This window comes from Blennius ocellaris, assembly GCF_963422515.1.
Source record: "Blennius ocellaris genome assembly, chromosome: 5".
Lineage (NCBI taxonomy): Eukaryota > Metazoa > Chordata > Actinopteri > Blenniiformes > Blenniidae > Blennius > Blennius ocellaris.
Genome location: NC_137654.1, coordinates 25,239,994 through 25,292,003, shown reverse-complemented (window position 1 = coordinate 25,292,003; position 52,010 = coordinate 25,239,994). Strand labels below are relative to the sequence as shown.

Sequence of the window (52,010 nt, the reverse complement as noted above, 5' to 3'; positions counted from 1 at the left end):
TGATTACACTCTTGGTTTTAAATACAATCACACAGAAATGCAAATAAAAATTTTTTGTGTCTTTTTTTAAATAATTATCACACCTGAAAAGAATCAAGAAAGAAAATACAAAACAACCAATATCCAAATGACCTTCTTTAAATCAGAGGTAATAACATGACATGTTTTGATTTGTTCTGTTTAGATTTATGGTTCTCCAACAACTGTTTTCTAATGATTAAATATTCACATTGCACAGCCTTTTTATGTACATTTATGTGTGGAAACTACACAAACACCCATACCATCGCTTCTGAGCTTCACCGCAGCTTTGGTGATGTCTTTGCTTTCATTCAAGCACCACCATCACATAAAATGTTTATTGAGGCCAATTCGAGATGCTGGTTTATGTTCAAAGATCAAGAAAACAGATGCGATTAACATCAACATCATCGTTCTCACGGCATCACGCTGAATTAAGATCTCCCACATGCAAAGTGTTACACCTGCTCCACACCAGCACGCCAGCATTGTGTGATGCAGTGAACTCTTCAGCTGTGCCGGATTATGTTTACCAATTATAATTTCCCTATTGGTAGCATTCTTATGTTGCAGAGAATGCTAAATTCTAAGATTCTCAGTGAGGTCATTACAATGTCTGCCACCAGCTGACTCCACATTGTCATGAAACTTTTGCCAAATCTGATGTGGAGAGTTTTTTTTAATCTTTTGGTCCTCCAGTTCAGACTTTTTGAAGTTCACAGCGGTCTGCTGCTCCACGCTGATAAGTCCACAATTATCGTAGTGTTTCTAACAGGCATCGATTGGTCCTGTCTTCTCTTTGCCTCCTTTCATTGATTGTTGATCCCGCTCTCAGATTACGAGGCGAAGCGAGGGCAGGTCATAATACACTCCCTGTCTGGGCTGGAGGAACGACTGTAACCTACAGGCTCTTTATCCCCTCATCACTGTGGTTTGTGTGACCTAAATTTGCCCGTTACAAAATACGAGTTAATTCATGAATGAATGCATTAATTTGAGTGTGAATCGTTCATAAATATGAAGTGTTGCGCTGCGGATATTTGTGAGTAATTCAGCGAGAGCACATCTTTCAGCTGGGAACACTCAGTATCTTTTTTATTTAATTGTGACACACTTGACTCTGTTTCCACAGTTGAAAAAAAAAAGAAAAAAGAAAACATGTAAATATGTTGGATTACACAGTTAGTGACAATTAAAACTTAATCTAAGGTAGTGCAGATGCTAATGACACGAACATTGTGATATAATTAAGACTTGCTCATTATTTCGAAGCAATTTCTTGATTGAAAGAAATACAAGAGGCCCTTGAAAGAGGACATTGAGAGTTCTTCATTTTAATTAGAGACTGATGTTTTAAAAGCACATGTCTACCTTTCTTTCCCCTTCCCCACGCAAGTGTGTTCCAAAGGTCAGCGCTTAATTTAGTTTTTAATGAGCACTTAATTGAAAATGACTCTCCGTCTACTTTACAGATGATCTTGGTTAAATATTGCGATGTTGGTAGGTCAAATCTTTCTGTCACTCCACTGGAGACGGTGACGTACGTGAATGCACGAGAAGTGTGGCGAAAGGTAAAGCCATTAGTTTTAAACGAAGTAAGTGCCACTATTCTATCATGCACGAGTGAGTCGAACCGTTACCGGCTGGAGCATGTCTCCACTCATGAAAGAGCTGCCAATTTAAAACATGTAAACTGGAGTCGTTAAATGAGAGGTCATTATAGAGGGAAGCAACAACTTGCAGCGAGCGTCTAAAGCCCGGGCGCTTAAATTGAGCTGTTTTGTTGCTTATTTGTGGGCGAGAGTGGGGCAGGTTCTGTTTCACTATCAAGAGGTATATTTGTTGTTGTTCGTTTTTTTTTTTTTTTTATTGTATTTATTATGTTAGAGTATCTGCGCTTTATACTCCATGTGCAGTGAGACTGATCTGAGTCTGGCCACATGAATCTGTAGCAACAAATGAAAGTTTTCTGTGTGGTGCAAAGAGATTATCAGAAGAGGGCTGCTGTCACACTCAATCTATGTTTGACTAATGGTGCAGCGGTTTCCAAGATTTGTGCCCGACTTATAATGGACTTCACTGACGTTGTGAAGGTGAATGATCCCCATGAGCAGCCTTTCCGTTTGCCACTTGCGGCTTGTCTGTCTTTTGTCCTACAATACCTTTGACCGCATTGCAAGTTGAGAAGAGAACGTCAGACCTCAGAAAAGTTTTTCCCTTCCATCTTTTTGGGGTTTCTTTTCAAGATTTTCATCTTTGAGCAATCATTGACTTAAAAACCAGAACAGAAATCATTCAAACTTATATTGTGTTAAAGTCAGTCTTATCTGTTGTTTTATTCAACTCCAGGTGGTGAAGTGTTGGATTAGATCCCATCTGAGTATGGGTGAAGGCAGAGTACACCCTGGAAGGCTCATCAGTCCATCATATGGGAAACACAGAGAGAAAAACACAGTCACAACACACACATTAACACCTATGGTCAAGTTAGTCATTAATTAGCCTCAAATGCCCTCAAAATATTTTTTAAACAGGCAATCTCCCCACAGACAGCCCCCCCTAAGCCTGTCTTGCTATGTGGCAAGTGTGAACCAATACGCCACAGTGCGCCCCTGACACAATGACAATAAGACCAAATGAGAAATGACAAGGACACAGTCTTAATGCAATAAATATAATTGAAGCAGAAGACTCATTAATGAAATTTGATAGATCTTTACAGAGACGAAAAGCAAGATGAAACGTAAAAATTTTAGAAAATGAAGGTGAATTTCGTGTTATAAACCATCCATCCATCCATCCATCCATCCATCCATCCATCCATCCATCCATCCATCCCAGTTTATCTTCAGTGTCACAGGTGCTTTCGTGGATCTGAAGTCAAAGAAATATGTCACATAAAAGACATAAAGATTGATTTTTAATAACTACTGAAATAAGATATGTTTTTCAAAGCAAATAGGTCTGAAAAAGTCTAGTCGTCTTATATTAGGACCTAAAATTCCGCTTATTGTGAACTCAGCTTCGGGGCTTTAAAAACAAGGGGTACATGTTGGTGATTGACGTGACTGAGCTGGTGAAATATTAGATTCATGCAGTGAACACAGACTTTAAAAAAAAAAAAAAATTTTAATCACGCACTTTTAACACTAGTTATATCTATTTGATTTGGACGTCACACAATTTTGTTCTTTTTCAGTCCAGATTCAGTATCACGTCAACATGGGTGTTGTGGCAATGTGACACAAAGACAACAGTGGAGAACATTAAATGAGTGTGTGTGATCATCTTATTTTTATTTTTATCTTTATTACAACCATACTTGACATGCTAGGTTTTTCACAAAACCTCTTGATGGTTATTGCACAGAACATACAATGAGATTGAACATAGCAGTAGTAGAATGGAGCAGCTAGAGTGTCAAACCAAACCCTGTCAAAATATATTAGAATGATGTAGAAATATAGTGCAATAACTGCAACTGCTGCGGCTGTGTGAAATTAGGACTTGCAGTTGTAATGTTCGAGATGTATGAATGCAAACTGTTTTAGTTTGTTTTTTTGTATGAACGTGGCACTCTGCAGAGCACAAGGATAAAGTGCCTTTTCCAGCTATAGATAGGCTTTGGTAGGTAATAAGGTTTCCTGCGTTGAAAGGCCCTGTCCAAAAGAAATAGCTGCTTGCGGAGCGTATTACTAAAACCAATCTGACATTTATAAGAGTTTGTCGATCCCCTGGGGAGTTTGTTGTTTTCCCATCGTCACGCTTCTCCCAAGGAGCATGTAATTCTAAAATTGGTGAGATCTCAATGCTTTTTTTTTTTTTTTGTTGTTGCAAAGATTGTCCTCCTCCGTAGTGGTCAGCCAATTATTTCCATCCGGATGATAAACTCGGGAGCACTGGGCTGTTTGATCCTGCAAGATTGTGCAACAGTAATTCTTAAGAGAATTAAGTAAACTGACATATTTCATAATTTCCTTAAATATGATCTAATCTCTTGTCCTGTCCCGTGTGGTTTGTTGAGCTATGTTTCATTCACTGGGCAGGCAAGGAGGGAAGCAATTAATCTGGAATTGCGTGCTGCTTCGTCCCCGCTGTTGACCATTTCTCTGGGACTGGATGATGAATTGCCTTATTTCTGCACATAAACACAGGTCTTGTCTCCCAGTGAAGCAGGTAGACGGGGGGGAAAGTAGGCACTCTGCTCCAGGATTTATGGACAGTAGATCTGTGAAAAATAGCACTTCTTTGAAATAAGTGAAGTGAGATCATTGTTTTCCCAAAAGCTCTCCAAAAAATAAAATTGCCAAATCTTTCTTGTTGGTGTTTATGCTGTGTCATACAGCTGATGGTGCAATTACTTTCAACCACTGCCAAGCAGAACATTGAAATTGATTTGATGCAGCCATTTTAAATTCAACTGAGATGGATCTGTAGCCGAACACAGATATTTTTAACCCGGCCTCCAAATTGGATACGATCTCTGTAATGCTTAATGCAGGGTAGTCCCAAATCAAGAGTGCTACATCTCTGGTAAAAGGGTGTCAGATCACAGCTCCTTTGTCAGTCCTCTGTGCTCGTGAGAGAAAGAGAGAGAGAGAAAGAGAGAGAGAGAGCGAGCAAAGCTTACACTGAAGGCTGATAACAAGAGGTGGCTTTTGAAGCAACCATTGAACAACCAATATTATGAAAACAGTATTAGAGCACATTGAGTGAAAACATCATCCTTATCACAGGTATGAACCAGTTACATTCTTCCAGGGCATACGCTGTATACTAATTTTTTTTTTACTGCTTCTGATTTACATCATTCAGCTTTGAAATGTTTAATTTTGAAAAATAAATGTTTAAATGTATTTCTTTAATGGTAGTTCATGTATTAGTGCTGCATAGTAATATTTGATAATCGGCCTTTGATAACAAACGTCAATCTCATCTTAAGGTCCTAATTTGCTCAATGATAAATATGCTGATGGATATGGATTCTGTCCTCCTCCTCTGTTCATTACGTATGTAATTTACTCATTTCCAGGGAGCTTATATATGTAGAAAATGGAGTAATACCACACATGACCTGTGGGGGCAGTGTTGTAAAGCATAGCCCAAATGAGATTGACAAAAGGTCCATAGACGAAAATGGAATTTAACACCAAAAACACCAATCCCTTCAAGGAAAGACTGTGGGAAAGTGTGTGTGGACAAAAGCAAATCTACAACATTACCGTGCTTAGAATTGACTTGTGTGAACTGTACATAAATGGCTTCACGAGCAAAGTTGAAAATATAAGGAAAAAAAGAATCCCCCAAGACCAAATTTTATATACTGCAAGGGACAAAAATACTTATTATAGCATTTAAAAAAAAAACTGATTTCAATGATGGTTAGATAAAACACACTTTATTTCCTGAAGACTAATTTCTCCTTTACGTTACATATTTATGAAGTACCACTGGTAACCAGGGGGGGGCAGTGTAGGGAATAGACTTGAATGTTTGAAGAGCGTTTGTCTGACATCTCAAGGTGTCTCTGTCTCAGGATCAATGTTCGTGCATCTTCATCCCTCCCAAAAACAAAAAGTCTGTCAATATAATAATTTAGGGAGGATTGAATGTTTAATGTTAATTTCAACACAATGGACGCCACAATACAAGCCCAAATCCAATGACATGTACAACCTTTAAAGCAGTCATTCCTGTTTTCATGGGTAAATAAAGCATAAATTAGCCTTTTAAAATACATCTATGTAAACATGTTAACTCGACTAGAATCCAGATTTTCAAGTCAGACTCTCACACCAAGATAATTCGTTTGAAGGTGATTCCTTTCCTGCATGGACTCAATTGTTAAATGCCAAATCTTGACCTGGAAATTGAACTGTCACCATGGGGAACACTGCTCAAGTTCATTTTTAGACAGACACAGAGACACGCTGGCTCGCTATTGACTGCTGATATTGACTATTGATTACACTGCCTGGCACAAAGACAATATAGTCAAATGGCTTAATTTAATTACCACACCAGCTTGACTAAGATACAATATAAACTTACTGAGTCAGTTACCGGGTTGAAAATCATCTGTGCCGGGAGAGGTTTTTTTTTTGTGAACTACTCTTTTAGCTTTATTATTACTATTATTATTTTTTAACAACTTAAAGACGAGTGACATGTAATTAAAATGAAGAATTAATTATTTGCAAGTCGTCCGGACTCTTATTCACTTTTGTTGACATTCTATCAATTTATGAGCTTAAACTAAATTTGATGCCAGGAAAAATAAACCACTTTAAGGTCCAAACACTGGAGTGTTTCATTTTGACCAATGTTGGGTGCTGGAAAGAAATCTCATAATCCCACAAGATAAATAGCATAAATAAATAATGCATCACATGTTTTATGAATGAAACAAGTCAACAAAAGTAGCTTATTTAAAAGTATCCAGTTCATATAAATCTTCAGCACCCAGTATTTTGCATAAAGATTGTTAAAAAAAAAAAATATATATATATCAGTATGAGCAGCTAAAACCAAGTTAGTCCACAAATATTAGTTTTGACCTAAAAAACAAACAAACTCAGGGTTAGCAAAAGTAATCAGATTATTTATTCAAATTCAGCTTATTGTGTAAAAACAGACTATAAGAGTTATGGTGGGGTCATTCATATTGCTTCTTATCACAAATTTACATAATTTTCTATGCTTTACTTTTTTCTCCGTTTTGTTTGTTTTTGTACATTTACTGTAGGGCTTAAAATAATTGAAAGAGTTTAACTTTACTGTACATATTGTTGCCCAAGCGCCAGGAAATTTCAAACTCCATTTGAAAATGTAACTACTAGAAAGCAAAGATATGTCATTTCAAATCAAGCACAAATACTCCATTACCTCTCATAAAAATAAAGACAATAGTGATTCATCTCCATGTTGTAATTAGCATTATTGCTGGAATCACGCCGTTGCTGGCTTAATTAGCTGATCAGATGGACGAATTCTAATAAAGCATAAATAATCTAACCACTTATGATAAAAGAGTGGCTTCCAACAGCATAATAGTAGTCCCAATTTTGACAAAATAATGAACGCAAAAGCAAAGATGACAGCTAATGAGCTACTATAAGACTGCAAACAGTTACTACGGGCGACAAAATTGGTAACGTGAACCCAGAAGAGCCACAGGAGCCATTTCACTAAAACTCTTTAGGGGCAACATAATGATAGCAAGATGTTGTTGAGCCTACAGAGAAACCAGCAGCAAGCGTAGCATGACCGAGCTGCTTTTAATGAACCGTCATGAATAATATTCATCGCAACAGCTGCTATAAATACACGAATCCTGTTGTTTCTTATAGATTTGCAGAAGATTATTAATATTAATGTGCAATAACCTGTAAGCCCTCTTATTGTTTTGAAGTTTGATTAAACCGAAAGTCGCAGTTTTCGATTGCAGAGAGTGTTTATTGGACGATGCTGTTTCTGTGTGTGGAGCCGCCGCCTGCATCAAACCACGAAAAAAAGGCCCAAGTGTCATCAATTGGTGGTTTCTGCTGACTGTAAAAGATTCCCACCGTCAGCAATCTGTCATATAAGCAACCACCCATCATGCTCTTCACCTCTCACTCTCTGGGAAACTGTATGCGCTTGCAGTGAAATCCATCATCCGAGCCTGACAAATGGTACCTTTTGTCCGCTGATGAAAAATTTCAACAAGGAAATGTTACGAATATTGCAAAGGCAAATAGTTAGTTATCCTCAAGTACCTTAAAAAAAAAAAAAAAAAAAAAATCAGTTTCACCTGAAAAGGCATCAATAAAAAGTTTTCATACAATTTTGGTCAATTCAGATGAAATACAAACAATCATTGGTGGCATTTCTGATGTGTGCCTAAAATCTGAAAGTCATTGGTTGTACAGTGGGAGGTTGTTTCAAGAGAGTGATTGTCACAGTCATGTGATCACTGACAGCTTGGATTACTTTTCTGAAGGACTGCTGTCACACTACACTGCACAGTATTAATGCTGCTACATGCTACAGCTGCTCACAACCAATATACTTGCAGAGATCGATCAAAGCGATGCCAGCTTCGTACCAAATCAACCATTTACGTTTATTTTAGATTTATTCAAGATGATGAAATGCTGAACCTCGTCCATATTCTATATATATATATATAGTTTATGAAGTCTTCAGGAGCCTCAAGTTAAATAACTCGGAAGTTGATGAAGCACATCGGATTAAATAATTGTCTTTTTAATGTTTGTACTTTTTTGTTTAAACTATTATATAATACTGTAAATTGACGTATTATGGAAAAATAACATCTGTTTCAATACTTATCATTTTAATTGTATCAGCATTATTATTAAATTTTGAACACATGGATTGTTGATAATAAACATTTTCACCTTATTTATCCCAGTATATGTTTTACAATTTCATTGCCATTGAATTAACATTTGTGATTTGGACCTAGTCTTTAAACCTGATGGCTGTCATATCTTTATTTCTTACAGTGCTCCTATCTGATTACTAAAATATGACATGTGACCACCTCAAGGAGGATGCAGCACTGTGAAATTTGATGTCACAGCATATTACGGTATTATCCCTCTTATTGCTTGCCAGATTCCATTTATTCTCATCCCTCAGATAGTCGACTCCAGTGGGCATCAGTGCGTGTTTGTTGCCCGTGTATATGCACATTTGTATGAAAATGTGTGTATTGTGTGTCATGCAAAGGCCAGCTCTTTAATGTGTTTTCCTGCCTTCAAGCTCAATGTTAAACCCCTGCATTGCAGCACTGCCAGTGGGATTTCAGCAGGCACGCCCCCCCCCCCCCCCCTTTTTTTTTCCCTCTCACCCTCCATCCTCACAATAGAGAGATTAAATTTGGGCCAGATCCCTCCTGCGTGGAAAGCTCCTTGCTCACACATGCACATCTTCCAGTGTTCATATGCTACGCTCCAGAGACCCAGGGCAGCTGAGAGCCCCCAAAAGTCTCCTGAAGCAGCGTTCACGGAAAGCCACGTGTCTTAGAGACAGACACAGACAGAATGAAGGGGAAAGAGAGGGGGAAAAAAAAAAACTAAACCACGGGATCCTCCGGGGCTCTGCAACTCACGAGCCGTCTGAGAAAGCTGCACAGTAATTTCGTTAAAGAATGGAAAGGCTGTGTAGTTTGGCGCTGAGTGACTTTTCCATTTGCTTGGACTACGTGGCGCTGTTCCTCAAACAGAGATCAACTGGGGAATAAGAATAATCAGAGACTCCGTCTGTCGGACAGCCGTGTGATTTTATCGGTTTGGAATATTAGAGGAAAGATTTATTTCAAGTCTCTTGTCAGGGACTTGTTTGTTCGATGACACGGGATGACAGTCGTGGGCAGAATTGATAAAAAAAAAACATCAGCCAGCAGAGGCAGCTGAGAAGGAGCTTTAATAATAATCACCTTCAGTCAGTTGTTGTCCAAATGAAGCAGATGCAGGAAACATTTCTGGCATCAAATTTTGTTACCAACAATGGTGGAGGTTACAATGCATGATTAAGGCTCAGTGTTTAAGATGAAGTGACACGGATGTCAAACATTTGAATACCTGATCTGTCATCTTGAAGAACCTTCACTGGCTGAGAAAATCACAAAGAACCGATGAAGTAAACCCAGCCAGTTAGCTTCAGCTTAATTCTGTAAAACTGTGGAAATATGTGGTGCAAACATGATGGGCTCTGCAGAAGAGGTTACCCTCTCTATTTTTAACAGGTCATTTTAAGAAAACAAGAACACAACAGCTCGCACTATTCAGCTGGTTGTGTGATGATGAACACGTCAGCAGATTTAGAAAAAGTAATTTAAATGTAAAATGAATGTCATGTCTCTATTCGACACTAGATGGTCTGTTCTTGCGTCTGTACTCGTACCCAATGTGGCAGGAAGGTGATTAAGCCCCTGATGTGAATCAGGTGTGCTGCCTCACCTGTCTGCCCATAAAGGAGGAGCCGCTCAGAGACAAGAGGTGACAGGCGGGAGACACAGGCTGGGGCCACGTTTACACATACCCGGCTTGAAGAAAAACAAAAAACAGATAGTTCCCTCTCTACGTTTAGAAATAAATCTTCATTTACACCGTCCCACGGTTCAGAGCTGCTATGAGCATGCCAAACCTGTAAGGGGCAATGTAGCAAGAAGGAGGAAGCCATGATAGCCAATTGGAATCCTGGAAAAAACAAAACAAAAAGAACCAACAAAACAGCATCTTTGCAGTTTAAAACAATGTAATATTTATGATAATAAATATTAATAATACATTTTATTTGTATAGACACTCAAAGACACTTGACATCATCATATTATAAAACCAAGAAACCTAAAATGGAGAAACATCATAACAAAACTGTCACAATAACGCATAATAAAAGAAATAGATTTGTGCTAAGCATTAAAAGCAGTTCTGAACAGGTGAGTCAGGGATGGGGAGGATGTTTGCATGAGAGGATCGGACAGAGTATGGTGGTGGAGCAAGTCTATGAGGTACGGGTTGGGGTGTGGCTATGGAGGGCTGTGCGGGTCAGGAGGTGGACTTTGAACTGTACGTGTTGTGGGACAGGGAGCTTGTGGAGGTTTTGGAGGACAGCGGTGATGTGTTCATGGGAGTTTGAGTGGGTGAGAAGGCATTCTGATTTTATATAATGGTTCTTTTTTAATGTTTTGTTGTAGCACGGTGAACTAATTGGGCTGATTGTGATGTACAAGGCTGCAGATAACCTTTAGAGATGTGGGTTCTTTTACTATGCAATGACTCCGGTGAGGTGCACTGATGTGAGCCTGTATAGAAACCTAACAACAGACTCATTATTGAATCCTGTTGCTCCCCCCCCCTTCGTCTTCTTCCTCCTCTGCATAGTTTGCTGCTTGGGGACATAAATAGGTGAGGAAAGATCCAATTATGTTCACCAAGAGGCAATTCCCTTTAACGTGATTGTATCTGAGAATCTGCACGTCAGAGCCCATCGTCCCTGTCAGATAGCCAATTTATGATCTTGCTGGATTTTTTTTCATTCTTTCTCTCAGTACGATTTGTCCTTGTACTTGTCCTCACATTCAAACACTTATTTCTGCTATAAGATGATGGTCTTACATAAGCACAGAACAGGCAACATCAGGCTATAGGGAACATTTGTGTTTTTCTTATGAAAATGTTTTTTTTTTAAAATAATATAAATTTACATTCCAGTTTGTGACTTGAGCTATATATCTCAATCTAAGAAAACACCACCTATATTTTCTGGTGTTGCAGTGTGATATTTTATGGTAAGGAACATCAGAAATCTTTAGTCCACGCTCTAATAGGTACCGTCACACAGTTTAGTGATTGTTATTGAGAAACCTATTTAACTGTGTGCAATGGTATATCTTACTTTTGGTGTTGTAACTGCTTCAAGTTTTTTTTTTCCCAGCCTTTTGGAAGATGAGTTGATTATCATACTGCTGCTTCCCTTAATTCCTGTCTCAAAAAGTGGCACATATATCACAGCAGAAACTCGTTTTTGGCAAAAGCATTTTGAGATTGTATGAAGTGTTTTCTCACTGGAGTGCACCAAATGAAGTTGGTTATCTCTCCCTCTGGATGTTTCTCTTGATACAATTACAATAAACCAATTAAGACCAGTGAATCATGAAATTGATTGTTTTGCCAAAACAGGGGAAGGAAATTGGGCCACAAATAGAACATCCTCAAAGGTCTGGGAGCACACGTGGATCTCGCCGATCGTAAAAGTTCATTCATGCTTTGGTCAGCAAACTGTTAGGAGCCACAGAGCAGCTCAGGTCTGATTGCTAATGCCTTTCACGTGTTGGTGGAGAGCACACATTTGCTCTGGTGCTGAGAGTTAGATAAGAACTTGCATACATTTCTCATGTCTGCCAGCTAATTATGAAACCATGATCCAGAGATGGGATTACCTTAACATAAGTATGTAATCACATACATATATTTCTGCTTACTTTTACCAAAATAGAGATAAAGATTTGGTAAATATAACAATTTAAAAGATTGCTTTTGGTGGGACTGGAATTCGGTAGTTTGCACTGCAGTCTGATGTAGCTGCTATTTTCATGCTTTCACTTTGCATACGTGTTGGTTTCTGTCACTGTCCAAAGTCATGCGTGTTAAGTGGTTTTTAATTGGCTTTTAGTGGGACTGTGTGCAGTGATTGATTGTCTCTCTTGGTTAGACTTGTGATGGAGTGCAACCTGCTGTTTCTCGATCTGTGTTTGCAGGGATAAGCTCAAGGCTCCCTGTGCTCCTTGTGTTCGTGAACTAATAAAAAAACTGAATTATTTTCAATGTGTTAAACCATCTTTTTGAGATCTAATTAGTTTTTGAAGTTAAATGTCCCAATTGAATCCTTTTGTGTAGCTCAGTGATGGACATGTCTGATTGTTATGAGGGTCGTTCTCATTCTCAGTCCAAACTGTGACTCAGAAATTCTATCATAAATTATTTGTACTATATCTTCATCTATTTTTGATTTATTACGGTCTTCTCTCAGCCTATCAAATGTATGACATAATCATTTTAGTCCTGCAGGTCTGTAGCAACCAGTAATACCTGCCAATTACATATTATTAGTAGGTTTACATCTAATTAAACCAAGAAGGTAACATGCAAATCATTTTATTAAATGTTTGAGCCAATCTCTTTACACCATGTCACCCTTCATATTGTACGTTATTACATTATGGTCTAGTTTTTATGAGACCATAATGTCTTGTTTATTGTATTATTGGCAAGTTATTATGTTATTGTCTTTATTATGTTTAAATATGACAGAATTAGTACTTTAGTGACTTTTATTACATTACTGTTTGCTACACAGTCACAGTCTATCTTTGGTCTGGACTGAATCCTCCTCAATGAAACTTTAAAGATGTTTAATAACATCACCAATGAGAATTGGAATTCTGTGAACCACACGTCAAATATTTGAACATGTGTTGATTTAGCTCCTGCTTGTTGTCTGGCAGACGCTAACGATTGTTTTTGTTTGTTTTGGATAAACTTGTCGAAACCTGCAGCATTTCAGTAGTCACGATCTCGAGGTTCTCTGATGACTCTGGTTTTAAACTTGTTTTTTTTCCAAACTCGACAGTCATTAGGGTGCCATTATGGTAATGACAATGGATTAAATTAATAACTGCCGAGCAGCAGTGTGCATCGGATAGCTGCCAGCGATAATTCATCCGTCCGGCAGCTTTGTGGATCACAACAGTTTGCTTCAGGCATATATCAACTTGTTTGTGTGAGAGGGAGACAGCTATCAATATTATTCGCTGGGCACAGAAATGAGTTTTGTCATTGCAATGTCCTGTACGGTGCTGCTGAGGAATACTGACGCAGCCTGGTGTTCACGGGGTCTGATTTAATGCCATGCACCGTCTTGAAATTATACGTCGGTGTTATTGCTTTGAAGGCAGCAAGGAGAGCAGCTGTAATTAACTTCTGAAAGATCTTTTTTTCGATCAAACTTGAACTTTAAAGGTACAGAATTTAAAGTAATACTGCTTTTGTGAACCGGGTGGCAGTAATGAGTCACGTTTAGTTAGAGTTTTAGCAGTTTGCTGCTAGTTCTTGTTACATGTTGAACTGACTGCGGGAAGAGATAAATCGATGTTATGGTACAAAGTGATATTATATTATATAGATTAGACAAACTCGCTGGTTAGGTTACGTAAAAAAAAAAAAAAAACTTAAAATAGTACATAAGACACTTTTGTGGAACGTAATACACACGTATTTAATCGTCAAATAGATTCTGGTTTCTAATGTCTCATGGTTTTTTTTCTGTCTTGCAGGATTTCTGACTAACAACTCTCACTGTGATTACGTCCAACCTATTTTCAAGATTCGAGATTTTGGCTGTAAGTATCCCACCAGCAAACACGCTTTGTACTTGACCACATGAGTCGAGGCGCCAAGAGATTTCTGTGTGCTTAAAAACTGTAAGGCAGAGGGAGAGAAGAAGGGATGAGGAACAGGAGGAGGAGAAGATTCTCTCCTTCATCAGAGTGGTCCAGAGTAATTTCTGTGACCGTCCCCTCTTTTTCTTTATTTTTTATTTTTTCCAAAAGAAGACACATCACTGCACATTGCTACATGACTCCATCCTCTGCAGAGATATCACCCATTGCTCGTCATTTCGGCGCTGCAGCTCGCCTCTGTGTGTTCGCTGTCCACTGACGGCACGGCCCAGATGGCAGGCTGTCCATGGCTGGATGCTCCCTGAAACTGTCCAGTAATATAACACTCTGATGAGCTGTGGGGTGAAACACGAGTTGACCTGAAAGAAAAATCCGTTGATTATCATAATCCGTGCAGTAGAAATTCTTCTTTGAAGAATTGAGTATCAGAGCTTATTCCCAAATTTTACATTTTTGTTTTTCCACAGGAGTAATTTCACATAACGTGCAAGAACAGAAGAAGAGGAAAAATCAGTGTTGTACAGCGAAAAAAAAATAAATCAGTGGCTAGATTTCAGTCGTGTGTAATCACATGTTTTGGACTCCACTAGATGTCAGCATGAATCGTCGTGTGTTGGGTTTTCCCCGCTTTCCCATCTGCTCTTAGAGAAGCTCTGAATGTGCCAGGCAGGAGGGAGCCCGCTGCAGTGCGTAGTAAGCAGCAAAGGCGTGGCGAGGATGAAGGTACAGCCCACTGTGAACAAGCCGTGATTTACTGTAGGATTTGCTCTTTGTGCACCGCTCTCCAGCGCGGCCTGCACACTTCAGCACTCAGCTGATTAATCAGAGTGATTTCCATGAGTGATGGAAGCTCCGGTGCCGCGGCAGGCTAAAGAACGGTAATAAACCCCGGCGGGAAATCGGCTACTCCTGTCAGGGCGTTTACTCGCCGCTGCATTCACACCAGCTCTGTCCGGCTGCCATTATCCAGCCCTCACTGCCCTCTGCCAGTGTCATTGTTATTGACATTGATCGGGCCAACATCTACTGAATTAGAATTCATACCCTGGGGATTGTGGCGCACAATTAGTGGTTTGAATATGCGGAGCCATTAGCTGGTTGGAGCTTCTGCTAAATATATAATGATACTCTCACATCTCATACTTGGCTGAATTAAAGAAAAAAAAAAGGTTTCTCATTACATTGATTTTGTCATCTTTAACACTGCTTTGACCCATTCAGGGTTTTAAGAAGCTTGAGCCCATCCCAGCTTAGGATAAATGATTTGAAAGGAAACTGGAGTAAATCCACTCGTGCACAGGGAGAACATGCAAACTCTAGACTGAATAACTAATAATGACTTGGCCAAGGGACATTTTTACTACTCAGTAATCATTACATCACTGTGAAGCCATTATAATGTCAAATATTCCATCTACTTGCTGTTACCCATTACTAACGACCTCTCAGGTTGATGTAATGAACCTGCAATTAGCTCTTTACAAATGTCTCTGTCCTCAAGCAAAATGATGGTTCATTTGCAGTTGTGTTTTTGACTATGTGACGAATGTATGCCCAGTAATGACTTTGACAACTTCATCTTTCACCCTATTCTGATCCTCATTGGCTGTTTGGCTATTTATCTGCTAAATGATAATGTCATTCTGTCATTTGCTACTAATTATACGGCATGCAGTTTTTGTTGTTGCCTCATTGAACAGGTACCTAATGTCTCTTTTTTTCTTTCACGTGTCTATTCATATGGTGAAGACAGTGCTCATCGCACAATAAAAACAATTTAAATGTAACTGAGGTTGTTTTCATCATAACGTCCCAGGCCACTGCTTAATATGGAAACCTGAAAATCTGACTGGAATGTTACACAACTTAATACACAAACAGATATTAATAAAAACTGATACCTGGGCTTATTCAACACATCGACTAAAATATCAAAATTACAATTTGTAGTGTATATACTGTATGTGTCAACCAGTTAATATCGGCTTCATCCAAACTTAGTTCAGCTAAAAAAAAGAAAAGAAAAAGAAAGAAAAAATGTCGTTACTGGTTCAAATAAGGATATGAATGATGCAGTTTAACAGGGTTAAGGTTAGGATGTAGTGGTTGGCTCGCTCTCCTCAGACTGTGTCCCCGGTTCAAGTCCCAGTTGGGCTTTAGATCTTCTCTATGAGGAGTTTCTCTGTGTATATTCTCTGGTGAATCTTAAACTGACTGCAGGTATGAATTTGACAATGCTACTGTCGGCTTTAGTCCTGTGATGGACTGGTGAGCTGTCCTAGATCTAACCTGCCTTCACCCATAGTCAGTTGGGATCGGCTCCTGCGGTCTGCAGCCCTGAACGGGATCTGGAAAAATTATGAATTTAATAAAAACAGTGAAGCTGTGTGCTGTAAACTGAAAATAATGGGTTTAAAGATGGTAAAGGAGTCAGTAGTAATGCATTTTCATAAAAAATAGCGTAAAACAGGAATCCATAAACAGTAAATGTATCTGTATTACAGCTTTGATAAAGAAAAATGCAAACTGAATGAACAGATTTAAATGTTCCATTCAGTCTGAAATCATTATTTCCACTTCTTGTAAATGAAACTGTACTTTCTGATCAGCAGTGTGGGGGCACAATATAGAAACATGGCTTCATCACCACATCGAAAACAATGTAATAAAAGTATTGCACTGTTGCGCCTCCTGACATCTGCTGCACAGATACAGAAGCAGATCTAATCCCTGACTGCCAGCCACAGCATGCAATATTTACCATTCATACAACCATGAAGGCTGCAGTCAACAAAAAGATTTGCGGATAGTGCAGCAGTAACAAAACTCTGACGCTTCATGTTTAATAACCACCGCAGACATAAATCCCGAGACTAGTCTTGATAAAAAAGACAGTAGATCTTATCATATGTTTGTGCATGAATGCTTTATGTTGCATCATGACACCTCTTTTCGTAAGCTATTTTTTCAGTTTTATGTCACTTGCACATTTCTTAAAAGAAAAATTTCAGTTGCACTTTCCTGTTTTTCCTCCTCCTCTGTTGTTGTAATCCGGCCCCTGAGGACAGAACAGGAGTGTAAGCAGCCTCAAACACTATTCACTCTAAATCCAATAAACACCAAACGCATATAAATGAGCAAAGCACATGCAAATATTAAAAAGGAACCAGAAGACCATGGGAAGTGATTGGAGGAAGCAGCTTGGTTTGACCGGTTTGACCGGTTTGACCGGATGAATAAAAAAAAAAAAAAATTATAATAATAATAATAATTATATATATATATATATATATATATATATTAATGCTCTCTCTCTATGTCGGGGATGGACTGGTGTCATGCCTATAGTCATGGGGGATCAGCTCCAGTCCCCTATCCCCCCACGACACTCTGATTTGGAACAAGCGATATAGAGGACAGATGCATTTGCAGATATATTCATTTTACTGCTATAGTACTTGCCATGTGTTTCGAGTCCTTCTTATAGGTCACCCAGACACACTCATTCACAGACATAGAGTGCACTCTCCCAGAGAACATCCTGTGCAAGAAAAATGCCTCTCACAAACATGAGGAAACATCAAACATAAGGTTGAAAAAGAAAGCACATAATTAAGATAATTAGAAACTATTGAACCATAAAAGCACATCAAAACATATAAAATACAAGACATCATCTCAGTATGGTAAGTCAGAGTCTCCAATATGATTAAAAAAAAGGCATCAGTGAACATCAAAGCCTGGCAATGTTTCTGCCCCTCACTCCCCCGTGATGTCCCAGTACTTTATGCATGGCTTCTTTTGGCCGCCATTTATGTTTTCTGAATGTATTTTATTATATTTTAGCTCCAGGTTTCTCTTGAAGAGTCTTGGTAAAGTTGTGTTGACTCTGATATACAGTTGCATTTCAACTATAGCCATGTGAGCTTAATTATTACTTAAAAAATACGTCACATGCTGCCTCATGTGCTTGGTAGTGCATTTTAACAGCTTCCTGCAGCCATTGACGGAGCAGCTTTTAATACACGGCTGCAAGCCTCATGCAGCGAGTCTCCACAAACACACACGACTTATTAAATATGTATTTCAAGTTGCACCGAATCTCTCTGGAGACTTGGCCTGTTTAGTTCAAAGGAAGGTCTGTTAGATTTTTCTATTTATTTATTTTTACCTCTTACTCAATGAAACTGTGCTGGTGATTACACGCTTATAAGTGCATTTACAATCTGCTGTGGCAGCATATAGGATAAAACAGTGATGGGACCATTCATACTACTCACCTGTCACTGCAAATCAGTGTCCCTCTGTGTTTCATGCCTCATGGGAGAGATGCCGGTTTGCCTCGTGATGGGTTTACCCAGCATGCCTATGAATCATGGTTGGATCAATATCCCGTTCATACCTAGACGCAGAATCCACCCTGTCTGGGTTTCAGGGCACTGTGCTGTAAGACATCTCCCACAATGCCGAAAGGATTTCACAAAGGAATACAGGGTTGACTAGATTTCACAGTTTCAATGGCGAGGCCTAAATGTCACTGTGCAGAGGGAATAGAAACTATTGAGCTGTGGAGTCAAAATTGCAGTGGAAGGCTGCCATTTTGCCTTCACTCTACACAAAAACAATATGGAGGCGTGGAACTGCAGGGGGAAGACAAGAAGAAGAAGCAGCCACTCTGTAGGTGTGTTCACTGATCTCAAAGTGATCTTTTGTACTTTAGTTTGTCCCCCCCCCCCAAAAAGATGACAAAAACCAACAATAAAGTGTGGCTGCCAACATTCCTGGTATAGCTTTTTTTCCTCAGCTTTATTGTTGTTCTGCCACTACAAACACACACCATGTTCCTTCATTTCATGAGCAGTGTAGTCGTCGTTTGGAGCCGATCCCACATTCACTGCCCTGCTGTTCTGAAAACACAGCAACACCAAATGTGTATCAATCTGCAGCTCAATAGAGGAAAATTCTCTATTTGAGAAATTTTTGATAGAAAACTTAAGCACCCTGCTGGTTCGTAAATTACTCAACTGTTAAAATAATCTTTTTGCAAGCTCATTGCTTGGTTTGCAGTTAGTCATTGGACATATTTGTGTAAAGCCTTTCTGTATTGCAGTTTTTGCAATTAGCACTGGGATGTCACTCGATGGGTTACTTTTAATATGTGCATGAAAATGTAAACATTTAAATGGAATCAAAAAGTATTTGGAGACTAACCAAGACGTCAAATGAATAAATATGCAGATTACCGCCTTCCTCACTCTTTACACAAATTGAGATGATGTCTGAATGATATTTCAGTACGGCATGGTTGTGTAATAGGAAACAAGATGGTGTAGTGGCTAGCACTATCACCTCACAGCATGAATGCTGTGTGTTTGAATCCAGGCTAGGCCTTTCTTTGAGGAGCCTGTATGTTTTCTCTGATTATTCTTGTTTCTCCAACAGTCCAAAGACATGCATGCGAGATTAACTGGTCACTCTAAATTACACATACAAGCCTTGATGACCTACTCAGGGTGTACTTTCCTTTCCTTTTGCACATTGTTCGCTGGCATCGTCTCCAGTGTCTCAGAGCTGGATGAAGCTGTGTCGAAGATGGATGGGTAATGACATGTTTCCAGAAGAGAACACTTCAACGTAGCAGCGATGTGTTCCAGATTTTGACGATATTTTCAGTAGCCAGTCGCATGTGCGTCACACATCCAAGTCAAGTTGAGTTGACATCCGAAGCCGGTGCTGCTGTTGGTGCAGAGGAGTCACCCACGTAGCTCCATGTGCATTTCTATTGGCTGCAGAATTAGGAAACTCCCTCGAGGCCAAGATGAGTCATCAGGCATTTGAAGACCATTTTACGGGAAGAGAAACGGAGGGAATACTATCTGAATATACAAGAGTAATCTTTTTCTTTGACAATTATTATCCTATGCACACAAGCTATTTTTTTTTTCCACATCATGGGGCATTGTAAGTTTTTACACTCCAATTATCATTCAGAGATGTTTCACTGGGATTTCAAAGGGATGGTCGTTTGCATAGTTCTTCATTCCACCAAACACCCAACATCTGGGTTAGGCTCTTAATGCTTTCTGACAAAAAATTCTATCTCCTCATCTCCGTTAACAAGCATCATACATTACTGCCTTGACCCTGGACTGAGAATTGGTACGTGTGGATGGAAAACCAATTGGATTCCCTCTTCTCTATGTTGTATGTTCTGAAATTACTATCCCTCCCCTGCCCTCTCCCTCTCTTTTCCATTATTACTGATTGAGACTTTATTGATTTTTGGTTCAAGTGCTCATTGCTGCCCAATAAGGTGCGTGATTCACTTAGGGCGCGATGATAATTCTCGGTGGCACCCAGCAACACCCTCTGGGCTCCAAACTGTCTGGTTCACCATTGGTGTTAAGCAAACGAGTGCGTCACATCTTGTCATTAGTAAGCACATTCACACAATAATACGCCTACTGCAAAGGGAACGAAAAGTTGTGTGAGCGAAGCGGTCTGTGTGGGGATTTATACTGGGCGTTATACCCACAAGGAATGAAAGAATAAAGTTTGAAGCTGAGTCTAAAGGTAAAAACATGTTTTTCAACCAATCACAACAATGACGCATGAAACACATATTTATTTATATGCTTATATAAGCACTGCCATTATACACACACACACACACACACACACACACACACATATATATATATATATATATATATATATATATATATCCTGCAAATGTTAAAGATTAACATCTTGCATGATGACAGTGGGAGTGGTCCAAGTCTAAACACATAAATCAGATAAATGGATAGCGATGGTGCAAGAGCCAAAGCAGCAAACTACTGCTGTGGTAAGCACACAGCAAATGACAGGTTCATTGTTGTCTTCCTTCCTTTAGGATGCCTTTCTCTTTTCCTTTTCTGTGCCTATTTACATAACCTGTCTTTTTCAGTTGTGAGCTTACTAACATACGAGAGCCCCGTGGAGTCCCCCCAGCAGAGACGCTGTTCGAACGAGGCTGCGTCTGGAATGCCCTCATGCATTGGGACACAGATTGCTGCATACAGCATCTTGTGAGCAGCATCACAAATCAGCCGTCCGGGGCAGTGAGTGCTGGAGTGGAGGCAGAGATGGGAGATGGAGCGAAAGCTGGGGGGGGGGGGGGGGGGGGCAGGAGAGGTGAAAGGAGGGGAGGGGGGGTTCCTTTTCACTGAAAGAGATGGAAAGAGTACAGAGAGGGAGAGGAGGGGGAGGAGGAGGACGAGGAGGAGGAGGAAGAGGAGGAGGGGATGGAGAGAAACAGAGGTGGGGGTAGTCACAGAGAGAATGACTGAGAGTGTGTGTGCGTATAGGAGAACAAGTATTGGTGCAGTGGAAACAGTGCGAAGAGGACTGCAGTTTCTGGTGCTGATGGGAGAGCGGTCGAGGGACGTTATTAAGGCACTGAAACATTAAGCCTAAGTGCCTGTCTGGTGAATGGGTTTACCTGTTGTGGAGAATAGGATTACGGATTTACGGTAGTGCTGGTAAGGGTTTATTTCAACTCTACTCTCAGCATTGCCAGAGCACTTCCTTTGAGGAATCTGGAATAGAGTTGCAGGCGTTTAAGGCTGGTGTCTATCTATCTGCTGTGTCTCATTTGGTCAGCGTGTGCATGTTACTCAGTGCTGCATGAGGTCCCAACTTTGCTTCAAGGTAATTCACGAGCCGTCAGAAGGAGGGCATCATTTGGGTCCCGATGTGCCCCCCCCCCTCCCAGATCGAGCTACAGAAGCTGTCTTCCTGCTATTTGTGTGCTGTCTGCTATGGTTTTCACATCAAGGACTGATATTTTTTCAGGAAGGGGGAATGTTGCAGCTCTGGATTGAGATTATTCTCATTGATCATGCCTCATTTAGCTTGCCTGGTGGGTGTAGTACCTCTTTCCTGGAGAGTGTCCAGGAGGCTGCCCTGCTGACAGATGCTTTGCTTACCCCTTTAGCTACACCGGCATCTCTCACAGCCACTGACAAACAGCCAAGTGAAGCCTGAAAAACAGCACAATGCATAAGAAATACAACCTGGTTTAATATGTTTTATGCACCGGATAATAAAACAGACACAAGCTTCAGTTTCTGAATGTAGTCTGAGACAAAAAGCGTCTGACAGTTGTGCTGAGGAGTAAAGAGAGACGGGTGGGGATTTCATAAAGTGCTGCAGGATGCTTCTTTTTTTTATTTTGCTGTCTCTCATGGGACATATAGCTCCGGCAGCACTGAGGTGACGGTACCAAGGACAAAACCTTTCTTAGGCTGCTTGTGCTTCATACTACCAAATGCTGACTCTTGTGATTCCTCATCAGGCTTTTGATTACCACAACAGAGCTTTTATTTGATCAAATTTCATTTAAATTCATGAGAGAAGGCTGGATATAAATAGCAAGAGGATGATTTTTTGAAGTGTTACCAGGAGCCTGGTTATTTTGTTTTTCCTAAGCAAAGGACTATCCGGTTTAGTTCATAATTATACATTATGCAAAAAAGACAATGATTTATTCTCCTGTTTTCACAAGGTGTTATGTCCTGAAGTAACAGCTTGAAATATAAACCAGTTTTTAGGTTTTTTTTTTGTATTTCGGGTTGTAATTATCATAGACAGTCAATGAATTTCCTTTGGAGTGGTCACATGATTGCTCAGGTTTCAGATGTGTAGTAAACAAACAGCGTGAAAGATAAAAGAGATCACATTACAGATCAGTTTCTGCTGTTCATGCATGTATATTTACTTATCCAATAATGGGAGTGTGGAAGCTTATTTGATACTGAGCTTGCTCTGAAGGTTTCTTTTTTGTCAGGCTCTAAAACATTCAGGCAGGCTCATTAAGTCTGTACCTCAGGCAGCCGCTCCCAGTGGCTCTTGCACTAAGAAATACTCTCACACAGAACCAGAAAAATGAGACCGGGCTTTGAAGTTCACCAATCTTATTTCTGTTTTTTTTTTTTTTTTCCTTCCTGTTGGCTCCCTCCAAGAAGGCAGCTGGTACCCAAATGCTGGAACTGCTGAAAGAGAAATAGAAAGAGGAAAAGAGGCTTATTCTAGCTGTCTGTGTGCACTGACGGGAGTGGGTGTGCCCTCTCTCTCTCTCTCTCTCTCTCTCTCTCTCTCTCTCTCTCTCTCTCTCTCTCTCTCACACACTGTTGTTTTCCAACTTGCAGCTGCTTCACGTTTCTCTATGTTCATAGTTCAAAGTGTTCCACAAGCAGAACAATCTTTAAAAAAAAAAAATGACGAAGACCGCCATGTTGGACTCTAAGTATGAGTCAGTGCTTTTCCCTGTGACACATTAACACAACTATGACTGTGACTGCTCAGCTGCTGTCAGCTTCTCACACCAGGTGAGAGCTGAGCCTCTCCCTGTCTTGGCCTCGGCCCACGTGATGGTGTGTTGCTGGCAGACCATGGTGGAGATCTTTAGTGTTAAATGCTGTCCCTAGTCCCATGCCCCATCCTGCTATGTGCTGACGGGGCATTTTTGGCCACTGTTTATTCTTCAAAGGGAAAAAAGAAAACATGCCAGTGGTGGTGGTGATAGTAAGATTTCTTTTTTTTCTTTCTCCCCGGGTCTTTAGCTTTAGATTGCAGGGGAGGATTTGTGAGAACATAACACTGGGCAGGGAAGCACTTTGCCATGGAGAACGAGCAAAATGATTTTCAGCGTATTTCATCATGCTGGAAATGGCTTGACTAGCACCCACACTGTTAGAGCAAAATGTAGGAATTCACAATGGGACTGGCTGCATGGAAATGATAAGTAGAATGATTTTCATAAAGTGCAACAGTGATGAATTCTCACATCGGAAACATTTCAGTCCTTCTCTTTAGTCTTGTCTTCAAGTTAACATGTTTTCTTAAATGCATCTTTGTCTGCATGTAAAAAATAAGATCTCCAGTTAACACAAGCTCAGTGGATTGTTATGTTTTATTCAGTCACATCAGTAAAACCACCAAACCTATTAATATTAAACTTTTCTTGTTCTAAAATTTTTCTTTTTTTTTACCCACAAATTCTAAATACAACGTCTGTGCTGTCCCAGATTTTACCATGTTCAGGTCACAAACCTTGCTAGCAGAGGGACCAATGGGACAAGACAACAGTTGTGTGCTTTGTTGTTAGCATCATTAGCTTTTCACCATAAGCATCTTTGTTTTAAATCATGAAAGTGGCATTGGGTTGTGATGATTCCCTCATTTAACAAAACATCTAAGTATCATTCTTCTTGCAATCCAGAAAAACAAGGAAAAATCCCAGTGACCTCTGGCTGAGGGAAACAAAGTAATGTTCACCTTTCAGTTGGCCTTTAAGATATGTAATTAGTAGACTTTTGACACAAAACATTAAAGAAACAACCATCAACCTTAACTTAAACATTAAGAACAGAAATACCTCAACCCAGAATCTGATCACTGTATTGTGATTTCAAACCAAAGATGACTCAGTGATGATGATGATGATGATGATGATGATGATGATGATGATGATATCTGTCTCCATATCTTAAAAATCTGTGGTCTTTATAGTGCAATGAGATGAGTTTATGCAGCCTGAAAGAATGTTAGAACGTCTATTCTCCAACTAATGAAAATGCAGCAGGATATGATGCAATAAATGCGGCGAAACTGGTGCAACAACCAAACATGTTGACAGATTACAATGAAGGTGAAACACCAATGATAAAGTTTGTGGGGTTTTAGAAAATGAGGTAAATTTGTAGAATTGTGGCAGTAGAACCTTTTTTTTTTTTAACACATCATTATCATTCAGCTCCCACCATGACTGTGATTTTGATACACCGCATCGTCGTCAACGTTGCAGGTTGATGTATGACGCAGTCACATCAGCATGTGTCCAGAAGCCTGCTAAGAAGACTTGGAAAACACTATCCTATTTGACCAACTGTCCAAAAATTGATTTTTGTAGGGTTAGGGTTAGGGTTAAGAAAATATCACACAGAAAATGGAGGACCTTTGTTTAATAGGTCAAATAGTTTCTAAACTAACATAAACTTAAGTTAACCAGCTGCTGGCTGTAATCTAATGAGTGCAAAACACAAGCTCGTTTCAATGTTTACTCCACACCAAGCAAGATAAAGTCATATTTCCCATGATGGCCACCAACTCATTTAATGCACTCGTATTGAAATGAGATCGTGAACTCAACAGTGCTTCTTTTTCACTTCTAAAATCAACTGTCATTAGCCGTGGCCTATCTGCAATGCTGCAGAAGCCCTCTTCTCTGTCACATTTCCTCTCCACAGCCTTACATGCAGATTGGGTCACTGTCTCTGTGACAGAATGATTAATCGACCTATCAGGGGACAGGGAAAGGGGCCGTGCTGAGGGGGTGAGGGAGGATGTATGGCAACTGGCTGTAAATGATCCTTGCAGCACCTCGCTCAGCATTGAAACCCCAGCACCTCCCACCTCCTTTTCAAGGATCTCTCCTGATAATAGCTGAGTCACATTCAGCTGCAGGTGAGAATAAGCATTGTTTTATCTGCACGAGCAGGTTTGTAAATGAGCCTCTCTGGACCGCCCTTTGGGTCAGCACACAATGAGACATATGAAGGAGAGAATTCTCTCTGATTCTCCTCAGTGAGATGATGTGCAAAGCACCTTTTTGACATCCTTATCTCCGACCCCGCTCTCCGATCGGCAGGAACACCGGCAGGATTTCCTGATGTACTTGCATTTTGTTGACATGGACGTGTAATTGCCCTGTTGACATTTCTGATTGATGATTAGGTTTTTTGTGCCCCCCCCCCCCCCCCCCCCCCCCCCACACACACACACACACTTGTATGGTTTATGTCTGTGTTCAGCATATTTGTGGAGACCTGAGGCAAAGCACAGGGCCTTGGTGCCTGGGTAAAGGTCCTGGATGGTTGCGTAAGCAGTTTTTGCTGACCGTGTTGCAGATCACTTGCTGAGCGAGTGAGTAAATGGCATGCACTCTGTTGTTTGTAGGAGTAGAGGAATGGGTATTGTCACAGCCTTGTTTTAAACCACCCCCCAAATCATTTGTTTCTCTCAGTGTCCGTACAATACATGGTAATGTCCTTGATTTCTACAATAATAATAATGTGGTGGGCAATAGATAATGTTCTTTTATTGCTAGCACTTTCTTTTCCTTTTAAACATCTTTCACAGCTGAAAAAAAATACAAAAGCGACTCAGCTTCTTTTTATTTTTGGGTTCTCAAATCTGCAAAAATCCTCTCTGCAACAGTATTCCTCCTTGTGTTAATGTTGGCAATGGTGACTTTTCAAGATTCACATTTTTTTTTTTTTTAACAATTTGAACTTCACCCTCATGATAACCGTTTGCTACTTTGCGAGCAATAAGAGAGCTACTTTTTGTGCAGCCCCTGGCAGCCATGGAAGTTTATGTATTCGTTATTAGTTTTCACAGTTAGCAAGGTTGTCCTGCAAGTCGTTTCTTCCCCCTCAGGCCTTATGCTTGACACGCCTGGTGTGAATTCATCCTGCAGGCCGGATGGGACTCTCACCTGGACAGTTTTGGCCTGTGGGCTTTATGTTTGAAAGCCATGTTCCAAATTATTGCCATCATTTATCAATAGGAAAACCCATTAACTACAAGCTACCTCTAATTGTTAGTCATTATCTACATGATGTAGAATGGAAGATTCTTGCCATAAAATGGTACAAATTTGCTTAATTTCGGAGTCTCCTTACTTGAATTAAATGTCTTAATCACTATTAAGTTAAAGTGTGGAGCCTGACAGATGCTTGGCACTGTTTCCCATCGATGCATTGTGGCTAAAGACTGAGAGGCTCTTGGTCAAGCGAGGAGAGAGTCTGGTGCTGGCACATATTTCGTACCGTGTGCTGTGCGTTTGGATTTGCCAAAGCTTTGTCAGTCTCCTGGCTCCCGACCACCAAGTGACAACAGAGGAAGTGCTTTGCAGCCACAGTAGGCTACCTTGCAGAAATGATTCCCCACTACACTCCTAGCGTTTATCTGACCGTGCATGCCAGCTGAAATAGGTTCAAGTGACTTCTTGTGAACCACTGATGAAGATGAGAATTAAAACTGCAAACGACAAGTGGAGTTGAGGCAACTGTGTGACTTCGTTAGCCTCTCCCAGCTTTTTCCTTCACTGAGTTAAAGACAGAATATTTGGTGAAAGTTTTTCAGCAATAATTAGCTCTTTCAGTGATTGATAATATAAATGAACATTTCCATAATAATGAATTTTCTTCTCAGGTTCAGCTCAGGCCGAGTCACAAACAGCATCTCATCCTTCAGTGGTAAATAACAAGCAAAGCAGCCATCAGTATCCTCCCAGTAATCCTATTAAAACCTGGCCAAAATGAGACCATTATGACTACGGGAGCCCCAAGTCCATTACAGTAGGGGTGAATTACCATAGCACAGCAAGAGTTCAGGAACAAAGCTGCACATTATCTCTAATTGAAACAACTCCACCATCTCAGCTCAGCTCAGTTCTCCGACTACAGTAATGCTCTGTCTGATGGATCTAATAAAATACTATGCCCCCTGTTCTCTAGATGTTCCAGTCCACATTCTCAGCTGAAATCCAGTCCAGACAGATCAGAGGTCAGCTGTGACTCAGAGGCAGTGCAGCCAATATTCTCCTCCCGTTCCTTCAAGTGTGTTTATCATGAATCCAGAAAGCAGGCGATGCCTTTGAACAATTACCCTTTAAATGATAACCTCAATTTCTTATGCAATTTGGCTCCTACGTAAAACAGCTCATTGGGATTCCGATGAAGGGTGAGCTCACGATGAAATACGAAAACACACAAAACACGTGCAAGCATGCAAATATGCCTCTCTCTTGTACGTGCAGCATTTGCAGGTTTCTGACTTCTTCCCTAATTTTTTTTTTTGCTTTCAAAAATATTCCAGCCCATCTCGCTGCAGCAATCACATTAGTGAGACTTGGAGGAAATGAAGTTGTGCAGGATGCGCAGCTAGTTCAGCTGGAGGCCAAGTTCTCCACCCACACACACATAACCCTTAATGTCACAGATGGCAGGGGCCTCAGTGGGGGCTGAATGATTTCATCGGGGTCACAGCGTTCAGATTCCTTTGTATCTTGGAGGACCCTGGTTGTCTGGTGGCCTGTGACAGCCTGGCAGCCATTGCAGTTGACTCTTTCTGAATACAACAACCTTTTCGCTGTGCCTAATATTCAATACTTAATTTGCCGCCCCACTGCTCCTGACTGTTGCCCCGAGCGGCAGTCACATGACCCCGTGACCAGTTTTCATTGCTTTTATAGGAACCATTTTGAATGTGTATGTGGCGAGACGTCTATCTGTTTTGAGCCGTGCGCTGCATCCAATTACCAGTCCGCATGAAAATATAAGCTTTGATTTAAACACATACACGTATGGATTGGCCACTGGCTGACGGCTGCGTGAGGCGCCATAGAGGCACATTGTCAGCGCCAGAGGGAAAACAAACTTAGCCGTCTGGATTGTTAATTAATTGCTGTTCGGGGTACTTGTTGTTGTGCAGTAAAACAGCTGCATGACTTTTGCTCTGTCTCCTTAGGTTATTTTCCTTTGGATCTGACCTGGGTGCTAATAAGCCCTTAATAAACCAAATCCTCACTCAGGGCTGATCTGCGGGCTGGGGTTTCCCATCGCTGGAGAGGATGTCATGCTGTGTGGTCAGCGTGTCATCACGGAGACACGATGCCAGATAAAGAAGCAGCATTTCTCCGTCATGTGTTTATGAGTTAGAGGGAGCCGTGGTTATGATCGTTAGAGTTTGACAGGTGCTGGATAATTAGGGAAGAGCCTTCAGGCATGTTTGAGTGTCTCCAAGTGACTCAGATTTTCTCTTTTAATGATGATGCAGATAACATATGATGTGATAAGTCATGAGCGTTTTCTCAAATTTAACCTATTAATCCTATTTATCACTGAGTCTTGTATTTACTGCACAAATGCATTTGGTTTAACCTTTTAATGAGCTGCAAGGAGATTTATTATAGCTGAGATCAGCTATTGGAAACTTCTATTAATTTGAAGCTCAGAAACAGTCCATCCTCACACCATCAGTTGTGATGTTAAAAAAATGGCAAGAATATATGTAGAGTATGGCTACTAATACATTGTCAAGCACAAACTGTATGTCTATGTTTGTGAATGTATTTAATTACCATGCATGCATTTGTTTTTTTCTCATTTTATAATGAATTTGGAGATAATTGCAGCTAAATCAGATCTAGTTAAAATGTTTTTCCTCGATCAACTATGGAGCTTTAATTCATTGTTTTTCCTGACAATCCACAATGATTGATGGTTGTTGCAACTTCAAATTCCCCACATCAAATTCCTCTTTCCTCTTTAACAAATCAATAAGATGAAGCTGTTAAAAAAATCTTGATAAAATTACAGGAGAATTCAGGTTAAAGATTGTCAGAAGTAACACTACCTGCAAAGCAGCTACCCTGATTCTCTGCTTTCAGTATATTCAAGGGGCTTTAATATAATAAATGCATACCATTTAAAGCATTTCTCCTTTTTAAAAAATGAACGGGATTGCATAATGTGTTGCATAAGTTATTATGAGGACCTGTCCAATGCTGCACTGATTCTTCCTCATTCTTAAACATTATAGAACGATTTCTTACACATCTTTACCTTCTCATGTCCTCAGCAGCTGGGGATGAAGAAAAAAAATCACCTACAGTATATGTACCACAGATAAGAGTCAGTATAAGTGCAGTGATAGTGCGTGGGGAAGCTATATCCAGATTGTTTGTGCAGCAAAGATTAAAGTGCTTGATCCCCATCCAACTCAGAGCAGTGCGTTTAGTGATAAGGGCCAGATCATGCCCATAGCTGCGCTGGGCTGTGCAGCTGAGCCATTTTGTTTCAACTAATTCTGATGACTCAAACTCTAATGAAATGAGACGTATACTAAGAGATGGAGCTCAAAACTCCCACTGATCTCAGTAATCGAGTATTATGAGAAATGCATATCGGATAAGACACCTATTTTTATCTTCAATTCACCCAAGGAAGGCTTTCCTGAGCATTAGCACTCCTCTCTAAGCGTCATCCAACCCAACACTCGCAAAGTTACACGCTCCTGCAAGCTGTCCAGCATACATTGTGATCTGTCAATCTCTCCGTTTCCGCCGGAGCAGATGGTTAAGAGCCTTGCTCAAGGGAAATTCAGCAATGGCTGTGAGCAAAGGGCAGCCACTGTGACTGCTGCTGTTACTTCTCTCCGGGGTTTAATCTGTTTGTTTAGGGGCCAAACCGATGACTCCACGGTCACAATGTCAGTTTTCTTTCCGTAAGGCAATTTTTTTTTTTTTTTTTTTAAGCTCATAAGCCTCATGAACGCGGGTGGAAACTGCTGTGTTTTTATATTTGACATCTTCAGTGGCTTTTAAGTGCAGTGAGTTTCTCTCTGACTCTCGGCTGCACTAGCAGTTATTTGGTTGTGTCGCTGTGGGACAAACGTTCACTCTTCCTAAAGCGTAAATCTGTATCGCCATTTGGTCTTTTACCGTCTACTCTCATGTCAGTAATACCTAGATGCTTGCATTAAACTCGTGTGCACAAAGTCATTTATGATTCTTCTTGCTTGTAAGTTCCTGTTTGCTCCTGTTGTGCCAAAAGATATATTGACACTTGTTTTTAGTAAAGCGAGTTATCAGATCAGCATGGTGCATGATAGCTTTGGTGATCAACTTCTCATTCTTTGAAGAAGCTAAAAACAAATTTTTTATTGTTGTTGTTGTTGTTGGGTTTTTTTAATTTATTTTTTTACAATGTATGATTAAAGGCTAGCTGCTCAGTATGAAGAGTAGCCACAGATTAGTGCAGACCAAAGTGTGGTTCAAGAGGTATAAAATTGAGGTAATGGGATCGGTGGAAGAAGATAAAGTCTATTCTGAACAGGTTAGATGTATTGTGATAGTCTGAGTCGTTCGGAGGTTGTATTTATTCACAACAATTTTTGAAATTGTTAAGAAAACTCCTAAAAAATGCTAACCAATGCAAACCAATACCAGTGAGGTGTTACTGTCTTTCTCAACCTGCAACAGCAGCTCATATGGTACATTTACGGTAGACTACCTCATATCTATGTTTAATCTGGTTGACCCTGGACTACTCTTTATGCCGTGCTCACTCCAATGCACACCACAGAGGTCGCTTCACTCTGACGTGCTCCTCTCTGCTCTTGATGTAACAGCAATGAAAACATAAATCACTTACCTTGTTGGCCTTCGACTGTAATTTCATCCAAATGTGGTATAACGCCACAGTCTCCTGATATTTTTACCACTATTACCGTGCACATTAAGCAACAAAGTACCAAATATCTTCCAGGTGGAGAGTCTGTGATGGGCCCTTGTGGAGTTTAAAAATGTCTTAGCTTTAAAATACTGAGCCATTTTATGGGTGGATCACTGTGTATTTCAAAAGGTAACAATAATTAGATTCTATTTTCCATACTAAATATGATCACAGCGTTGTTTCACAATCCTCCACTTCAACCAACTTATTCAGTTTGGGTAACTCGTGGTGATTTCTTCTTGTTCGGCTGTCGTCTAACAAACTACACATCCACCACTACTTCCTTTTGTGTTATCAGACCTGAAGGTGCAAGACAGTGTTGAGGAATAAAAGCGGTTTATGTAGCTGATGTTGCTGGTGTGAATAGTAGGAGTCAGCTGTGAAAAAGGACTAATAGCTTGTCATAAAATAATGGTGTGGGTCTGTGTCCTCTCTGTCCGTCCTCCCTGTCACCCACAGACTGGAGGACATAAAATGCTTGAGCACATATCCATGAATGTTAATTTAATCGGTCTGGCTTGGCACAGTGTGAGGGACAAACAGGATAAAATGCACATCAACCTTTGATGTTAATGGAAGCCTTTAACACTGTCTGACACATCTACGCTGAAGTATAGTGCACAGTGGAGGCAGGAGGGCGAGTTATTGCTGTTTTATTAAACAGCCCACTCCTTATTAAAAGTCTAATGGTTAAAAGTGTTTCTCAATAATTTTCACAATAAAAATGGAAACACTGTTTTTCACAGAGTGATAGTCTTTGGTGATATCAGCCCAACATTTTAGCATCATATATCCGAAGATGTATAAACTGGTCCCTGAATAATATAAGCTTATCCTTCCCGCTGTCAGCCTCAATTTGAATAATTTATATGCAGCAATAAATAGAAGCAGAGTCTCCGGCACCAACTTGGAGGGTTTTTTTTCCCCCACATGAGGAATGGGAAAATTCTTTTTTCCCCCTATTTCCCCTCAACTTTAATAAAATCAACAGCAGAAGTCCCTTCTCGTTATGCCTGTCATATTTCTCTGCTTTCTGGATGGAGGTCTCGCCCGATCACTCATCGCTCTGTTGGCAGGCTGCTTTCAGCTGCACTTGTCACACTGTGATTTCTGGAACCGATAAGAGCTCTGATTGAACATTTGTTTGGCCTGTGGAAACACCAGCGGAGGACGGCTTGCAGTTGTTTCATGCTGTTTCCCCTGTATGGTTAAACACCTCTTCACGTCAGGCCCCGTCGGCTCGAGTTTACAAGCAACATCAGCCAAAACAAAGGTGTGATAAATGGAGGATTAACAGGTATTTCTCGGAAATATTTCTGGCACCTCATCTCAAAATCCTTCTCCTGTGCTCGCACAAACATTTAAATTCTAATAGAAACACTTCACAAAGGTAGGCTGCTGGGTAAAAGCCATAGCCAGTTCAATCATAAGATAAACATTGAGCCTTGGTGGAAATAAATTGAGCGTTTTACAGTTTTACAACTATTTTACATTTGTTTTGACACTTTCAGTCCTGAAAAATCTCATTAATTGTAAGATGTGAATGTCTTTTGAATTGGCATCCAATCGTAATGTGAAGGTAGTACCCAGGTATATTCCTTAAATGTACAGTTTTCCTAGGATGAGTATTATTACTCTATGGAGCATTACATTAGACATTATTTATCCCTTATGATAGTTATTTTCTTCATTTTTTCAGGTGAGGCTGCCGGAGGCCATACAGCTGGTCACACTGACACACTTACCCACTTTCACACTCACATTTACACCCAATCATCACCATTTTACCTTGTAGTTTCCAACCTGGGTCTTTGTATAGTTTTTCATTTAAATTGTGTCGATATGTGATGAGTCTTAATTTAAAGATGAAATGTGCTTGTTTTATGAGTCTGGATCGAAGAGATTATCTCTACTAGTAACAGGAGCAGTAACTTACTTGAAATATCACATCATCAGTAAACAGACCTACAATGCAGCGCATAGCAGGTGAAGAGTCCAGCACTTTACAATGATAGGACGTTCAATGAGGTTCCACAAGTTAAAAGAAAGTTGAAAACAAACTGCTACTACTTGTGTATTGTACTGTATACTAGAGTATAAATTACCCTATATTATTTATGAATTCACCATTGGCTTTCATTTCTGCTGAATTACTTTGCAAAATGTGCAAACTTTGGATACTTTTGGAATTATGTACTATCCCAAACATGATTTCCCGCAGTAAGTAATCAAGAAAAATCCAAAATAAATAAAATCCTTCTTGTCACAAATGAGGCACAGGTGTGGCCAAACATTCAAGTGAAGCAACATATACTGAAGAATTTGGATTATACCCATGCTATTTTGTATGCTTTATAACTAATCTTTATATGACTGGCAAGCTGCATGAATGTATGTTATTCTCCAGTTTCATCCTTTAAAAAAAATCTATTGATCTTAATGATACTTCTGGAATGAATAATGTTTAAATACCGACGGCACAGATGCAAACCACACCTCCAAATCTTTCAGCAGCATTTTCATCAGTAGTACAACAGCGAGACCCACTTTAATTTGTTTGCCTGTGTTTGTTTATGTGACGGGTGAATGTTCTGGAGCTTGTGAATATCAATTCTTTGTTTGCATTACGAGATGTGGGGCTTAAACCACCTGCAAAACATTAAAACTAAATGTAACGGAATGTAATTTCACTAAAATGCAGTATTTTCTGATGTTTTAAATATCTATGTATGAGAATGTTGAACAGCTGTTTGAAAATCACACAGTGTGAAAGCGACTGATATGCAATGTTACCTTACGTATTCACTGCTTTATAACATGAATAGATTGGGTATGGATTAGTAATGGATGCAATGAATGAGTGAATTCAGTAAATAAGATGCAGTCTTGACCTTGAATGTGGGGATCCAGATTAAAATCCTAGTGAGTTGCTGTTTTGACCCCTGTGAAGAGAAGCAGCTCATAAATATTCTCTCAAATATTAAAAAACAAAGTGCAGGAAACAGGTTTTCAATATGTAGTGAGTTAAAAGGATTTGGGAATAAATAACTTTTGTATTATTGCTTCACTTTCATTCTCTCATCCAAATGATGCATTTACTTCCACTTATAATAATGGTTATTTCAGTTCAACAAGAAAAAAAAGGACATTTCTTATATCAATATCTACAAACAGCAATCAAACACACATATATTCTCTATATAATCATCCCATATTATACTATATTGTATAATTGAGCTCAACTGCACAATTTCATCCCATAACTAAGTTTTTTCCAAAACAGGAATACATTTACATTCAACTTTAGTTCTCCATGTTTCAAAAATCCATAACTCTTGTATTTCATTTATTTCTCCCTTCAGTGAAAGTGATAAAATGAGGATGGGTGAAGAGACAAAGCCATTAAATCTGAAACAACTAGCTCCTCTTCACCACCTTTGCTCCAGCCACCTTCTGGTCCTTAACAAAAAAAAAGAAAAAAAAAGAATATGTTATGCCATTTTCAGATGAGTGTGAGTTAAGTGGGTCTGTAGAGTATCTAATTTAAATGTCAGTTGTACAGCATTCCTTTGTATTGTAATTGCAAATCTTACCTGCCTATTATTGTGGGCAGCTCTCAGTTGGTGGAGCAGGTTATTTTTCCACCGTCAGTGTTGGCAGTTCGATCCCACCTCCTCTGTGTCAAAGTGTGTTTGAATTTTCTATAACAATGGACACGATCACCTTTGGTCGCAGTCCTGACCTTTGATGTAGATGGGTGAAAATGAACGATCGCGTGAATCACTGAACTTTTTAACGTGCGTCTCTGAAAAGCACGGCATTTTCTTAGCCTTTTAATGACTCACTCTCAACTGGTCAACTGTGGCAGTGAACAAGCATCGTGAGTGTGATGGTTTGGCCTCCGCTAACGGCGGCGTCTGCCCGCTGTGTTCCAGGGACTGCGCGTGCAGCCTAAATGACGAAGTGGAACTTGTTCAAGCACCAGACAACGCCCATGGTCGCTGCCAAGCCAACGGGGGCCAGTGCCTTGACTGTGACTCCAGCCCCTGTCGTGTTAGTGTCCACCGACAACTCCACCGAGCCAGTCAACAAGAACGATGCCTTCGACGAGATCAAGAACAAGTTCCTGAATGAAATCGACAAGATCCCACGTGAGTGCCGGGCAAAACCTGTCCCGATCAGCCATCGATTATCTTGATGTGATTAGAAGCAGTGATTTTAGAATTAGATTTTCTCTTTTGCTGCAGGCATCGGCAGCAACATAATGTCTTTATTCAGTATTGATCACTGCCTGCTCTTCCTAATGACAGAGAAATCTAATTTTCACCCAATCTAATTGCTGACCTCTCACTGAACATATTTGGCTGACGTGAAGTTCGCTAAATGATTCGCGAATCCAAAAGTCAAAGGATATGTTTGTTTTCTTCTTTGTTCGGGTGTGAAAACGCTATCCACACATTGGTGTGTATTTCCTCCTCCAGTACCGTCCTGGGCCATCATCGCCATCGCCGTGGTCGCTGCTTTACTCATTCTAACATGCTGCTTCTGCATCGTCAAGAAATGCTGTTGCAAGAAGAAGAAGAACAAGAAGGGCAAGAAGGGGAAGGGTGACATGGGAATGAAGAACTTGAAAGGAGAGGTATGTTTCACCACCGGGGGTCGTGTCCCGGCAGATGGAGCCCGCACCCACACCGTAGATGAAGCAAAGCAAAGCAGGAATATCATTCACACGTTTATGAGGCTTTTATGTAACAGCTGTGGGGCTTAAATTGGAAATGGAATGAGATAAACACAAGTAGGGTCAATTGAAGTCATGTTATTTATCACTCTTTTTCTTTTTTTTTACATATTTCAACCCAGTTTAACTTCCTTGTATGGATTTTGCTAAATCACAGATTAGATTATTTGACAGGCTGTTGAATGTTTTGATGTTTCTCTAACACCGTCAAGTGTACTCTCCACAGGTGTAAATTACATTCTTTATCCATCATTATTATTGTTTTTCTTTCTCTCTCTCTCTCTTTTTGCTATTTAACGTATTTGTCATGAATGTTATTGTTGCACTTGTGCTTTGGGACTTGAGTGAAAAATGACATGAATCTCATCTATTTACCCCCACCATTGTGTCCCTTACAATCATAAAAGAGTAATTATGAAAGTTAGTCGCCAGCATAATGCTGTTGTTTTGGGGACTGTAATTATTATTTTTTCTCCCACACACATGATTGATGATTTGATGAAGTACAATAAGCATACATCCAAAAGTGGAGTTATTAAAATAACCCACCGGCCTTGCTGCACAAGATGTGATTGTGGTAATGAGCAGGCTCCTCTATCTGTCATTTTCCTCACTCCCTACAGTGTAGCTGACTGCATTTGCTGTGATTACCCTTCTTTGGTGTCTGCTGTGAGTTCAATCTCTGCCTTTGTCTCTGCTCTCCTCCTTCCTGCTTTGTGTCTTATGTGTGCTCCGTGTATCTTGACTGTGGTGGACTTCTCTGCCTACGGTAGGTCTGATAGCACGCGGCACCCCTCTCTGGCCGCTTTGTGTAAGCGCAGACCAGGGCAGGGGGGAGCGGTGTTGGGGTGGGGTGGGGGGTGGGTGGGCTGGGCTGGGCTTGGAGGGGTTGGATTGCAGTGATGATGACAATGAGTGCTATGGCTTCCTTAGTTTTTTGCAAGCTTTAGGTGCTGCGGGTGCTTGAGGACTCTATGGGAGCGATTAAGCTGCTTCGCAAAATCCACTGATATGATATGCCGCACCAAATGCTATGTCTTGAAAATCCAGAGATTGCAATTTTTCTTTTTCTTTTCTTTTTTTTTTGGGCAAAAACAACAGAATATAATTATCTGTTTAAGTGTTTATGGTATGAAATGAACATGAAAATCATCCTCTGGTTGAGCCTTTGAATGACGAGTGCACTGAGCAACTCACTAGAGATCACTAACATGCATGTGCAAGGGGTAAGCTGGATATTTGTCAAACATTAGCCGAAACTCTACCTAACCGAGAGCTTAGAGCATGTTCCTCCCCACCCCGTGAGAGACCTCGATTGTGCAGCACAACCGACAAACAACGCTTTACAAACAATTGATCTCCAGAGATTCATTGACTCGGGTATGCAATTGAAGCGGTTGTGCCAACACGTTCCGAGTTCCACCGCAGATAAAGCTGTTTGTATCCCTTGACAAAGACCAGCATATTCCCTTGCAGTAGGTACCATTGAATGGCCACAACTTGACTTGAGAGTAACTTTCCTGGATGACCCATGCTGCTGACATACAAGGTGACAGTCATTGATGCCCTCTCTCCCCGAAGCACACAGGTGTCACTGAGGAGAAATGGTGGGCCAGAATGTTTGCCCTCATTCGCAGGCAACTGCAGAGGATTTATTTCAGACCCAAAAGCTAAGGCTATGAAGGCTCCTTCAACACGAATCCAGTTTAATCAAATGAGCTCAAATGAGAGTAATGAGCTCTCATTTCACCCCATGGTTCACCAAAGGGGCATTCATTCAGACGTACCATGTCTTTATCTTTGAACCCTTACTGGAAGTCTGAGAAGAACTGGAAACTCTCGATATAGCATGATTCCTCCATGGATGTCTACATTTCACAACTGAAATTTTTGGGCTTGGCAAAAATTTGTCTCAGAAGTTTAAAAAAAACAAAAAAACATCAAGGTACAACTTTTCCTTCTCTTCAGAAATCATTAAACCAAAAATAAAAAAATTCCATTTACATTCACCATCAGAAATAGACCTCGGATCCTGCATTTTGTGGCCTGGCATGCTTGAATGAAAAGCATTTACCACAATAATGATAGAGAATGCCACATTACAGGAAACTGTGTGAGAATATGTATGCGTGTGAGAGCGAGAGCGTGAGGAATTTAGCATGCTTGAGAGTTTGCATGTAAGCAAATATGTGTGTGCGTATGGCGGGAGTGTACAGTGCAGTATGGTGTGCAGCGAATGTGTGTATTCTGTGTGTGTGTGTGTGTGTGTGTGCGTGTGCGTGTGCGTGTGCGTGTGCGTGTGCGTGTGCACCCTGTTCCTCTTCCAGCTCATCAGTGAGTAGCTGGATCCTCCAGTCTTACGAAGACATCAGTGTTTTTTTTGTTTTTTTTCAAGAAGACAGCCATAGGAAAGTAGGACATACTGAGATATTATCCGTCTCCTTACAGTACCCGCAATGAAAGTTTACTTTAATATTCATATCAGGGCAAATTGCTCTCACTCCATTAGTCGTGGCCGCCTCTAAAGGGACGAAACACTCAAGAGCCACTGGGTATGATGTAAAGGCAAGATGGACGATAACAGAAGATTTGCTTTATCTTCCTCATCCTGCCCTGATTATCTCAGGAGCAGTTAGCTGTCAGTGAGCTGCAGGATTCTCTTTCTCCAAGCATCCAACAAAATAAGACACATCAGCTGGAAAAATCTGGGGTCTGTTTAGAATAAATTGGGAAATTATTCTGTAGTGCACTTAGTTACATCAGCCAGGCTGGAGCGCAATAATAGGAAAATGGAACGAAAAAAAAAAATTCCATTCTCACTACAGCAGAGTAGGAACATTAATGAGATGTCAGAAGGAGATAAATGGCAGACGTTAATGTTGTCTGGCTTGAAGTAACCAACGGTCCGACTGTTCAGTTGGCACAATGTGTGTTATCGCACCATTTTTACCTGCAGTTATAGCAGCTTTGGGAGCTTTTCAAAGGAAACATTTGGAAATACTACGTCAGGGTTTTGATTGAATAACATGCCTCCTGGCTCTGTCCTTCATTTTCTTCTCAGTAAGGACATTCAGTTTCAATTGGGAAAACAAAAACTGTACACGGGGTAAACAGAATATCAAGGACACCTAACACTGTGGTGCAATTCAATAATGCCATAGCTCTGCAGTAGAGGCTATATTTGTCAAGATTTATGCCCCCACCTTTGTAAACATTTGGGAAAGAAAAAAGATCCGCTCATCTTTGCTGATGCAGCTTTTGTCTGTGTGGGATATGCTATCACGATTTCTTTTAAAACTTTATAAATGAGTTAATATGACTCATGTGGGATGAGTCATTGTGGATTTGTGTAGCTGCCGTTTGACCGCAATGCATTCCCTTCCAAAGTAACGGTGCTCTTTCCTGCTGTGTTTTTGTTATTTCTATCCTCTCCATGTAATAACTCTATTACTGGCAGCTACACAAGCGATTCATGCTATTTTGATGCTTCCTAATTACTATTTTCTTGTATAAAAGAAACAAAACATCTAGAGTATTTGCAGAGCTATGATAATAGATTGCACTGCACTGCAATGTGATGTGTTCTTGTTTTTTTTTTTCTGTACACTTCCTGTATGTTGATTGTCTTTATTCTGTTGTTTCTCTCTATGATGTCACTCTTTCTCTGTCTCTTTCCATTCTTTGCACGATAAAAAAAAAAAAAAAATGAAAACATGTAGTTGAGAAGGAATTCTCCACATCTGATCTTAGCAGATGTTACATCCCTGTAATACTCATGAACAAACGAAAACAGCAAATGGTGTCACCCAAGAAATAGTGAAATCAAGTCAGGTTGCAACCGTGGTCATCGATGAACAGATTGCACTAGTAACACGGGGGTAAGTGGCAGGTAGGTGCGGTGACGAACCCCACTGCTGATATCCAAGGTTTGGTGTTCAGCACAGCTGTCACCTCAGAACTGCCCACTCACTGGATTTTCCTGCTGCTTGCCCCTCTTCTGTCATTCCAGAAACCACAGGATGACGATGATGAAGAGGATGATGTAGAGCCGGGACTGACTGGAGATGAAAAGGAGGAGGAAGTGAAGGAGAAAGAAAAGCTCGGGAAGCTGCAGTACTCCATCGATTATGACTTCCAGGAGAATAAGGCAAGCACTCTAGTTATTCATTCAACACGCTCTGGTCAATATTCCAGTGGCCCAGGAGGGACAAAACAATGGAAAATGAATTACTGCACCATGATTACTGAAGCCTTAACACAAATCTAAAAGCCGCAGATGAATACATAGACAACAACATGAACAAATGCATGGGGTATGGAACAACTACAAAAGCCATAACACAATTATGCAGTTATAAATGAAAGCAAAAGCCAAAGCACAGATAAAGAAGCCACAACATGATTAGAAAAAAGTGCAAACAGTCAAATACAAGCTACAGATACAAAAGGTACACCCACATTCTTCAGCATGACTACACAAAAGTTATCATAGGAATATGAAAACCACAGGATAAAAACAAAACAAACAAAAGTCATAAAAATGGATGCAAAGGCCACAAAACAAATGCGTAAAGCTCAACACAATTGCAAAACTCTACAACGCAAAAGCAAGAGCCATAGCAATGCAACAGAGACAATGATTAGAAAAGGCACAATACCAAAGCCATATTACAAATACAACAACATCACATACATACAACAAAAATATACAGTGTGTCTGTGCATATTTTACCTGATTCATTTGCTTTGAGATACAAACCAATACAAAAGCAACAACAATGCAAAAGTCAGAGTATAATTGGAAAAGGCACATCCCAAAACAACCACAAACTCATAACACAAATGCACGAACCCAGAAATTGATACAACCGCCACAACAGGAATACAAAAATCTAACCCAACACAAATCGGAGCGCTACATGATTTCTAATAACGCATGTATGCATCACATGCCACTGCTTTTTTTTTTTTTTTAATCATCTATTTTAGCCTCGTATTGCGTTTGTTCACTGTTTCAACAGAGAATACACATTTCCTAAATTTTAATAGCTTCACTGTTGACTTGGCAGCTGACTGTTGGAATCCTGCAAGCAGCCGACCTGCTCTCCATGGACAGCGGCGGCACTTCAGATCCCTACGTGAAGGTCTTCGTCCTCCCCGACAAGAAGAAAAAGTTTGACACGAAAGTTCACAAGAAAACGCTGAATCCTGTCTTCAACGAGACCTTTACCTTCAAGGTAGGACGGTGCAGAGCAGGGCAATCACCTTTTGCACATTACTTATTAAAACAGCACGAGCGTCAAACTGTTTGATGGGTAGACCAGATCCAGTCAGAGGTGAAGTGTTCCTTCTTTTTTTTCCCCCCCTCCTTCTTCCTTTAGCAGGTACTTAGCTTCTGATTTCTTTTACTCCAACACTTCAGGCTGGCAGTGATAAAAAGCAGCAGACACATTGAAGGTGTCTGACAAGGGGAGTATGGCAGAGAATCGAATTAAAGGAGAGGGCCACCTCTGGTGCACCGTGCCTGCTGACACAGCTCCCTATAAAACAATTCAAATGGCTTTACCTTGTCAAAGTCAGGCAGCTCTGCTGAAGCAGCATGTTATCGAGCCAGATCATTCTGGAGCTGGAGGCCAGAGTCCCAACCAATATGGATGCTATCTGAATGGGTTTATAGAGTTCATACATACTTTAATCATAAATGTGAGATTTGTGCCTCAGTTCCTTTGGAAAAAAAGGTGTAAAATGAGTAAGTGCGGTTGGTTGCTGTCTTTCAGATTCCTTTCCAGGAGATGGGAGGAAAGACTCTGGTCATGTCCGTCTATGACTTTGATCGCTTCTCCAAACATGATGTCATCGGAGAGATTAAAACACCCATGAATACTCTTGATCTGGCAAAGCCAATTGAGGAGTGGAGAGACCTGGACAGCGCAGATCAAGAGGAGGTAAACACAGCGGCGCTCTTTTAAAATTCCTGCAAAAAACCCCACTGCTTAACATTCTCCAAATGCCCTGTTTCTATGGTTGACATAGAATGGTTTAGGTATGTATATTTGTGGATGAGAGTTCCCTTGGTATTCAGAAAGATGACCAAGTATTAAATGAGTCATGTTCGAAAAAACTTGTAATGAATAAGACTTTTTTTATGTATTGCAACCCTTTTCTTCTTGGAGTCCCAACACAAATTACTTCCAAGAAAACTAGTCTGCCACTTCTCTGATCTCTAATTTGCCAAAACATTCCACTGAACAGCAAAAGGTAAAATCTGACATCTGCTCAAATTGTTTTCTTGTAGGGATTTGGGTTCTTATTGGAGTTTGTGTAACCAACTGTGAACAATGCAACAGTGCATAAAACAATGGACTAATCATGTAAAAATTGAGTATATGCATCATTTTCAAATGCTTCAAACCAGATGAATTATCAAATCACAAACAGTTTCATTTCTTCATCTTCTTGCCATACAGACACATTTTTACAACAAATGAAAGACGGGAATCTTATGACGATTATAGCGGTATTTAATATTTGGGTAGAGTTTAAATAATTGGCTTTGTATCATACTGAAGTGTATATTACATCTGTGATATCGCACTAATTCTCCTGTAACCACACAACTTGTAATGGCCCTGATGTAGTAGGAAAAAGAGTGTAAAACAATAAAACTGCCCCTCCAGAGCCATCATAAGAAATAACTACACCACAGTTAATTGTGCTTGCAGTTTCATATACTAATTGAAAAAAAAAAAAAAAATACAGATCTCGATGTAATGAAAAATAATTCCAGCTAGTGTCATAAAAAAACATTATGGCAGCAGGGATTATTTGTACATCTTAAATGTTGGTACATTAATGTGTTTATTGTGCAGCAGAGTAAAAGTCTGAGTTTTGCTTACGGTCTTATTTAATTTTCTCGCCCCCGTCCCTATTTCCTTTTCCTCGCAGCCGGAGAAGCTGGGTGACATTTGCATCTCCCTGCGCTACGTCCCCACTGCTGGCAAACTCACCATCTGTATTCTGGAGGCTAAGAACCTGAAGAAAATGGACGTGGGTGGACTGTCAGGTGGGGCGACTTCATGTATATATACAGCTCTGAGCAACACATATTGAATGATTGTAATTGGATTTGTTTTGGGTTTTCTTCGTACTTGCACATGCTATTTCAACGCAACGGCCCACCAACACACAGTGACTTGCAGCGAGACTGCAGTGGATGAGGGGGTGTGCCTCCGAGCACAGCCATTAAATCCGTCCTGCTCTGCTCACGTGCTGACGCTGCAGTACTCGCCATGCAGCATCCCTCTCTCCTCCCGGCCTCGGCATTGGCCCCATCTGTTGGTGCATCACAGCACTGCCTCCCAACCAGCATGCACGTGGAAGAGAACTGGATCAGCGTGTCACCGGTTTGGTCTCATTTCTCTCTCTCTTTGTTTTTTTTTTCCGCAGATCCCTACGTAAAAATCAACTTGCTGCAGAATGGAAAGAGGCTGAAGAAGAAGAAGACAACAGTGAAAAAGAACACCTTGAATCCGTACTACAATGAGTCGTTCAGCTTTGAGATTCCTCTTGAGCAAATGCAGGTGAGAACCTGGAGTAAATGCTACAAATTTCATAGGCAGAACAAATTGCTACTCGAAAAACTTTAATAAAGACAACAAGCAGATGGTGATTGTGACAACACACTTTTATGAAGGGATGGTAGAATTCAGATGATGGACAAAACTGCACAAAAATGACCATGCTTCTTTTATTTTATGTGGAATTGTTTTATTTCTCATAGACAACACAGTTAAAGGCAGTTAAACATAAATTATATATCAAATTTAAGTTTTCTTATATTCACATCATTTTGAATTCATATAATCATAGTAATGCTACAAAAATAATCATTCCACCGTTATATCAACTTGTATTAAATCCTTATCATCATATTCAACAACTGGTTTCCTCAAGCATAATAAAGTGCAGCCAGTCACAGACCATATGATTTTGCAGTGATGCTTATTATTGAAAAAGCTCATTTTAAACCAGATCATGCATTTTAATGTAAAATATTTTAGGTGTTACAAGAAAAGAAAAACAAGAAAGACAACATTCATTTTATTATTCTGTTGTTGGACAATAATAATCAGTGTTTATTTACATTTTCAGAGAAACTCTATGAAACATTTCTCTTCTTTAGAGATTCTTTAAGGCATTAATTGACAAACATTCTATTTAATAGATATTTATTAATAAACAGTATAAGGTTATTTTAATTGCCCTCCCCTGCAGTGCATTAAGCCTTGACCTTGAATGTCCAGGTTTAAACCCATGTTGCAAGAAGGACATCCAATGTAAAAACAAGTCTGTGGTACAGGTTGCAATCTACTCATATGACTGAATGGCTGCTTTATTATATAACATGTTCACTTATACAGACTTTAAAATTTCAATTTAATGACTCCTATAACACAATTTGTCTTTGGATTAAATTAGCAGCTGTGATGCTCATGAATCGATAGATGTGTTCAGCTACTGGGCAGCCTTGAGGATGATCGAAGCCGCCCACCCTGCTGTAGAAAAAGGTTTTCTCCAGTGGTGCCTGCAGGCACCTTGTGAGTAGCCATCGTATTGTGTTAAATATACGACCAGCAGCTGTTGTTTCAGCTCAGTTTTTAAAGTTTTTTCGGCTACGTTTGAGGTTGCTTATGATAAGTATAGTCGCAGCTCCCAGCTGGGGGATTAATGTAGCACATCGACAGTTTCTTCACACAACGCAGTGGGTACAAATGAGGCGAAGTCTGTGTATTGGACTTGTATGCAGAAATGACAAAAAGAGACATAATAAGGAAATATGCGGTAGTAAATTCAGCAGACATGTCAAATTTTGGTCACGTAAGTAATGTCTGTCGCTGGACTTGAGAAGGGGAGACTATTTATTGTGCAGTGACTAACTGCGGCCCTCAGGCTGTATTGTAATTTATTTTATTGTGACTTTTAAGAACATGCACATACACTCCTGATTTGTTGTTCTACACTATTCATGATTGTTTTAATAATGCATCTTCTTTGGAGCAGAAAATCGTAAAGAAAATGGATTTTTATGCTGCATGGGGGTGTAGTGGTTGGCGCACTCACTTTACTGCAAAAATATATGAAGAGTTAGAGTTTGCATGTTCTTCCTGTGTGTGTGGCGGTTTTTTTTTCCTTCCCGCGGGTGTTCAGGAATACTCTCACAGTCCAGAAAAAAACAAAACAAAACATGTGTTTGAGGTTATGTGGTCAGTGTGTATCTCTCTGTGTGTGTATCTGTACCTTTGCCTGGACTCATCTCGGATTAGCTCCACCCCGCATGACCCTAAGTTTAATAAAGCAGTGTAGCAGATAGATTGTTTTCACCTGATGGTGACCTGCAATCTGTATCTTATTTAAAAGTCACTTCAGTCTGTAGCCCCATTTCTAAACAGCCCGCCAATGAGAAGACCCGACCCGTGCAGGCCGAGCAATTGGGTGTAAGTGGGTGGGCAGGTGGGAACCTTCCCATGGCAATTGAGTTGGAAGTATTTCAGGATCTTATTCCCATTTGTTGAGAGGAGGGATCGTGAGATCAACACAGCCACTGTACTAGACTGCTCTGGTGAAGAGGGAGCTGAGTTGCAAAGCTGCTCAGCTCACCTATAGTCGTGAACTTCGGGTCAACAATTGATTCAAGCAGCTGAAATGAGTTTTCTCTGCATTCTTGAATGAATGAGGAAAGTGAAAGTGGATGTATAATGTATGACTGCAGCATTCCCATTCTTCTCATCTAACTCAAATATATATATATATATATATATATATATATATATATATATATATATATATATATATATATATATATATATATATATATATATATATATATATATATATATACGTATATATATATAGCCCGAACTGTTCAAACAAAACCATTTGTCTATTTAATTATTAATATTATTAAAAGCCTCTCGCAGTAAAAGTAGAGTTCATCCTTTGAATGTGAAAAACCCCAAACCAATGCTGGAGTTAGTTTGTCTTCACCCCTGGGTGTTCATGTGAGCTTCATTGTGAAGCTCGTTGTAATGCCTTCTCCCCCTGCTCTCCACAGAAAATCCAAGCCGTGATCACGGTGCTGGATTACGACAAGATTGGCAAGAACGATGCCATCGGGAAGATCTGGGTGGGAAGCAAGTCGACGGGGGCCGGGCTGAAACACTGGTCCGACATGCTGGCCAACCCCCGTCGCCCCATCGCCCAGTGGCATCCACTGCAGCCCGAGGAGGAGGTGGATGGCGCCCTCGCAGCCCTGAATGCCAAGAAGTAAAGCCCTCATCCACCTCCACCACACCTTACCCACCCATACATCATCTTCCCCCTCCTTCTTCCTTCTTCTCCCAACCCCCCCCCTTCTCCCCCCACATGTCAGTGTATATTCCAGAAAAAGCCCCAAACTGTACATCTGCCCCCCCCTCCCCTACTTTTCTTCACCTCCTCCTCCCCCACTACTGCCACCTTTGAAAAAGATCCATAGATACCATTCAACATGATGGGAATATAGTTTAAAAAAAAAAGTAACATGTTATAATTAAGTCATGTCACTGAAAAAAGAAGACAAGCTACAGGATGGACAGATACTCCGTTGATTTCCTTTAGATCTATTTTTGTATTGGGGTTGTGGTTCCATTAATAAGAATACAGAGTAGACTATGAAGAGTAAGAGTGCTATATATGGGAATCTGGTGATACGAGGGGGTAAAACATTCATTCACTCACATTGTTCTACTCACCCTTTCCCTTTAGTGACACAGTTTGCTTAGGATAGTGCTTAATAATAAAAATGCTTTATACTGCCATATGATAGAGAAATAACACAAGCAGGTCCATTCCTTAGGTGTTCTGTGCACCATGTTCCACACCTGCCAGTTGTCATACGATAGACGATTCTGTTAGTTTGAAGTACATTCCTAGAGTTGGGTAGCAAAGTAGGGATAGGCACATATCCAGTTACCCACAAACACACTGCCTTTTTCGATTAGTTGACCTTCCACCCATCGTCTCAGGAAAACTGAGAGGAAACTGAAACTCCATGCCTTTTTTTCTAAACGGGTTGTTAATATTTAAAAATCCTCCTCTGTATGAAGAAAAGAAATGTGGGATTCAAAAGGCTGACTGCTGTTTTTGTTTTGTTTTTTAGTTATTGTGGTTTTGTTTTTGTTTTCTTGGTGACCTTAAGGCTCACGGCTAGTGTTAATTTACCCACGAAATGGGAGGGAATAATGATTTTTTTTTTTTTCTGTTTGAGAAAAAAAAAAAAAAAAGATTATTACCGTATGTGTTTTTGACTTTGCAAAAAGGCTGCGTGTCTGTCATCGGAACTACAAATAGCGTGGAAATATCAGAGTGGGGTGCAAAGAGAGACTGATTCCAACCACCAATGACATGATATTTACAAGGTGTCAATTACTGCCTGCGGTCTACCACCTCCCCTCCCAACGCCTCTGATTCTGTATTTCACTTGTTCAGTGCTACTGCCATTAGTCATGGACTTGACACAAGGGTTTTACTTCAAAGGAATCCCTATAACCGTCTTACAGTCATAAAGGAGACAAGCCTTCCAAGTAACAAAATAAGCAATTTTCAACTACCAGGGACGCCTTCCAGTTCGCGGTGTTGTTCTCACATCTGTGTATATTTTTATTCATCTTTTTTCTTTTCTTTTCTTTGTTTAATTCACTTGAATCACTTTTATTCCTTCTGCGCTTTAAATCTGATATTTTTATTTTGGGGTGCTTGGAAACTAGAGCTTTAATTTTTTCTTTTCTTATGTTGAGAATAACCACTGTTTTTCAAATGGAAACAGCAAAAGGGGATCAATGTTGACTGATGTATTGATTCATTTAGTTTTGCATTGCTTTTGTCTCACCTCGACTTTTTGTGTCCGTGTTTTTAATCGTTTGGATGCTTCACTTCTCACTTGATTGCAAGGATGTGGTCTGGAAGAAGGCACTGATCCATGTGTATTCTGTACACAGCTTACCAAACTGTTGAATTTAATTGCACTACTGGGAGTTATTATTCTGTTCTGTGGTAATTTCACGCTGTTATTTGATCTGTGTACATTTTTTTTTTCATTCATGTTTTTGTGATCAAATGTTGTGAGATTGGCTTTTTTCTGCACACGTGGCACACGCCAGACAAGTCTCCTCATGCAAATGGACTGCTCTGATAAGACTAGAGATACATTTTAATATTCTGATGATCACAAGCTCCTTTAGAACAGAATTGTCTGAATTTCAAGTATATAGAGTCGAGGCAAGTAGCTCATGTTATACTTCTTGTTGAGCATGACCAAAAAAACATTTAACATCAGTTTTTTTTAGGTGATTGCCAACAATCTTCAATGAAAGCTGCTAAATCAAAAATAAAATCAAATGAAATCAATAAAACTCTTCTTTGTTCTGAATCAAGAAGTATACATTTATATCAAAACATCTTGAAAAGTTACCCTTCTTAACTACAAAACGTGAAGTTTTTGACATAAAAACTAAGTAGTTATTGAAATACTCTGATGTTAATTGGAAAAAGAAAAACTACACAATTTGTGTAATCTGGCTACAAGTGTTTGTATATTACATTTCTTACTAGATATGGTATTTCTAAACTTACATAATTTTTTCAAAATGTACTATTGGCTTTTATTGCTTTCTGTTTTTATTAATCCATAGTTTCAACTTTAAGTAGTTCCTTCAAGTGACGCACTGGGAAGCGTTATTTGCTTTTATTTTTTAGCATTAGCCCAAAGTCATTTTTTTATGTAGGACTTATTCATTCATTTAATGCATTCTGATTCTAATAAAGTTAAAATATATCATATTTATGCCTCAGCAGTAGAAATTCTGACCCAATTTTTTAATATGAAACCATATTTTTTTGCAAAGTTGGCTCAAAATAAAATCTACTATTGAAACACTTGTACGCACCCAAGCCTGTAGCGCAAAGGTGCAATGACTTCCTGAAAAAGAAGCAGCTAAATCAACACTTTTATTCACTGGCTCTATATATTTGAAAATCAGTTTTCAGTAGAGGAAAACTTTGAGAACGACCTTTTGTCTTGCTTCTGAAATCTGACCAAAACTGCCCGGCGTAATCCTCTGAAGGCTTTCTTGTTGAAGTCCTGATATGCATTGGGTGTTTGGCACCCAGTAAAACTTCCTCGCTGGCCTATTGATATAAAAGATTAAAAAAAATTTAAGAATAAAAAAAATTAAAACCTGCCATCTCAGAGCACCAACAGCAAAAACTACCCGTTGACTGTGCGCAGTGTCAGCTGATGTAGTCAACCTCTAACAAATGACCAGACTTTTTGGGGAATTTGATGAATGTTGGCTCTTGTCTCTTCCTCTCTGTAGGAAATTGTGACACTTTTTATTCTACTGATCACAGACCAGACTTTCAGTTTTCCATCTTGCATTGATTTACTTCTCGTTATCTTCGGTTTATGAAGCAACACTAAAGAAAAGGCAACATGGAAGCAATCAAGCAACCCATCGGTGTGTAGTTTTGCCTATATACATAGTTCATACACGTTGATACTGCATGTTTATACAAAATACTGTACATAAGAGCATGTTTTAGAGACAAAGCAAAAATATCTTGTGTACGTAAATGGGTGTCATTTGTCATTTTAATAACACAACGAATGGAAAAAAGATGCACTGTATATTTTCTAAATGAAACAAATGTGTATTTATTTTCCATGAGGGTCATTGGAGAGAATGTCATACAAATATTAGAGTACTATTACTAATAACAAACCTTTCCACGCCTGAAATTCTTAAGCAAGTGTGTCGTCCAGTACTGTGTGTGAGTTCATGTAGGATGAAAATGTAGCCGCATGCTTGCTATCTAATTCCTTGTGATCAAAGCTTTTATTTGACGCCATTTATCCGCCATTCGTTCTGTTGCAGCACTTTTCTGAAGGCCAATGTTTATTGACTTATTCCTGGATTTTATTGCTGTTGCTTTTTTTTTTCTGTTTTTTTAAAAATTAAAAAAAAAAAAAAGAAAAATAATAATCATGTTTTAAATGTTTAACGTTTGGAATTTGGGATCTCCAAGTCTATAAGATGATTATTTTCTAATAGCATATTTGATATGGTGTTGTTCTCAAATAACTGAATATAATAATTGTGCAATCTGTAGGTGGATTGTAGGAGTTGTTATATGTGCCAGCAATGACCCAGAGCGGAGTCCGTTGGATCATATCTTTATATAAAGGGGCCAAAAGATGAATTATCCAGTGAATACAAGTGACTTGGAATCCCTTCTTTTCTCCTTCTTTACTTGGAAGTTTATAATTTCTTTCTCTTCTATTTAAATGACCTGAAACACTCCACGGCTGTGTCTCTTTTACTGTGTTTATTATACAATACGTGTACGTGTATACGAGATAAATGAATAAGATAAAACTAAAGCCATAAAACTCAAGCACTAACTCTTTAGAGCTCAGCTGACTAGCTAGAGTCTATATATGAAGAAAAAAAAATCTGACATGTCTTCATTTTCCTTGGCCAGTGTTTCTCTTTTAACATTCCTTTCTGAGGTCTTTGTTCATCAAGAGGGCAAAATCCATTTTACTGTATATGTGAGCATTGAGAACAGTTGTGAGTTTAGTAGAGTGAGTGTGTGTTTTTCTACTTTCTGAGGTGTTGATGTCCTTGTTTCATAGAGGTAGCTGATTTTACAGTATTGTGATTAGTAATGTATATGCCTCGTTTTGATAGTATAAACAGATAGTTATATTACCACAATAGGTTTCTCAATAATAACGCTAAAATTATCTATATTATCTATATGAGAGTGTGTACTATTCTTGGGCTGAGTGCAATTTATGAACCAAACTGTGTCACTCTTCTAGTTTCTCTTCTTCTTCCAGTTTAGCAGAAGAATGTACCAGTGACTACATGTACAATCAATAACACACTGCTGGTGATTTTCTGGTTCATGCTCATGTATTTTAGTTGGTTTCTTAGTGGAAGAAAAAAACAACAACAAACGCTCAAGCAACAAACGGTAATGCATAAAAGAGAGAAACTTGAGAAAGTGGAACCCAAGTTTTAAAGGCTGAATCCCTCCCATAGAACTATGCATAACGTTATGATTTTCACAAATACATGACAGTCAAACACAGAAATGTGTTTAATGTCATGCACATGAAATCAAATTAAAGAATCAGTTGCAAACTTTGGAAAATTGGCTTATTTGCTCTCCTGCCAAGCAGCGAAACAGAGAGAAATGTGGAGAAAAAAGAAGAGCCTAAGTACCAGAATGTCTTCAGTAGTTTCCTAGAAAGCTCATATGAATGAAAAGACCACTTTCAAGCCAACTAAAGAAAAAAATGTCTATGTTGAATAGATAGTTGGTGTGGGTTTTTCTTTGTTTTTTTTCATTTTATATGATCAAAATAGCAGTTTTCCAGTCTGTGCTGAGCTTGGTGTTTAACAAACAGATAAGAGGATGGTGAAAGTCTAAATATACGTCTTGCCAGGGAGGCAAATGAGCAAATCTTCCAAAATAAAACCGTCGAACTAATCCTCGACGATCACCTCAGTAACTGAATTTCTTTCTGACGTAAACTGCCACATCTGTTCCGGCAACAGTCCTCGGTGTGTTGCGCGACGCTGCCGCACACTATCTAATGCAATATTATGTCTTTTCGCTGTCCCCTTAATGCTCCTGACTGTGACCAAATGATGCACTGAGAATAATTTAAAGACGAAAAAAAAAACAACAAACCCACAGAGGTTTCAGTGTGTTACAGAAATACTGCCAGTACCTGATTATAGTTGCCTGCATCCGTCAACCAGTGTTCGAATCTGCAAAAAGCCACAATAACAGTCCATAGCGGATACATCAGAGGATGAGGCAAATG

General features: G+C 39.8%; 1 protein-coding gene across 1 annotated transcript; it reads left to right on the top strand.

The window, feature by feature from the left end:
* Window positions 1–21,374: 21,374 nt before the first annotated feature.
* Window positions 21,375–50,769, top strand: LOC308130792 (synaptotagmin-2-like). Its single transcript, XM_080497257.1, has 9 exons — window positions 21,375–21,516; window positions 35,274–35,489; window positions 35,820–35,977; window positions 40,086–40,223; window positions 41,146–41,313; window positions 41,854–42,021; window positions 43,022–43,139; window positions 43,523–43,656; window positions 46,188–50,769. The coding sequence occupies exons 2-9, from the start codon at window positions 35,294–35,296 to the stop codon at window positions 46,401–46,403; spliced, it is 1,296 nt and encodes a 431-aa protein (XP_080353383.1). The 5' UTR covers window positions 21,375–21,516; window positions 35,274–35,293; the 3' UTR covers window positions 46,404–50,769.
* The last annotated feature ends 1,241 nt before the right edge of the window (window positions 50,770–52,010 follow it).

Excerpts from the sequence above, each read along its gene's own strand:
- LOC308130792 (XM_080497257.1), top strand. The coding sequence starts at position 35,294 with ATGACGAAGTGGAACTTGTTCAAGCACCAGACAACGCCCATGGTCGCT. Across the intron at positions 35,978-40,085 it reads TGAAGAACTTGAAAGGAGAG|AAACCACAGGATGACGATGA; the intron begins GTATGTTTCACC and ends CTGTCATTCCAG. Across the intron at positions 40,224-41,145 it reads ATGACTTCCAGGAGAATAAG|CTGACTGTTGGAATCCTGCA; the intron begins GCAAGCACTCTA and ends TTGACTTGGCAG.